This window comes from Hyperoodon ampullatus, assembly GCF_949752795.1.
Source record: "Hyperoodon ampullatus genome assembly, chromosome: 6".
Taxonomy (NCBI): Eukaryota; Metazoa; Chordata; class Mammalia; order Artiodactyla; family Ziphiidae; genus Hyperoodon; species Hyperoodon ampullatus.
In genome coordinates, this window is record NC_136919.1 from 19,648,221 (window position 1) to 19,699,173 (window position 50,953).

At 46.9% G+C, this 50,953-nt stretch overlaps 1 protein-coding gene across 2 annotated transcripts; it reads right to left on the reverse strand.

The window, feature by feature from the left end:
* Window positions 1–20,433: 20,433 nt before the first annotated feature.
* Window positions 20,434–41,020, reverse strand: TMEM268 (transmembrane protein 268; the record flags this gene model as incomplete). 2 transcript variants are annotated; one of them, XM_079706646.1, is made up of 8 exons in its annotated part: window positions 20,434–20,635; window positions 23,828–24,013; window positions 25,489–25,569; window positions 26,383–26,493; window positions 30,837–30,986; window positions 32,013–32,120; window positions 35,157–35,266; window positions 40,912–41,020. In XM_079706646.1, the coding sequence occupies 8 exons, from the start codon at window positions 41,018–41,020 to the stop codon at window positions 20,456–20,458; spliced, it is 1,035 nt and encodes a 344-aa protein (XP_079562772.1). In that variant the 3' UTR covers window positions 20,434–20,455. The 2 variants fall into 2 exon arrangements, with proteins under 2 accessions (XP_079562772.1, XP_079562771.1); XM_079706645.1 differs by having other exon boundaries at window positions 32,013–32,123.
* Between the last annotated feature and the right edge of the window lie 9,933 nt (window positions 41,021–50,953).

Here is a 50,953-nt window from a genome sequence, read left to right on the forward strand (position 1 = left end):
CACAATTAACTTAGTAGTTCTGTCTTGATTACATATAAGAATCACCTGGAAAGCTTTGTAAAAAATACTGATGCCCAGGCTTCACCCACCACTATCCCCAAGGATTCTAATTTATCTGGAGTTAGGCCTGAGGGTATTCCTATGTTTTAAAAAACATCTCAGATGAATCTCACTTGCAGCCAGAATTGAGAACCTTCAATATTACCACTTAGGTGTACTTCTTTACAACTGAGGTTTAAAAGACTGTTTTAACCACCAAAGAATACTTAGTATGGCTTAGGTCACATAGACCAATTGCTCTGTAACCATGGTAACAGATAATCACCAGGAACTTGTTTAAACACATTTCATCTGTTAATAAACTTTTATCTTGATGACCATTCTCCTGAAAGTAACCACCTGAACCCCAATCCACCCCTCCAACAGAACACCCAAAATTGTGCTGAAGTTTTGCTGGCTTCTGTTCCTTTTGTATCACGTGATCTCTAGAAGCATCCAAAGATAGCACTGATTGAGAACATTTTAACCTAATTTGACTTCCCCAAATAGAAATTGGTTGTCCTAAATAAAGGAACTGAGAGTTCCCCAAAGGTGAGAGATTTTGTCAGGATCAAATATAAAATAATTCTTTTCCAGAAAGATAGATTGGGAAGAGAATGTCACTTTATAGATGCACATATCATTAATAACAACCATTTCTTGAATGTTTACTATACCTAGGCACCATGTTAAATGCTTACCTGACCTCATTTAATTCTAAAAATATCATTTAAAATTAAATAATTTTTTTTTTTTTTTTTTTTTTTTTTTTTTTTTTTTTTTTGTGGTACGCGGGCCTCTCACTGTTGTGGCCTCTCCCGTTGCGGAGCACAGGCTCCGGATGCGCAGGCTCAGCAGCCATGGCTCACGGGCCCAGCCGCTCCGCGGCATATGGGATCCTCCCAGACCGGGGCACGAACCCGTATCCCCTGCATCGGCAGGCGGACTCTCAACCACTGCGCCACCAGGGAGGCCCTAAAATTAAATAATTATTATTCCCACTTTTTTAAAATAAATTTATTTATTTATTTTAAATTTCGGCTGCATTGGGTCTTCGTTGCTGCGTGCAGGCTTTCTCTAGTTGCAGCGAGTGGGGGCTCCTCTTGTTGCGGAGCACAGGCTCTAGGCTTTAGTTGTGGCATGTGGGCTCAGTAGCTGTGGCTCGTGGGCTGCAGAGTGCAGGCTCCCATAGCTGTGGCACCCGGGCTTAGCTGCTCCGCAGCATGTAGGATCTTCCCGGCCCAGGGCTTGAACCCGTGTCCCTTGCATTGGCAGGCGGATTCTTAACCACTGTGCCACCAGGGAAGTCCTATTATTCCCACTTTAAAGAGGAAGAAACCAAGACATGACGTCTATTTGCCTAAGGTTACCACCCTGCTGGGTATGGACACAGAATGTGGACCCAGGTCTTCTGCATCCAGTGCTATACCGCCCCCTTCTGGCCCAGCCATCCTCAAGATGCTTTCACCAGAGGCACCAGGACTTCCATTCCAGGGCCCCAAAGGACAGCATGGCATTGTGGACAGAGGGAAGGACCACTAGAGAGAGGATCAGCAGACATCCTCCCTCCTCCCTGCATTTGCAGTCAGTCCAAACCCCTCTGCTGCCAACATTCCGTGGTTCCCAGGCCCTGTGACATCACAGATAGTTCCATCTCTGCTCTGCCAGCCGCAGGTGAGTGAGGCTCAAAAGTTAGACCTGAGAGCAGGAGGGATATTTTTTCATACTTAAAGGGACAATGTCTCCATCATTCCTGGGCACCTTTTCACTTTGCTCCAGGAAGCAGACACCATCCCTCTTACCATGACCCCACTGTTTCTCTCTCTGGGTCCCAGTCTCCCCACCTGTGCTAAATGACCTCTAAGGGCTCCTCCAGCTCCAGAAGCCTTCCTGTTTGACCTCATTGATCTTTCTTGTTCTGGTCGAAGTTCTGTGGGATCACTGAAGACCTGAAGTTCACAGCCCACTGGGGGTAATCCAAGGGCCCTTTTCTTTGGCTCCTGCTTCCACCTAGAGGAGGGTTCTGGTAGTGCAAGAAACACCACACCCACCCTGCCCTAACCAAAATCAACTCCACATTTTCATCAGCATCGGCATTTACATTTATTGAGCCTTTACAATGTGCCAGACAGCTGTGCTAAGCACTTTCCATCATTATTTATGTGAGGATTATTTAATCCTCACAACCACATTCTAGGGTAGATACTATTATCATTCCCATTTTACAGATAAGAAAACAGAAGTTCAGGAAAGTTAAATTCTTTTAAATTTCATAGCTAATAAATTGTAAATCCTTAACGCGCTTGTAATTGCTACAGTGTTAAGATCCTTTCCATTTCTGAAAGCGTTAAAAAGTTCAAAACTCTTGGCTACCAACACTTAGAGGAGAAAATGGTTCTACTCCCCTCTCTTTCTCGGGAAATTGCTGGGGAGTAAAGATATGAAAAGCATCAGTGCTAGATTCAGATAAACTTATATTTGAAAATATCTGCTGAGCTGCTACTACAGAATGATCTCCAAGATGCTATGTACGTATAAGCTGCTTTAGCAGAAGAGACCTCCACTCAACGTGTGGAACAAAAACTGAATTTATTTCTCATTAAACAAGAGAGAACTATGCTCTGATGACAAAGTCTCTGAACAAAGCTAATGGCTAATATTTAAGGGGTTTGTGGAGGCACTGAGTTCGTGGACAGGTGGTGTTTCAGAGGCAGGAGGTACTGTCTGTGGATGTTACTTTCAGGAGAATGGTCATCAAGATAGAAGTTTATTAACAGATTAAATGGGTTTAAACAGGTTCTGGTGATTATCTGTTACCATGGTTACAGAGCAATCTGTCTTCACTTAGGAGTGTGGGAACTCCTTTTTTATTCTCAGTCTCCCCCTTTCGGCCCTCCCTCAACCAAAGCCTCAGGAGAGACCCTCAGGGATTGTCCAGATCTTCACCACTGTTGTCGACTTTCCTTGAAGACACAGTTACTGTTTTCCACTTACAGAGATCTAATGTTCAGTTTGAGCATCAGCCAGCCTGATGTCTTCTTGTTTCTGTCTTTCAATCCTCTGTGGAGCCAGAAGTTGAAACAGTTGCCGCATAAAAGTATTCAACTCTCTGGATGACAGCCAATGAATGACTGTGAGACAAACAATAATAATTTAAAGTATTTTTAAGAGAGTGTGAAAGGCAGTCTAGAATCATACCCTATATTTCCCAGGCATGACAGAAGAAGATAAATTTCAAATGATACCCTGTGTCTACCTCAAATAGCCAGGTTGCCTTTTCTTGGGGCTTAGATATAGATTAACCTCACCTGTGGTATTAATCAAGCTACAGCATGAAGCGAAAGCAATGGTGCATAATCCCCCAATTAGCCAAAATAAAATCCAAAGGTATTCTATTATCCATTATTACCTGAGCTAAGAATTTTCAATTGCTCAGTTGTGCCCTAGGATGTGGGCTGTGTTGCGTACTGTGTCAGTCAAGGTGAAGGAAAATGAGCCCCTTGTGTTGTCCGCCTCCTTTGGAGGCCCACTGTTCTCAGAAGTCTGGGATATTGATAACGCCTTCCAACACTGTGTAAGAAACATTGTCCACTGAGGGTGCCCGGGAGTTGCACACTTGGAAAGGTACACATAGTCATCACAAAGAACAGTAGGTCTTAGTCCTGGTTGGCATTGAAGAGTCTGATTTCCCAGTAAGAAATAAACCATGTCAACAATCAAGCAGTATTAGGCTTCCCTGGTGGCGCAGTGGTTGAGAGTCTGCCTGCCGATGCAGGAGACACGGGTTCGTGCCCCGGTCCAGGAAGATCCCACATGCCAGGGAGCGGCTGGGCCTGTGAGCCATGGCCGCTGAGCCTGCGCGTCCGGAGCCTGTGCTCCGCAATGGGAGAGGCCACAACAGTGAGAGGCCCGCGTACCACAAAAAAAAAACCAAAAAACAATCAAGCAATATTACTGTCCACCTTTATTTATCAATTTTCCTTGGGAGTTTAGAGGAGGAACAGAAGAGTGCTGAGCGCTAAGGTCTCCTTAGAGTGGTATCACTGGACAGATTTGGACAGTTGTGCTTTGGCCATTATGGAACAGGAGTTCTTCCAATGGTCTTTCTGCTCAAAGTATATATATATATATATATATATATATATACATACATATATATATACACACACACACACACACACAAGTGTCCTCATCCACAGGCTCCGTATTCTTTAAGAACAGAGGAACTTTTGGTCCAAGAGGGCTTAAAGTTATTTTGATTTCTAATTAATTTTTAGGACTATTTGAAAATAATCGGGAGATCAAAGTGAACATTTCTCATTCCAATTTATTGTATCTAAGTTCACTATTTCAGGTCTGAGTCCTTTGCAAGAAAAGAAGAAAAGTTTCCCTTAAGCTGTTGGTCTACCCCAGAATGTCCTGAAGTTCATTCAGTCTCCTACTGATTCACCTTGATTTTGTTTTCAATTCTGAATCTTTGCCCAATCTACCCTTAAGAAAGGTTTTACCTTTTGAAATAACTTTTGAAATAATTTTATGTGGTGCATTTTCTGTGCTTCTTAACTTCTCAAGCCCTTAATTTTTTGGAATTATGCATAGATGGGTTATTGAAATCTTCTGGTCTTTTCCACCCTGCTGCTTTTAAACATTTTGCTCCATTGTTGAAGGTTAACAAGTAAGTTAATTGATACAAATGTGGTAGTCTAGGGCAATACGTAACTGAACAACAGAATCCTGAACTAGACAGCAACTTTCTGTTGTTCCAAAATTTGAGATGATTTTAAATATTTCTCCTCAATTCAGCTCTCACCCAGGTTTTAGATTCAACCTCTCTGGATCCACCTTCTGGTACAGGAGTTTTAGGGGAATATTGTGCAATGTTTTGTTCTCTTTTCTAGAGAAATGCCCCATGAAGAAAGTTTATTTAGGTAGTTAGGGAAAGGAACAAGAGAAGTTTAAGTGGGTGGTAGAGATAAAGCTAGGTAGAGAGAGGGAGACATACAATGCAAGTAGGTTTCAGGTTTGAGTAGTAGTACGATTTTTTTTTCTTCTTTCTGGAGCGACAGCGTATCAATCAAAGAAGCCCTCTACTGAGTGTTTGGTGTTTTTATCTTCTCTCTTTTCTACCGCCCCTCTTAAATCTATTATTTTTGACACTGAAAGTTTGCCATAATGGCCATTGTAATTTTAAGTCATCTAGCAAAATTTTGCCATTAATTAAGATAAGCACATCAGAGTACATTCAGTGAGAGTATATATACAAAGCAAGAGTTTTTCCAGGAAGAGGAAGCAACTTTAATGCAGCTGAGACCATGACAAACAGGAAAGAATGCACTACAGTTAGTCAAAACTTTGTACTATGCATGACATCTTGAATTCCTTGGCCAAGGAGAACCTAAAAGGCTTCATATGATCAATGCCCTGGAAATCACTAACTCCAAAATATAGGCTGAGAAAAGTGACTTTTCATTGCTTTACCAAGTCAGACATGTGCTCATGAAGGTTTGGAGAGACCCAAGGCAAAGTTTTAGCAATTTGCTTTATACAAACTGACCACCAATCTAACAGACCTCCAACCATTAGTTCCCAGGGCTGCCTGGTGGTGGAGGTAGGTCAGACTTATGTTTTCATTTCTTCCTTATGAAGCACTTCCTTCTACACTCAACGTACATAAGGCAATCTAGAACAAAACAAAAGCCCATGAAGCAAGAGTTTATATAAGTAGATGAAGATTGAAACTATAGCAAGCAGCAGAGGAATCAGCGTATTAACGGCAAGCATATTTGCTAAATGGTGCATCTCCGAAACAAAAGATCTAATTGCCTTATATTAACTTCCATTTGTTTATAAATCCTAAGAAAATAGATTCATTAAAGAGAGCTCAGCGAAATATGTCACAGCTCAAATTATGATGAAAAACTCACTTGACAGCAGATCCATAGGACTATTGGAGATTGAAGCTAAATGGGCCCAGAAAGTGCCCCTCTTGGTCCAAGGATCCCACACAATGGGGACATCGTATGTGTCTAGTCTGCTGGCTGTATCGAGCCACAGTATATAAATTGTGCTATATTGAATAGCTTATGTGCAGGAAGTTAGAGATTTTGTATTAATTATTAAGAAGTCAAGGGTAAAAGAAACAGGAAGATCAGTTCGAAATCTATCGCCATAATTCAGGCAAGAGCTGATGGTGGCTTGGATGGTATGAGAGTAGAGAAAATGAGAAGCAAATGCCCATGAGTGAGACAACTCACATAGTGAGTGAGTTGGGTATTGTGAGAAGAATTTCCTACAAGGGGGTTTGCCACAGAAAGGGAAGGGAGAACAGGAAGCATTCAGAGACCTGGAGAAGTTGATACACAGTGAAAGGAGTTTGGGATGAAAACAAGGCCTTGTAATTCTGGACCACCCAAACTAGGAAGGTCCTTGAAGAGATCATCTAGCCTAACTTCCTCTTATTACTGAGGAGGGGCCTGAGACACAGAGATAAGCATGGACTTATTCAAAGCCATACAGCAAGTTGGTGGCAGAACCAGGACCTACATCTACAAGACTGTGCTTCATCACCATGTTCTCATGGGACCTGGACCAGCTAGAATAGTTTGGAGCCAATGAGCTACATGAAGGGAAGGGAAAGGAAATGCAATGACCACTGACTGGGCCCTTTGTGTACCCATCACCACAGGGGTCACTTTTCATATGTTTAAACCTTTACTTTTTGCAAAGTAGGCACTGCTTTTCCCATTTTCCACATGATAAAAGTGAGGCTCGGGAAGGTTAAGGAACCTATGCCTAGAAACGGGAATACAGATCTCTTTAAAAGCCAAGCATGTTTGTGTGGATTTCTGCATGGGCTGGGATTCTGCTGTAGTGGGATCCTACCTGGAGTGTGAGCACAGGTAAAGGACTGGCACTTTTCATCCACAGTCTTATGTTTATTTAGGAAACAGCCCTGCCCAGGGAACTGGGCTCAAATCCAAGATCGGTTAATTCAGTAAGGCACCCCTGCAAGCAAAGCTGGAAGAATAGAGGCTTCAACTCCTTTCCATGGGTAAGAAAATTTTGTATAAAATAGGGATAGTGGCCTTAAGAGAGAGCAACCTAGGCTGAAGGGCTGGGGCCTGCTGGCTGTGGGGAGCTACAAGAGATCTGGGAGAGGGAAGTGTTATTATACCTTGGGAGAAGCTGACCCTGTATGACCCCCAACACAGTAAATTTCCAACGGAACATCTGGAATTCAGGCCCCAGAACCCAAGGCCCCATTCCTTTCTTTCATACAGCAGCCCACCAAAACCTGGCCTCAAAGATCTTCTGTTTGTGCTGCAAATGCTGTGAGGAACCCAGTGCCACAGATGACTCCAAGGTCCCCAGTCAAACCCAAGAGCTTCAGCCATCAAAGCGTGGTAGGTACCAGGCAAAAACACCCTGCCTGGCCTCTCGAGGCCTCATTTTGCTCATCCCCCTTCCTGCTGAGATACCCTCATATTTCCTTCAGCTTTTGATTGAATAATTCCAACCTAAAATGAGGTGAAGGTTGGGTGGCTAAGTACCCAAATCAATAAACAATAGAGCTTAAAAATCTTGAAACCTAAAGTGCGATTCATGAACCAGCGACATTGGCATCACCTGGGAGCTTGTTAAAGCTGCACTTTCAGACCCTACTCCAGTCCTACAGAATCAGAACCTACGTTTTAACATGACCCACAGGGAAACCTGAACATACATCATAGTCTGAGAATCACTTGTCTAGAGACTATAAAGATAGTAGTTAAGAACACTGCCTTTGGGGCTGGGGTTAGATCCAATCAGCTCTGCCACAGAATTGGGCAAGTCACTTACCCTTTCACTCTGAGCTTCAGTGTCCCTACCTGTAAAATGGGGATATCCACACTGTATTATTACTTTTCAGAATCACTGGGAGGATTAAATGAGGGAATATATAGAAGCACCAAGCACAGGGTTTGCACTAGGTAGGCATTCAACAAGGGTCAACAAATGGAAACTATAGTATATAGGTATTGGCCAGGATAGGATAGGCTCTGCTGCTAAAACAAGTATGCCTTTAAATCTCAATCATTTACAAAACGAAAGTGTATTTCTTGCTCATGCAAAGTCTATTACACATCTTTTTTCATCTTTAGTCAGAGCATCTGGAACACACAGTTTCCAACGCCACCATGTATAAGAGGAGAGAGAGAGAGAGAGAGAGAAGGCATCCTCACCTTCAGTTTGTAATTACATCCTTCTTGATGATCCAGGACAAAAGGTCATAGTGGAGAAGACTGGGGGTCAAAATCAGCAATTTCAGACAGAAAAAAAAAAGCATTATTGTTAAGATCAGGCAAAGCTAGGACTGACAAACACGCAGTTGGGTGGTGAGTGGTGGGGTCAGGGAGGCTGGTCAGGCAGCTGGCACAATCCCACTAGGAGACAGGACAGTTCAATGGCAGGAAAAAAAATCCTCATGGCATATTTTGCCAGAAATCCATAGCAGGGCCTTTAAAATACTTCCCCTGAAAATAATTTCATGATAAAAACCAAGAAACTTAAAAATGTCAGTCCCTTTTTCCAAGATGATAATAATGATAATTACTGAGCCCCAATTACATGCAAGGCACTGTCTAGGCACAAGGGACCCAGCTGTGATCAGATAAGTCCCCTACTGTTTCAGAGCTTACACACTAGAAAAGTGATCTTATTTAATCTCCGTAATAACCCTAAGAAGTGGACCTGATTATCCAGAATGGATACATCATTTTGCAGGTCTGAAAACACAGACAGAGAGAGGTGAAGCAATTTGTTCAAGGTATGCGGCTAGAAAAGGACAGTCATTTATTACAGAATACAGCTTAGTCTGTTGACAAGATTGTATGTTATTCTTTTAAGAATCTAGGAGTATGTCAAAACAAAACCTTATATACAACAGTGTCATCACAATGGTATTTATGGTAGTGAAATTTGAAAGCAGTCTGAACACCCAACAATAGAACATTGGTTAAATAAATCCTGAATTATCCATAAAATTCTTAAAATTTAGTGACATGAGAAAAATGTTTATGAAATGTACAAAGTAAAATACATGCATAATATACAGGATGTGACGGACTATGTAAAAATATACATAGGCAAACACTGGAACTGTGATCATATCTGAGGGGAGGGGTGTTTGGGGTATTTTTTCCTACTTCATATTCTTCAATATTTCCTAGCTTTTCTATAATGGGTATGCATTATATTTATAAACAGGAAAAAAGTAAACTTTATATTTTAAAAAGAACACATATTTTGAATCCAGTGCCTGTTTATGAGGCAGGTAACTCAGAAGACTAGAGGACGCAGACTCAGGTACTCCCCACCCCACAATCATCACCACTGGTTCATGTGACCTGCTCCAGTTGTCAAAACGCCTTCACCTCTGGTACCTCCTCTGAGCCTCCCCACATGACCACATGGAATTACCACTGCCAGGTCTGCAGAAGGATGAGCTTGACGGACAAAATCTCAAGCAAGATAATGAAGCGTCCCGCGTAATTTTGGGAAAATGCCTGCTCCATCCAGAAAAGAGAACATCCTATTTCAGCAGCAGTGAGTTTGAGGGTGAGTTCCAAACTGGGGTCCTAACACTGACCAGGAACCTCTGGGGGAGGGGGTCTTGTCCTAACGACCAAACTCCAATTTGATACTGAGCTAAGTGGGGTGACAGGAGTGGCAGGACTGCTCCCTTCAGGAAGCTGCAGTCACATTCTAGGACACACTGGACAGAGTCCAGGGGTCTAAGACCTGGCTGCAGGACCCTCTGAGCTGGGAATTACATGAGGAGCAGGAGGTCTGGGAGGAAAGAACACATATCTATACTTTCCTTCTAAGCCCCTGTGGCACTGTCTTACATGTGTATTGCATGTGATTGTTTGCTTAATGTCTGCTTCGGCCACCAGACGGTAAATTCCAGGAAGGCAGGGCCTACATCACTTTTGTTCCTCCAAACTCAACCAGGTACATGGCAAATAAACGTGCCAGAAAATGCTTGTGGATTGAGCGTAGTCCAGTGGGGGGAGAAATGCCTCTGGTTCCTGGACTGTAGCCACATCCAGGAAGAAGAAATGCAGCCCCATTGATGGGCACCCACACTGTACCCAGGTGATCTCACATAGCTCACAACCACCCTTAGGCTGGCTGTTAAGAGGTAAGCGTCGTCCAGCCCAGTCACTTCAGAATTCTTGTACCAGCTAAACCCTCCTGGCAAACAAAATTTCAAAGTCCAATTTCTATAAAAAATCAAAGGGGTCCTGCTCTACTTGAATTGGGGGTGGGGGTCTGGGAGCCCCCCTAGCTCCCCTTCCCCCCACAGGGCTCCATGGAGCATAGTTTAAAAACCCCCCTCTCGATGGACTTGAGGACATGGGGAGGGGGAAGGGTAAGCTGGGACGAAGCGAGAGAGTGTCATGGACATATATACACTACCAAACGTAAAATAGATAGCTAGTGGGAAGCAGCCGCATAGCACAGGGGGATCAGCTCGGTGCTTTGTGACCACCTAGAGGGGTGGGATAGGGAGGGTGGGAGGGAGACGCAAGAGGGAGGAGATATGGGGATATATGTATATGTATAGCTGATTCACTTTGCTGTACAGCAGAAACTAACACAACACTGTAAAGCAATTATACTCCAATAAAGATGTTAAAAAAAAAACCCACAAAACCCACCTCTCACTGTATAGAGAAGGCTTTGGCCCACAGTGGGAAGGGACTTTCCAAAGGCTCAGCAGAGAGTGGTGTTAACGTCAGAACCATGATGGGCCCAATTCTTCTATTTTCCAGGCCACTGCACTTTGCAAGACACCCTGCTGTCACTGAATGCTCCAGTGGGGTACCAATGAGTCCCAGGCCAGGATCCACGTGGCTCACACAGTATTCCAGAATCTGACAATGACCAGGGCGACCAGAACAGTCCACCCAGGCCCAGAGCAAAGGCTTCATTCAGTGTGATTTTTCCCTTTCTTCTTTCAGATGTGAATTCACATGTTTCCAAAAGAGGATTTCACAAGAGAAACCTAAGCCGCTACTCCCAGGATCGCTGGCCGTACCAGCCATGCCTCATTGGGAGACCCTGAACATTCTAGACAGCAGCCCCCTCGCAGGTCTCCGAGGCTGCACAGCTGCTGGAGGGTCTCCGGCAGGAAGGGGGCGGTGAACAGGGGCCATGGAGACTGATTCGGAAACTCCCCAGAGGAGGAGAAGACGTCTGAGCCATCCCTGTGCCGCCAGCAAGAGTCACTTCAGCTCCCGGAGAAGCCACTGCGGAGGAGCTGCCTCCAATTAAAGTCCTTAGTTGCATCTTAGGCCTGGGTCCCTCCTCTTTTCCCCTCTCTCAGCCCTACTTCTGAGATTCCCTTGAATATAGAACAATTAGAATTAGGCATCTCTTATTAAGAAATGAGGTCTGATTCTAAAACACTTTCAGTCACTCCTTACCAACCTAACGAAGTACTTAGGAGAGGCTGGTCAGCAATGGGCAGCTATAAATAGATGCTGGAATAACTGTCTAGAGCTTGAGGGCACAATACTGCTCGCCGACTGTGGGACTCAATTTGGTGCTCAGGGTCATAGTGAACAGTGGGGCAGGTAGTGCACAACTCTGCAACAAGCAGCCCTATAGTGATGCGATGCACAGCCCATGCAGTTGTAGAAAGCTGTTTGTGCTAAAACGCAGAGCATGCAAACGTAACATGCCGGACAGCCCAAGTGGCTTCAACTTTAGCCAGGGAGCCAGGCACAGAAGCGTATCACTTCACCTTAGAGACAACAGTTGGGAAACAATAACAATGGGGAATTTTGCAACCAACTTGGGGATTTGGGGAAGGCTTCCTGGAAGAGATGGTACTTGAGTTTTTTGAAAGTTGAAAGGGAATTAGCCAAGCAAAGAGGAGAAGGGAATGGTATTCAAGAAGGAGGGAACAGAATAAGCAAATTTGGAAAACAGAGACACAAGCTGGCAGGAGTATAAAGTAGTGAACTTCGATGCTTGGAAAGACGAAAGCGAAAACCTAAGCCAGGGTGTTGGGAGAGGTGAGGGGACAGAGCTTTAAGAGCCTCGTATCCAGAAAAAGAAAGTTGGACTCTATCCAGAAGGTAATGGGGAGCCAGGGAAGGTAATGTTTAGGCAACAAAGTGACATAGCCATATTTCTGGGTTTTGCAATATGAACATAGTGAGTTGTTAAGACAACACATTAGCACTCCCTGGGTCTGTCCCCAGCACTGAAGAGGAGAATAAAGGAAGATGATGTCTTATACCACAATAGTATAGATTAAGATTCATACCTACAATGGAAAGCCCATCCTGGCTGCAAGTTGAAGGCTGTGCAATTTGAAGAAGTGTGAGCAATAACGATAACAGCAGTGTATAAATCTGGTATATTTCTCTTCTCAATGCTTTATAAATATCAACTCACTTAGCATAATATCCCAACAAGGATAGTACTGTTACTACTCTGGTTTTACAAATTAGGAAACTGAAACACAGAGAACTTAAAGTCTCTGAAGATTACACTAATAGTAAATGGCAGAGCTGAGACTTGAACCCAGGACACCTGATTCCAGAACTGATACTCTTAACCAACCAGTTACACTGCCCTTCACAATGGCGGTAGAATGACATTCAGTGATTGCTTTGGGCTCCAAATTGACAGTTCATTGCCTGTTCTTCAAAACTGGAGTTGGGCCCTTTAAATCTTTTTCCCTTGGCAGCTAGTGCAATGTTAGGCTTCGTCAGTAGGGGGTGCTGGAGATACTGGAAGAGGAAAGGCTTTCCTTCTGTTCTGGGGAGCTCACTTAGCAGGGAGCAGCACATGCAGCTCCTTGGGTATCTGGCTCTGGCAGTTCACGTGGATTCTCCAGCACCCAGATCCTGCTGTATATGGTGGGGGGGCAGCACTTAGCAGCCAGCAGCTTCTCCCAGTGACTTACCCCCAACGAATGGGGTAGTGCATCCATCTCTCTGTGATAGCTTTCCCTAGCACCTTTGAGGGCAGATTTCTAGAACATTCTGTCAACATGGCATCTCAGAGACTTCTCTGTGTCCAACGGGCCACAGCCATGTCCTTCCCAAAGTCCATATCTCAGCTGGAGATGGGCGAGGGAGGCTCTTCCTTGGGGGCTCTATCTCAGCCCTGTGGTGGTGGCTATGCCTTAGACCCGTCATTTCTATATTCTTTACAGCATCTTACTTCTTATTCACCAATCCATTATTTCAACCCCGTTAAATAATTCTTTATATTAAACTTCTTATATTCAAATTACTGTGTGTTTTCTGTCTTCTGATTGGCCCCTGATACAGACATCCAAAAAGAGGCTGCCTAGGCAATCAGGGCAGACAGTGATACAGGTATGAACTAGGTCAGCATCCCCAAGATGGAGACGAGAGCCCCAAGTTACAAAATATATCTCAGGTAAAGCTGGCCAATTCGAACTCAGAACCATACAGGGAAGAAGATTCTGCAAAATGAAGTTCTTGACTTCTTTTGCAATGCGGAGAACTGCGAAGGGGGTGGTAGTGAGGCCAAGTTCACCACACACAGGAGATCGTTTCATCTTGCGCTATGTCAAGCTAAATGAGTCTATGGGACATCCAGGTGGCCACATCCAGAAGGAGGTTAGAAATATGTGGCAGGTAAAGTTAAAAGAACGATGGCTGAAAGGAAACAAGGAAACCTCCAGAAAACTCTATGTTCCTTATGTCTTGGAACTGATTCAGCAGGTGCTTTGCACAAAAAAGACGCTCCTTAAATGTCACCTCCTGCATTTAGAAGCCACTTCACAGAAAGATGGGGGGAGGCTCACATCCTATGAACTTGTCAAAGGGCTCTTGGCCTCAGGGTGATATCTTTCTTTAGAGGATTTTCAAATAGTAACAATAAAAATAATATTGGAAGCCACAGCTAGACCTTACCTCTGACTATGGCAAACTAGCTGGTATCAGACCAATCCTCCTACTGAGAGCAGTTTAAAAGGCTGTAGTTTCTTTTTTTTTTTTTGCGGTACGCGGGCCTCTCACTGTTGTGGCCTCTCCCGTTATGGAGCACAGGCTCCGAACGCACAGGCTTGGCGGCCATGGCTCATGGGCCTAGCCACTCCGCGGCATGTGGGATCCTCCTGGACCGGGGCACGAGCCCCTGTCCCCTGCAACGGCAGGCGGACTCTCAACCACTGCGCCACCAGGGAAGCCCCAAGGCTGTAGTTTCTTTTTCTTAAGTCTGTTCGAATATGTCAAAGAGCTACCAATGCAGTGAGGACTTGAGGGGCCAAGATCCTCAAGAGAAAGAAAATGCAGAGAGATGAAATGGACATCAAAGTCTTCTGACCTCCTCAAGGCACTTGCCAACTCCTAAAAAGAGTCTAAAAGGCTGAAAAACTGGGCAGAGCTTTCAGTAGACTCACAGCTTAGAGGCTGAGGGCTCACCCTGGAGGAAGAGGATTGGCTGTTAAAAGTTTTTAAAAATACATTTCCAGTTAAAATCTCTGAAGAGCTAGAACCTGCAAATCAGTGCTAACCAGAAATATACAAAGTCTTACTAGGACTAAAACCCAGAGTCAAACTAACCCAACTTGACTTTTCTCAGAAGCAAAAGTAAATCCTTTCTGAAGGAATATCCAGAGTCTTGTACATCTCTTCAATGTTTCATTTTTTAAAAGTGTCTAGCATTCAATAAAAAATTACCAGGAATACCAGAAGATAGGACCAACTGACCAAAAAAGCAAAAGGAACATATTTACAGAAGAGCCAGATATTGGAGTCAGCAGATGTGGACTTTAAAATATTGAAGAAAACAGATGACAAGATGGATAATTTCATCTGAGAACTGTACACTATTTTAAAAAATCAATTAAAAATTATAGGACTGAATATTACAATAGCTTACATTAAGAACTCAATTCAAAGGATTAACAACTGAGTAAACATAACTGGGGGTAAGAGCAATGAAGTGGAAGATAAGTCAGTAAAAAATATTCAGACTGAATCATGAAGAACCAAAAGAACAGAAAACACAGAGAGTCTTAGAGATACAGTGACAAGGTCTTAACACACATATCCTTAGAGTCCCAGAAGGAAATGAGAAAAAAGAGGGCAGAAGCTATGATGAAAAATACTGTATCACAGATTCAAGATGTGCTACGAATCCCAAACAGGATAAATATAAAAAAAGTTAGACCTAGGCACATCAAAATACAATTACTGAAACCCAAAGCAAAGAGAAAATTTTAAGAACAGCAACAAGACTGATAATTGACTTCACAAATAATGAAAGCCAATGACATCTTCCAAAGGTTGAAAAGAACCCAAAAAACCTGTAGTACTCTAAAATTCTTGACTTACCAAAAACTTCTTTCAAAAATAAAAACAAAATAGAGACCTCTCAGCAAACAAAAACTCAATCTGTCACTAGAAGATCTGTACTGGAAGGAAGATACTAAAGGTACTTCTAAATATAAATACTATTCTAAAGAAAAATTCCAAAGGTAGTTTCAGGAGTAGGTGAATGATTCTAGACAAATGTGTGGAAATGCAGGAAGGGATAAAGAGTAATAAAAAAGTAATAAATGAAGAATAATAAAAAGTAAACATGTGGATAAACCTAAATGAACACTGACTATACAAAGCATTAATAATAATGTCTGTTGTGGTTTAAAATATAGTAAGAATTGAAATCCATGATAACAAGACCACCACAGACAGAAAGGTGAAAGAGTTCTAAGGCCTTTGGATTGTCCAGGAAGTGATAGAAGCATCCTCTTATAATAGAATTGAATAAGTGCAGGATGCACGTTGTAATCTAGGGTAACCACTAAGAGAAAAGAATACATACCTCACAAGCTACTAGAAGAGAAATTATACAAATCACAAAAACTTAATGCAAAAGAAGGCAAAAATAGTACAGAAAAAAGAACACAGAAGGGGAGGACCAATAGAAAGTAAACAGTAAGATGGAACATTTAAGCCCAAAACTATCTAATATATCAGGAAACACACTGGACATACCATAGTAAATACTCCAGTTAAAAAACGGACTGAATTTTTTTAATCCCACACGTTCACAAGAGGAGCACCCTAAATATAAGGATGCAGATAAGCTGAAGGTAAAAGGATGAACAGATGTACTATGTAATCACCAATCAAAAGAAAGCTAATGTATCAGACAAAGTAGATTTTAAGGCAAAAATCAACTAAAGAGGTATATTTCATAAAGATAAAAGGGTCAAACCATTAGGCAGTTCTAATCATTCTAAATTTGTATGCATGGAATAACAGAGCAAAACTTGTCAGAAGTGAATTAAAATATACGTTCAGACAAAAACTTGTACACAGTTGTTCATAGCAGCATTATTCATAATAGCCAAAAAGTAGATTTAATGAATAACCCAGCTGGATGAATGGATAGACAAAATCTGCTCTATCCGTGCAATGGAATATTATCCAACCATTAAAAAGTGATAAGTACTGATACATGCTACAATATGGATGATTCTTGAAAACATTATGTTATGTGAAAAAGCCAGACATAAAAGGCCACAAACTGCATGGTTCCATTTATGAAATGTCCAGAATGGGAAAATCCAGAGAGATAAAGTAGACCAGTGATCGTCAGGGGCTGGGGAGAGGGAGTAACGGGGTGACTACAAATGGGTAGGGGGATTTTGTGGGGGGAAGATGTGATGAAAATGTTCTAGAATTAAATAGTGGTGATGTTTGTGCAATCTTGTGAATACACTAAAAACCACTGAATTTTATACTTTAAAATGGTGGACTTTATGGTATGTTAATTACATCTCAATTTTTTTAACTAGGTAATTAAAAAAAAAAAAAACTTTGTCAAAAGTAAAAGGAGAAACAGAAAATCTACAATCCTAGCTGGAGAGTTTCCTCCCTTGGTCACTGATAGAACCAACCAACCAAAATCAGTAAGGATATAGATTTGAATAAGGTAAGTAAAAACTCACACAAATAGACACAGGTAGAAAACAGTATGCAGCAGCTGAAGAAAAGTCATCATCAGATGATGGAGCCCTTACTATGGACCACACTATGAACCAGGCCTTGTGCTTTGCATGCATCACCTCAATTCATCTCCCTATTATCACATGCCCCCTTAATAGATGAGGAGGAACAGAGAGGGTGAGCATCTGGCCCAAAGTCACCAACCAGCTTGTGCGTAACTTCCCTGCTAGGGAAGCAGAATCTTCCCTAGATTAAAGAATAAAGACTAGAATCGTTATTCACATAAATACACCCCATGGTGCTGGAGTAACTGAGGTCTGATGCAGAATGAATAAACATTAACTGTTAATGAACTACATCATCCACAAAAGCATAAGTCGGGCACCTACAGCATTTACGACACAGTGAGAGATAAAAAATAATAATAATAGCAACAATTTCTTGAGCGCTTACTCAAGTTTGCAACGCACAGTTGTAAGCACTTTACATTTTTTATATCATTTAATCTTCACAATCACCTGCCAGGTAGGCACACTTATCTCCATTCCACACTTGAGGACTGAGACCCAAGGATGGGAAGGACGCGGCTCCTAGGTGGCAGACCTTGGATTTGAATACATGTGACTCTAGAATCCAAGCCCTCCACTCCCACTTCACGACATGGCACCATCTTCACCAGCTCCATGCCTGTCATCAACACAGAGCTTTGAAACGGCGCACATGTTCCTTTGTGGAATCTCATCTTCACAGCAACCCTGTGAAGCAGGCAAGACAGGATCACAGAATTTTCTAAAAGAGGAAACTGAGGCTCAAATGCGAAGAAATGTACCTCATGGGCACACCTCAATGCCCTACCCACTGGGTGAGACCACCAGAAGCTCTAAAGAGAGGAAAAGGCAGGAAACAACACATCGAGGGTCCTTTAAGGAAGCTGTAAAATGGAAAAACTGCTGTTTTGTTAAAACACACACATTTTTATTCTCTGTTATTATACTTACCAGGGTTTTATGGTTGGATGATAAATATGGGCTACTATTGATCACATTCACAGCCCACACTTCCGCTGTGGCAGGTGAGAAAAACAATGATCGCCTTCATGAATAATTCTCATTGAGCAAAGCGGGCCACAGCATTTGTTGGCTGAAGAGAAATGCCTAAAAGAGCCATTTCCAAGGGCTGGTTTATGTACATGATTTCTCTTCTCTGGCCCAGAGAAAGTGAACAGTCAGATTCATCTCTTACATGGTAAGTCACCCACATAATTACATTTCATGTTCACCAGATTCATTTATAGAGTGAACTGACATTCAGAGAGGTTAACCTAACCAAGGTCATACTGCTAAGAAGTAGCAGATCTGAAATGAGAATACAGCTCTCCTGCTGGCTCGGCCACTGTTCCATCCAAAGGGGTATCAGGTCTGGGACACCTCACCTGTGTGGGTCTATAGACCCTTTCTGCATGTAGATAAAGGCATAACAGAGAGAAAAGCCAAGGGTTAAAATGGAACAGAAAAAGATGGAAATTCCCAGATCTTTGGCTTTGAAAGGGCCATTAAGAATCATCCAATCTACCCAATATACAGATGTGTAGACTGAGGACCAGCCTAAAGTTACATAGCTAAAAGTGGCAGTTCAGGACCAGAACCCCAGTCTGTGACAACTTCATCATTCAACTGAGTACAGAGAGCCATTTGCAAAAGCTACTATAGAGATGACAAAGCACTCAGTCCACAGGATTTTTTTCCTTAGCAAGTCCAGGTCATGCAAAAAAGTACAAGGTGCAGTTTTTGTCCTTGAGGAGCTTATAGTCTAGCTAGAAGAATAGGTATATGCACAGGAAAACAGAATCAATAACATAAAACATCAGTAAAGGCAGCAACTACATCAAGAATTTAAAGGCTGCAGAGTCAGGAATTCCCTGGCGGTCCAGTGGTTAGGACTTGGTGTTTTCACTGTGGTGGCCTGGGTTCAATCCAAGGTCGGGGAACTACGATCCCACAAGCCACGTGGCATGGAAAAAAAAAAAAAGTGAGATGATTTGGATTAATGGATTAAGAGGTAATTTTTTAAAAATAAAAATCAAAAAATAAAGGAAGCAGAGAGTGGCAGGTCTGGCTATGTTGAAAGGCTTCCTGAAGGAGGGGTAAGGAAAGCTGAGCTTTAAAGCATGCATAGGAGGGGGAGGGGATAAGAGGTACAAACTACCATGTATAAAATAAATAAGCTACAAAGATATATTGTACAACACAGGGAATACAGTCAACATTTTATAATAACTATAAGTGGAGTATAACATTTAAAAATGGTGAATCACTATGTTGTACACCTGAACCTTGTATATATCTTACATCAACCATACCTCAATTAAAAAAAAAATTTTTTTTTACAAAAGCATGCATAGGGGTCCAGCAGATACAAAGGAACAGGTATGTCAGTCCAGGAAAAGTGTTTCAACCTATGAAGGATTTTTATGGGCGATGAAGCCAAAATTGCAGATGAAGGCCAGGTCTTAGGTGCGGGGGAGCCTTTAAGTGCCAGGCTAGGGCTTTTGGATTTGGGCCTAGGGAACAACGGGTCTTCAAACTTGTTCAGAAGCCGAGCACCTGGCAGCCTCTGAGCTCTTCATGGAATTCCACAAGTGACAGATTACGCTTCACTCCAGGACAGAGTTAGTGTTAAGGAACCAACGGCCATTCTCCATCTGCAGTATGAAACCATACCCACAAGCAAGCATGCCTTTGAACAAAATATGTCCTCCAATCAGACAGGATCAGTCTCTTCCAAATATTCCCATTAGCAGTTACAGGTCGTTTGTTTCCTACTCCTGAAGGCCTGTGTGCTAGCGTACAAGCCCAAGTGCCATCGTTTTTCAGAAAATGTAGGGAAAAAACAACTTCAAAATGGAGAACATTCTGAGAATTTACTTCTTCACTTCAGATTGGGAAGAGGCTTCTTATAATCTAAGGGGCCCAAGGCAATGCCACAAAGAGCAGTGTCCTCCCTGAGTCTCCATCTGACAAGGAGCGCGTGGGGACAGGAGCATCACGTGAGACCAAACTTTGGACACACATTCAGTCCGGTCTGGTCATCTTCACATTTCCTGGGCTCTCCAGACGATGAAAGGCATGTGCGGGTGGCCCTTTCATCCATGCCCACAGTTCTAAGCAGCACAGAAAGTACCTCAGAGTGGGACCGTCGGCTTCTGCAAAGGCCAGGGGTCAGTGTGGGATGCTGACAAGCCATTCTTGTGCAGGGTCCTGGAGGGAGCACAATATTTCACAGTGCTGACATGACTGACAGCCTCAGAGCGCCCCCAGATGCTGCTCTCCTAGCCCAGGGCTCACCGTTGGCCACCTTGGGCTCCTGAGGCCTCCCTGACTTCTCACCTTCAGCCTTGGAAGAAGATGTGTACCTTCGTCCCTAGGTCACCTGGCCAGGAATGGGCAGCACCCTGTGCCCAGGATGTGGGCTTCTATGAGCTGGCAGGGGCATGGAATCCTTGGAGAGTCTGTGTGTCGTGTGCCCAATGCCTGGGGGAGCTGAGAGGTCACCAGGAGCCGGATGTAGTAGCCACCAAACACTGCCAGCAGCTGCTGGGCCATTTCCTGGAAGAGGTAGGGAAGCAGAGTGAGGGCCACAGAAAAGTGTCTAAAGCATGAGGGCTACGCCAAGTGGCCCTTACACCCCGGACCAGCAGTAATGCTCACTAGGAAGAACCCGGCAAGGCCCTCACCCGGGACAACTGCAAGATGCCTGAATCTGGTCTGGAACTCCAGCTCTCAAGCTCTGTGGGGCTCCTGCAGCCTCAGTTTCCTCATCTCTGAGGTGGTAACCTAACTGCTAATAGGTGATAATAATATGCACAAAAAAGCTAGGGAGCCTCAGAGCACTAGAGAAATTACCATTGGTTTACACCAGCCAATTGTGCACACACACACACACACACACACATTTTTCCAGTTTCAAGTGTCTGTGATTTTGTAAAGTACATGAGGTCAAGGTAATGCACTTGAAGAAAATCACCAGTAAATGGAGGCAGGGTTGGGGGAATACCCCTCTGACGGCAGGATTCTTCAAGTCATACACAGCAGTACCTGCTGAATTGCTTCAGACAGTACTCCTATATTAAAAGTGCTTATCAAAACTGGATTTATGGGCTTCCCTGGTGGCGCAGTGGTTGAGAGTCCGCTTGCCGATGCAGGGAACACGGGTTCGTGCCCCGGTCCGGGAAGATCCCACATGCCGCGGAGCAGCTGGGCCCGTGAGCCATGGCCACTGAACCTGCGCGTCCGGAGCCTGTGCTCCGCAACGGGAGAGGCCACAACAGTAAGAGGCCCATGTACCGCACAAAAAAAAAAACACTGGATTTATCACAAAAAGACAAATACGGTATGATTCCACTTATATGAGGCAAAGAGAGCAATAAATTCATAGAGACAGAATAGAATGGTGGTTTTCAGGGGCCGGGTGAGGTAAAAGAATTTGTATTTAATGGGTATGTTGTTTCAATTTGGGAAGATGAAAAAGTTCTGGAGGAGGATGTGGTGATGGTTGCACTACAATGTGAATGCGCCTACTGCTACTGAATCGTACACTTAAAAATAGTTAAGGTGGTGAATTTTATACTACGTATATTTTACTGCAGTGAAAAAAATTAAAAAGTGAGAAAGAGGAAAAAAAAATTTTTTAATGTATTTAATGCATGCTCTTAACACATTTGGTCTCTAAAGTTCTATCCACCTGTCTGGCAGTTGGGATTCCAGCAAAGATGCTCCAGTTTCTTTTGTGTGGCATGGAAGTCTTTCACAGTACTTGTGTCCAGTCGGGATGTAATGGAGTAAAGTGTGGGTTACACCCAGCCTGTTTATGTCAGTACAGTTAGGAATCAAGAATAGGCTTTCAGGGCTTCCCTGGTTGCGCAGTGGTTGAGAGTCCGCCTGCCGATGCAGGAAACACGGGTTCGTGCCCCGGTCCGGGAAGATCCCACATGCCGCGGAGCAGCAGGGCCCGTGAGCCATGGCCGCTGCGCCTGCGCGTCCGGAGCCTGTGCTCCGCAACGGGAGAGGCCACAGCAGTGAGAGGTCCGCGTACCACAAAAAAAAAAAAAAAAAAAAAAGAATAGGCTTTCAAATCAAAAGGGCCAAATGGGAATGTCAGCTCAGCCACCCTGGGATGGACCCTGAGCAAAGTCACTTCACCTTGCTTAGCCCACTTCCTCATCAGTAAAAGACAGAAAATCACAGCACCTTTCTGGTTGAGCTGGAGTGAGGACTAAAGGCACTAATGGATAGAAAGCTCAATACCTAATATGCAATAAACGCCATCAGTATCACTACCATTATCATTATTCAAAAAGCAGAAACTCCACCTAGTTCTGTAGGATCTGTGTTTCCTTGGAGTTACCCTTTGTGCTAGAAAAATGTTGAAAACTTCAAACAGCCTACCACTTACTAACTCAGATTGGTCTTCCCGCCCATTTATTCTAAAATTGATAACATAAGAAGCAAAGAACTGTGATAAGAAATTGGCCTCCTGAGGATCATAGGACTGGTTTCTGCCTTGGACTCTGCCACATTCTCCCTTGTCCTGCGACCTTGGGTGAGTCAGCTGACCTCTTGGAGGCTTATTTCACCCATCAAGGAAGAAGGGAAAATAATCTAAACTTCAGAGGATATGCTAAAGAATTTTATGCCTGATAAAAACCTGTAAAAATGTAAGAGGTCATTATAACTATTTCTCCGCCTTTTGCACACACTGGGTTCCTCCTGAAATATGACAGTCTGGCCCAGGTTGAGACTTGGGCATTGCTTGTATTTTCCTTTGCTACTTTATAAGGGCAGCTACTTTAAAAACATGTGCACACACACTGAGACTTGATATTCATGACAGGAAATTGTATTACTATTGGTTTGAATGAATTTGAAAAAATAATTTAAAAGACCCATCATAGTTAATAAGCTATTTCACATAAACCCAGACATGCATGCACAAGAAAGAACGTGATCTTATCAATCTTTTCAGCTCTTTGAAGAGATTAATATATTTATCATTTTCTCTCATAATGGTCCTATTTGCAGGTCCCCCCACTCCCCATCCATGCAAAAGGGAAAGTCTGGGCTGGTTTGGACCTTTAATCCCCAAATCTATTGGATAAAAAAAAATGCAAGTGCTCTCCTGTATCACACCCTGCCGGAGGTCGCCCCTTGCTGCATGTCTCCCAGACAGTGGGTCTGTCCTCATGGTAAGAAGAGGGTTGCATAAGCCGCAAACCACATTACCAGACTTCTGGTCTACCAGCTCTTGACCATACCCAACAGACAGCTTGGGTGGCAGGACCCAACAGAACTCTGGAACAGGAGGAAATGGAATTCAACAGAGATGCATACAAGATTTAAATATCCAACTGCAATTTAAGGAGATGGATGGAGAGATGATAGATTGATGGACAGATTTAAAAATGACCCAAATATTCATCAACATGTCCATGGTTAGGTAGGCTATGATCCATCAATATGCAACTACATATCCAATAGAACTACACAAAAGAATACCAAGATATTTTTTAAATGGGGTGCAGGGGCACCCAATAAGTATAAAATGATTCCTCTAAGCTATCTTTTAAAGTGCTGGGGTGAGGAAGAGAATATTGAAAACTAGTAGGCTAGAAGACGTGTATGGTCCCTACCAACCCAGTAAAGGCGTGTCCCCAGGAATCTAGAGCTTAAGAGCCCCACACAGACTCTATGCAAACACCTGGTGGGGGAGGAGGGGGCCTGACTGGCCCAGGTGCCTGTTACCTCCGGCTCAGCCTCAGGAATAAGCTGGCGAAGCTCAGTCTGCATGAGTGGCCTCTCTGTGGGACCAGGACTGCTGGGCAGGAGAGGAGCCTCCTCCAGCAGGTTCTCCGGCCCCTCGGCCACCGTGGGGCTCACCCCAGTCTCCATGACAACACACAGCTGGCTCAATCTGCTTCTCAGCAAGGACTGCAAAGGAAACAGAGAGGGGCTCAGTGGTGTCCTAAGTTAGGTGGATGTAGGATGCCGGGTGGTTCCCTGAGCCGCAGACCCACATAGGACGGATAGACCGTCTACAGACTCAGATGCTGACCTCAGGAGGCTCTGGAGAGAGCAGATAATTCCTGCAAAAGTATGGTCAGAAGCACTTTTCCTTCCATGCTCTCATCTGCTCCTCAAAGCAGCCTGGGATGTGGGAATCTATACCCATACGTTGCAGATGAGCAAACTGGAGCTCAAAGGAATTGCCCAAAGCCACACAGGAACCAATGGGTCCGGATCAGGGCTAAGCCACAATCCTGACTTCAAAGCCAACTACAGCACTTGCGGGGGCCTGAAAATGGATCCCAGGGAAGAAGCACAGAGCTCGAGGACAGGCGAGCTGGGCTCCAAACTTGGCATCACCAACCAGCTCTGAGGCTTCTCAGAGCCTCAGTTTCCTCCTCTGTGGAACTGGAGCAAACTCTCCCCGTTCTTTCTCAAAACATTCAGGATTTCAAACAAGTGAAAGTCATCTAAATATAAGGTATTTTCCTCTGCCAGAATCTTTATTATTGTTGTTGTTATAAATGAAATATATTCTCACTGCTATTTATTATTATTATTATAGATAAAATTTATATTCACTGTAGAAAATGTGGAAAATGTGACTAGTTAAAAAGGAAAAGAGGGGGCTTCCCTGGTGGTCCAGTGGTTGAGAGTCCACCTGCCGATGCAGGGGACACGGGTTCGTGCCCCAGTCCAGGAAGATCCCACATGCCGTGGAGCGGCTAGGCCCGTGAGCCATGGCCGCTGAGCCTGCGCGTCCGGACCCTGTGCTCCGCAACGGGAGAGGCCACAACAGTGAGAGGCCCGCGTACCGCAAAAAAAAAAAAAAAAAAAGGAAAAGAGGACTTCCCTGGTGGCGCAGAAAAGAGGGGGCTTCCCTGGTGGTCCAGTGGTTGAGAGCCCGCCTGCCAATGCAAGGGACATGGGTTCGAGCCCTGGTCCAGGAAGATCCCACATGCCGTGGAGCAACTAAGCCCGTGTGCCACAACTACTGAGCCTGCGCACTAGGGCCCGCAAGCCACAACTACTGAGCCCACGTGCCACAACCACTGAAGTCCAAGCGCCGAGAGCCCGTGCTCCGCAACAAGAGAAGCCACCACAATGAGAAGCCCGTGCACCACAACAAAGAGTAGCCCCCGCTCGCTGCAACAAAGACCCAACGCAGCCAAAAATTAAATATAAATAAATAAATAATTCTATTTTTAAAAAATTCTTTAAAAAGGAAGAGAAAAACAGCCATAATTCCGTAGGCAAAAACAACCATGATTCCACAGAGGTATTCTTCCTTCCAAGTAACTTTTCCTTAGACACTTGTTCCAACACTGAGGTAATGCAATCTATACAATTTAGCCTCCTGGTTTATTTTTTTGCTTTGTTTTTCACTTAAGGTATCTCACCTCTTGGCTCGTCTTCATTTCTCGAACATGGTCGGACAAAAACTGTACACAGGTCTCCAGGTCGAAGTAGACAAACCAGAGCTGGGGAGAGAAGCAACCATGACTGCTGAGGCCAAAGTCCACCAGACCTTGAACTCTCCATCTCTGAGACGGGCCTCACCTCCTGCCTCCTCGCTGGAGGCTTGCCCTTCTGGGGATGACCAGATTCACCCCGGTCTCCGGCATGAGCACGCCATTCTGCTCTCTCCGAGGCCCCCCGCACGACAGGGTCTCCTTCGGATGGCTGGTAGGCAAGTGGCTTCGTGTGCAGATTTGGAAAATGCCAAACCCTGTGCCCGCTGGGGGCCCACCCATACCCACACCCTGGGCCCCTCACCAGCTAAGAATGCGGACATGGTGCTGAGGAGATTCATCAACCCTCCCAGGCAGAGCCCAGCCAGGCTCAGGCGCCCTGGGCCTCAACCAGCCCAGCTGTGTCCCAGACCCACTGTGTGACCTCTTTCTAGTCACTTCAGGTCTCCCCATTGCCTTGGGGCCAAGAAAACAACCATGCCAGGAGGACAAGGCCCTCAGGGTCTGACCTGCCTCCCCAGGGACCTTGTCTGGGTACTGAGGGCTCAAAATAGAGGAGGCCCCATCTCTTTGCTGAATAAATGTTGAATGAGGAATGTGGCTTGGATGGTCTCCGAGCTTCCCTTCCAGCCCCGCCTCGTGGAGGTTCTAGGCTGCTGGTTACCTCCCAGAGAGGAGCCTCCAGAAAGAAACACTGGAGCAGAGACGAAGGAAGGGCTGCTGACACCATCTCCGTTAGCAGACTCCGGGGGACACTGCGCAGACTGGGAGAGCCCAGCCCCAAAGTGGGCCCACTGGAGAGGTCACTCCGAGTCACAGTACCTGAATCACACTCTGGCAGCCTTCTACTGTGTCTGTCACCCCCAACAGCACCCGGTGTCTCAGGAGGGCTCCGTTGGCAGCCGCCAGCCTCAGATCCGTGTTGGCGTTGGCCTGTAAGACAAACGCCAGCGCCATGGCCCAACCTCCATGCTGCCGGGGAGCTCTTGGGCCTGGGCAATAACCACACACTGTCCCTCCCCGAGACACCACGGGACAATCCTGGTCTCCAAGACACATCCATTGTCTCCCCTATAAAACAGACCGTGGCATTGTTGGGACAATAAATTCAATAGTGTCAGAGAGCTTCGGGTGAAGCCCAGCTCTGCTACTTCCTGGCGGTGTGGCCCTGAACAAATGTGTCCCTTCTGAGTCTTGCTTTCTTCAGTTGTTGAAGAAGGTTAAAAAGCATCTCCGGCCCTTAGGAACATGGTGAGATTGAACTGAGATTGTGTGTGTGACGCACTTAACCCGGTGCCTGGGACACAGTCAGGGGCCACACATATCTGCAGGAGGAGGGGGCTGGAGAGCTCTGAGCATCGATTGTGGAAATAAAGCACCTGCTTTCCATACTACCTAACCCAGTGACTGCTGGGCCCTCGGAGGGGGGCTCTGGGAATCCATCTTCTTCTTTTCCCACCAGAACCAACTGACGCCATGGATGACAAAGTAGGTGCTAAGCAGACCAGGGAGGAGAGGACAGGAAGGGTGAGAGGACCCAAAGCTCTAAAAGACCCTACAAGGACTTTCAGATGCAATTAGAAGGCAACCCAATCGAGGACAACGGTCTCCAAAACAGGAAGGACCCCTGTAGGGAGCTTTTGAATGTATGAGAAGGCCCTTAACAGTTGTCACAGGACAGGCGATGCTGGCATTTAGGGACAAACACCAGGGATGCTAAACACATGCCTTCCACTGTAGGCCACGTCCCATGACAGAGAATCTTGCACGTGGGAGAACTGTCCCCCAGCCTACCTGAACCCCAAATGTCCCACTGGGCACAAGCACATGTGAAAAAATCTATTCATAATTCTCTGACAGGCCAACCTAATTCCATTTTACATATAAACCTAAAGTGTTTTGTGAATAGGTTTTAAAATACATTGAATTTTCCAGGAATGCCACTGAAGGCACACCTCGTTTATTGCGTTTCACTTTATTGCGCTTTACAGATACTGCCTTTTTTGTGTTTTGTTTTGTTTTACAAACTGAATGTTTGTGACAATTCTGAGTCGAGCAAGTCTATCGACGCCATTTTTCCACCAGTGTTATTTTTTAACTAAGGTATGTGCGTTGCTTTTTTTAGACATAGTGCTTTTACACACTTAATAGACTACAGTATAGTGTAAACATAACTTTTATATGCCAAAAAATTCGTGTGACTCGCTTTATAGCGGTGGTCTGGAACCAAACCCACAGTATCTCCAAGGTCTGCCTGTATTATGAAAATCAAGGGATGATTATATTTTGTTTTGCCTAGAACTTTAGCAAGGGTGTTCACCCTTTCAGAAACCCCTGTCACCAAGATTTCAGGTCCTGACTCCATCTCTTAACTACCTATATAACCCTGGGCAAATTAGTCACCATCTCTCTGCCTCCACACCCTCACGTCCAAACTGGAGATAACACCCCCTAATAATAAGGGTTAGAATAAGGATGAAATGAGTTAATTCACGTAGGACACCTGGAAGAATGAACGCTCGATATATGTCACCTAGTAATATCTTTATGATGACGATACTGAACTGAAGACACCATGTTTTCCACTGTACCACGTTGGCCACAAACGAATATTTTTAGGAATGTTCAACATACCCTAGTGATGTGTTTTACTCTACAGGGGATAAAAGACAGAGTCTTGCCTGCCTTCATAAGCCTCTGATCTTGAAAAAGGCTAATAATGACCCAAACAAGGGGAAAACAAGGCAGTGTGTACAAATGCTGAGGCTCTCAAGGATGCTATGTGATGCGGGTAGGACACAAACAGTAAGAGTGACAGTGGTCAGGAAAGGGGATCTGCATGGTCCTGAGAGATGAGGGATCCGAGGATAAAGAAGTCCTTGAGCTGAGGCTCAGAGGAAGACCTGAGCGAGGCTGTGTGACTACAGACTAGTTACTTAACCTCTCTGAGCTTTGGTTTCACCACTAGTGAAGAGTAAATAATCATAACAGTTGATACATAGTGAGCATTTATGTAACACCAAGTAAGATTATAAGCACGTTGCGTCATTTAGTATTAAGTCATTTAGTTCTCCCAACAAGCCTATAAGGGAGCTAAAATTATTATCCCATTGTACAGATGAGAAAACTAAGGCCCTGAGAGGTTAAATAATAAATCACCCCAGGTTGCAGGGCTAGCAAATGGCAGAGGTACCCTGCCTTCCTGTGAGGTTGTTGTTGGGCATGGATATCAAGCCCCAAACACAGAACACATAATAAGTGCTCATTAAACGATGGTCCTATGAGAAAGTAAAGGATCCTGGAGGGGATCAACAAACAGTGATGACAGAAGGGCTATTATGTACCTGGGGCCTCCATGCTGCACCTACGCGTAAAGATCTAGGGTCTTGTTTGTCTCTGTGCCCTGTGCCTAGCACATCCCCTGGCACTTGTGGAGGCTTCATAAATGCCAGCTGAATAAGGAAGAAAGGGAGGAAGGAGGCAGAGAGCCCCAGCAGGCATTCCCTGAACTCCCTGAAGCACCTGCCAGGTGCCAGATATTTTGCTTGCTCCTGATAAAGCAGGGCACTTTGCTTCTTACCCCTCCCCAAGAGAAGGTTCTTGCTGCAGAAGCAGCCAGCTCCACTGATTTTTTTACAGGCCAAACACAGGGGCCATGAGAGCTTCAGCAGAGCCCAAGGGCAGCATTATTCTGTCACCCTCATCGCAAAGCCCGACAAAGATCCTTTCAGAATGATTAAGCCATGAAGTTCCTATTTGTCCCTGTGAGCACAGACACTAAATGGAATTCATACCCCCAAACCCTGACCACATTTCCCAACATCCCACCCTCTCCTCTGGAGTGAGGCAAGAGTGGAGTGTTTGCTAAAGATCTCAAAGTCCAGCTCTGTGCTAGGTGCTGGGGGAGCTTTTGAAGCAGCCGGAAAGACAGTGGAGGGGTGGTTGCCAGAATAAGAGTCCCCCAAGGATGCGTAAATCCTACTTCCCAGAACCTGTGAATTTATGTTACTTGGCACAGAAAAATTAAGGGTGTAGATGGAATTAATGTTGCTAATTAGTTAGCCTTAAAACTGGAAGATTGTCCCAGATTATCTAGACAGCCCAATGTAATCACAGGGGGCCTTGAAAGTAGAAGAGGGAGACAGAAGACTCAGACTCAAGAATGCGAGAAGGACTCAACCTACCACTACTGGCTTTGACGATGGAGGAGGGGGCCATAAGCCAAGGAACGCAGGTGGCCTCCCGGAGCTGGAAAAGACAAGGAAACAGATTCCCCCCACTAGAGGCTCCAGAAAGGAGGCAGCCCAGCCCTGTCAAACTTTTAAACTACAGAACTGTAACACAACACATTTTTGTTGTTTTAAGCCACTGCATTTATGGTTATCTGTTACAGCCACAGAACACCAATACAGTTGGGTATTGACTGAGAATATGGCTTGGAATCTGAGCGTCCTGGCCTTGAATTCCAGCTCTGCCATTTATTAGCAGCATGACCTTGGACTACTTCTTGGGCCTTTCGGAGCCTCGGGTTCCTCACCTGCAAAATGAACGTAAAAGCCTCTACCCAGAGATTTACTGGGGGGTTTAATGAGTTAATGCATGTAAAGCATTTAGTAGATGACCTACCACATATGAAGTGCTCAACAGTAACAAAAGACAGATGTTGAAGAAGCAGAAGACAATTAGCAAACCATACATTAAGCCAGGGGGTATCGATCGCCTTTGTGAATGAGATCAGGAATCAGAGGGTTCAGGCTTTGAACCTCCACTCTGCCACTCAGAGTGGGATTGGGACAAGTTACCTAAACTCCCTGATCACCCATCCACTCTCTGCCTCAGAGGTGGTTACTGGGGTTAAATGAGACACAACTGTCAACCAAGCACCAGGTAGAGTCCATCCACCTCTCTCCAGGTACCTTGTGCTGTGAGGTGGGTCCAGGAAGCACCCTCGCTCACAGGGCTGTGGCGAGCACCCAGGCAGAGGAGATGCATGGAAGGGCTCAGTCGCCTCAAAGTGCCATCCTGCCCGCTCCCAGACTCTCTCAAAACACAGCCTGCTTCCAGCAAAACAACCCACAGGCATTAGAGAGAAAAACAGAAAGGATTTAATCACATGTGTGATTTGATTTCTTTTAGTCACTGGGCACGTGGGTCAGGGTGAATTTTCATGGTTGGGGAAATTCTTTGAAGCAGGTAAAAGAAAAATCTGACTTGGGATTCTCCTGTCCACACAGCCTTTCTGGAGGGAGCGTGGCTGGAGTCCCCGGATGTCTTACCTTCCTCTGGTGTCTCTCGAAAATGAGCACAAGAGTCAGGGTCAGGCTCATGGCAGCCAGGGTCACGAGCAGCACACCCAACCAGTGGTTCCCCAGGGCGAACATCTGGCTGGTGGAGTAGATGTTGGCCCATACCACCACGTAGAACACCTGCAAGAAGTCAGAGAAAGGGAACGGTCAGGAACACCAGTCCTCAAACGAAGCAGCTCCATTCCAAGGGACACCCTCTGGCCACTTCTGACACCCTTCATGGATGCGAGAGCTCACAAGGCCAGTCAGAGACTGATGGGGGCGGGAGATTGGGGTGGTCTGTGAGAATGGGCCCTTGTTCCTTGTTCAAAAGCAAAGGGAGAGGCAAGGGGTTAGAATAGCTACTCCAAATCCTTCCTTACTCTGAATTCAAATAAAACAGAAAAGGGCAGGGGGCTTGGGAGTGAGATAAATTTGAATCAGAAGCCCACGTTGATCCTTCAACAGCTAGGTGGCCTTAGATAAGTTGTAACAACTCTCTGGGCCTCAGTTTCCTCATCCGTAAAAAGGGGATAATAATACCTACTTCACATGTTGTTATAAGGGTTAATAAGATAACCTACGTAATAGCCTAGCACTTCTTAGGAAATCAGTAACTGCCAGTTGCCATCCCTTCCCCTCCTAGAAGCAGGACATGGGAGTCAAGAGTGCTTTTTGACCATTTATACATACAGAGGAGTGGCAGGTCACAGTGGTTAAGAGCACAGATGCAGAAACCAGAGTGCCTGGGTTCCAACGCTGTCTGTGCCATATTCTGTATGCCTGTGTGTGTTTATGTATATATATATAGGTGTATACATATGTTTATATGTATACACACACACATATATGATTAGAGCTGAAATAGACCAATCTGTTGAACAGATGGGGAAACCAAGTCCCAGAGAGGAGGAAAGTCTTGACAAAGCCAGTGGTGGGTCTACAGATTCCCAATCCCCCAGCTCTGCCCTTAATAAACCCTGCCTCCCATCCTCTACATGGGGAGCTGGTTACAACTCTCCCCCATGAATCTCCTCTTACACCAAACCCAGGTCCAGGTGTACTGCTCTCTCCCAGGCAGCCCAGCCACCAGCCCCCAAACCCGTGACCCACACCAGGGCACTATGCCGAATTCAGCAGTGCCTCAGAGGCCTCCCTCGCTCTTACCACAGCGAAGGCCAGCCGCATAGGCCTCGAGTTGTAGATGATGTATCTTCTCACTTGGGGCTCCAAGAGGGCACTCTCAGCCAGGCTCCTGTACTGCTCAGCCGGGACCTGCTTGGCCACCCAAGGGAAAGAGACCCGTCAGCCACGGAGAACCACGCCCCACTCCTTCCCACCAGCAGGGGTGCTGTGGCCAGTTCACGTGGCTGGCATGTGGAAGGGGGATGAGGTGCATTCCTGGCTGCCCCCAAAGCCAGAATGAGGAGCATGGAGCACTGCGTGACAATCACAGGGTGCAGCTTCCAGCTCAGAGAAGGACAGGCACCACTGGGGAGGTGGGACAGCTCGAGATCCAGGAGGACATCCAGGAGAGGGATCCCTGTAGCCCAAGGCTCAGCACCTCACAGCAGACCCAGGATAGCCTAATGGTTAAGGTGCAGGCTGTGGAGTCAGCCAGCCCTGGGTCTCCAAACCTTGGCCCTGCCCCTTGTGTGCTGTGTGACCTGGAGCAAGTAACCCCACTTCTCCTCAGTTTCCTCCTCTTTAAAATGAGGATAGGGACTTCCCTGGTGGTGCAGTGGTTGGGAGTCCACCTGCCACTGCAGGGGACACGTGTTCGCGCCCTGGTCCGGGAGGATCCCACATGCCGCGGAGCGGCTAAGCCCGTGCACCACAACCACTGAGCCTGCGCTCTAGAACCCGTGCTCCGCAACAAAAAGAAGCCACCACAATGAGAAGCTCCCGCACCGCAACGAAGAGGAGTCCCTGCTCACCGCAACTAAAGAAAGCCTGGGCACAGCAACGAGAACCCAATGCAGCCATAAATAAATAAATAAATAAAAATTTTAAAATAAATAAGTAAAATAAAATGAGGATAATCAAAGTACACCTTGTAGAGGTGATAGGCATATTAAATAAGATAATACATATAAAATATTTACAATAAATACAATAAATATACATATAGTATGTATATACATATTATCTGGACATCTTTGGGGGCCTCTGTTCTCTTACTTAGACAGATATGTGTGTCTAAGTGTATGTGTACACAAGCCCGGTGCTGGTTCCATAGTGAACACTTGATACACAAGTGTTATTCTCAAACTGTACCATCAATAACTATTAATACAGTCCAAGATACTGAAAATTCACATCTTCCTGCCCAAACAAAAAATGTCATAGAGCAAAGGTCCTATGAGAATGGATTGCTTAAGAACACAGAATTTAATCATTAGAGATGATATTTAGGAACATGGTAGAACAAGATGTAAACTGTTCATCAGTTAAGAAAACCCAATCTGAAGACAACTGTTTAAGAAAAATGTTCTTTTGTACAAAGGCTGAAAGGAAGCGTGGGAAGTAAAACCAGCTCATGTGCTGATGTGGGGCTAGTACTGTCAACTTGGAAAGTTTCCCTTTAATGGTGATAAAATGTTGTTTTAAACCATAATGCAATTCTGTTTTAAAGGAGTACTCTCAAGTCTTCAGGGTAAAATTAGCAATGTAGCTTCCTCATCCATAAATAATCCTCCCTGGGCAGTGAAGATGAAGGCCTAATCATGCTGGAGGATTTGAGAAGAGCAAGAACCACACCTGTGGGCTTCCCTGGTGGCGCAGTGGTTGAGAGTCTGCCTGCCGATGCAGGGGACATGGGTTCATGCCCTGGTCCGGGAAGATCCCACATGCCGCGGAGCGGCCGGGCCCGTGAGCCATGGCCGCTGAGCCTGCGCGTCTGGAGCCTGTGCTCCGCAGCGGGAGAGGCCACAGCAGGGAGAGGCCCACGTGCCGCAAAAAAAAAAAAAAAAAAAAAAAAGAACCACACCTGTGGGAACTTAATAGCAATACCACAATTTATTGAACATTTACTATGTGCCAGGGCCAGTGCAAGTGTTCCTCGAGCACTACTTCTCTTAATCCACACAAAAACCCTGTGTAATAGGTATTAATATTGCCCTCGTTTTACAGATGATGAGACTGTGGCTCAGAGAGATTAAGTCACCTGCCTAAAGTCACCCAGGCAGTAAGCAGCTGAGCTGGATCTGCATCCAGATCTATGAACCCCCATGAAGCCTATGCCTCGAATCACTATGCTTGAAGGTACTGCATTATCATCTAATGAATTCATGCACCCTTCCCTTTGCAGAAGCAGTTCCTTCTCCTAAAATGCCCTTCCTCCTGTCCACCCAGCAAACTCCTTTTTTTCCTTCAAGAGCACAGATCCAGTATCTGCTCCTCTGCAAAGCTTTTGTTAGAATAAATAAAGGAAACCTCATTTATACTGGAGTTGGGAAGGCCAGAAGGAGGTGCTCTCATGCCCTACCACTCATTGTCATCTGCAGACTCCAAACAGGAAGAGAATCACCTTGCATCTCCAACAGGAAGAAGGTCGGTTTCTGCCTTTTACTACCTCAGCAGGAGGAAGGAAGATTTTCTCCTCGCCTGGCAATAGCCCAGCCAACAAGAGGCTGTCACAACTCAGCCAATGAAAAGCCACTACACTTCGAACCCCCAGTTTCCCCCACTGGCCTCCTTGTTTATAAGAGCCCCTCCCAACTTCTCTTTTATCTCTATAAAAGAACAGTTCTTTCCTTTGTTTCTCCAGACTTGCCCAGTTTTTACTATAGCGTGCTTGTCCCGAATTGCAACTTTCTGCTATTACCGAAGAAACCCATTTTGCCAGTATAATAACTGGCTGCTTTAGTTTTAAGGCAGACACTTTCATAACCACTGCTCCCCGAGCTGAGTTTATCACTTTCTCCCGTGAATGTCCTCAATGCCTTGTGCATCCCTCTACTGCAGCATTTATACCATACTGTTCTGCTTTACCTGACGCATGTCTATCTCACCCACTGGGCTCTGTGAGCAGTGTGACGCCAGACACAGGGACCTAGTCACCTCTGTAGTACTCAGTGACCGCCTAAGTGGCCAGCACAGGGTGGACACCCCAAAACACACATCTGTTAAGTGAATTAATTGGAAGGAGAGGACATCTTCCTTATGTCCCCTACCATGTTGAGCACAGGATAGGTGTTTAATAAAACTGTTGTGAATAATTGGATGATAGAATAGATAGACGGACAGATAGGTGGATGGACAGATGGATGGAAGAAAAAGTACTAAGGACTCAATAAAGTCAGCACTCACCTGAATGCCCCATGTCTGCAGTTGTTCCTCAGCGGCTCCCAGATCGAAGGAGATGGGTGCACAGGTATTGTCAATCCGGAGAACTGTGAGGACCTGGCCATTGTGGAGCTCTGAAAGCAGACCAGAAGCTTCACGTGGCTGAGCAATAAGGACTTTGGGTGAGCCCAGACCTTGATGGCATCACCTCCTCTGGCCTTGAGAACATTCTCATAGCAACGAGGGACTTGCCATCCTCAAACCCCTACAGGAGAAGGACTGGACTTGACTGGAAAGCTCCCAGGAGACAGAACTGAGGCCGGAGGCTATTAGGACATTATTTGAGACCATAAAAGGAAGAACTTCTCAAGAATGTGAGCTGTCCACACACAGTCTGCGAGGTAGTGGGCCCCCCCTCACAAGGGATATTTAAACAGAGATTGAGCAACTAATTGCACTGAGGAGATGATCCAGCAGACATTTATTCGAGGATGGCAAAGGAAGCGCAACCAAACAACTTACATCCCTAGTGGGCTCGGAGTCTAAGTAAGAGGTAACAATGTGGTAGGCACAACAGTGAACCCCCAAGGATGTCCCCACCCTAACCCCCAGAACCTGTGAATACGTTATCTTACATGGCAAAGGAGAATGGGGGTTGCAGGTGAACTTAATGGTATTAATCAGCCGGCCTGAAATAGGGAGATTATCCTAGATTATCTGGGTGGGCCCACTGTAATCACAAGGATCCTCAAAAGTGGAAGAGAGGGAATTCCCTGGCGGTCCAGTGGTTAGGACTCCATGCTGTCATTGCTGAGGGCACAGGTTCGATCCCTGGTTAGGGAACTAAGATTCCGCATGCCATGCAGCACAGCAAAAAAAAAAAAAAAAAAAGTGGAAGAGGGAGGCAGCAGAAGAGCCAGCAGGGATGTGACTACGGAAGAAAGGTACAGAGAGATGGAACATTACTGGCTTTAAAATGGCGGAAGGGGACTTCCCTGGTGGTCCAGTATTTAAGAATCCGCCTTCCAATGCAGGGTACGCAGGTTCGATCCCTGGTCGGGGAACTAAGATCCCACAGGCCACGGGGCAACTAAGCCCAAGCCCACGCGCCATGGGCTTAGCTCTAGAGCCTGCGCGCCACGACTATAGAGAGAAGCCCGTGTGCCGCCTGCATGCCGCAACTAAAACCCAACGCAGCCAAGTAAATAAATAAATATAAAATTTTTTTTTTAAATGGTGGAAGGCTTCAGGAGCCAAGGACTGTGGGTGGCCTTTAGATACTGGAAAAGAAAAGGAAACAGATTCTCCGCTGGAGCTTCCTCAAGGAATGCAGCCTTGTTGACCAGGGCTGTCAGGCTGTGAGCCGACAGTCTGGCCAGTGTCAGACTTCTAACCTACAGAACTGTAAGAGAAGAACTGCATTTGCTAAGCCACTGTTAGTGGCACCTGTTACAACAGTCACAGAAAACTAATCTGCTGACTTACGGGCCAGCCCTCCCCAGCGTCTCTGCACTCGCTCAACATTTTAAAAGCATATAGCGAGTGAAGTCATCCCTCAAAAACACACATCATCTCAGGCTTGTCACAACGGCTATCAAAACTCTTGCCCTGCGGGGCTGCAATGAAGCCAGACCAGGAGACCCGAGGGAGGCCAGCTACAGTGAAATCCCCTCGGGTCCAGGGAGGAAGAGCAGCAGAGAGAAGCCAAACCAACTTCCCTTCTGAGTAGAGAAACTCTGAACAAAAGGACCGAGATCTCCTTCCATCACGTACGAGGCCCAGGGAGCCATCAGAGAGCAGCCAGGGCAGCTGCTGTGGGGTAGTCCAGCCCTGAGAGTCTAGGATCCCAGCATTCAGCCACGCAGGGCTGGGAGCTGAATATTTCAGCACATTTTCTGTAGCTGTTGCTCAGAAAAGGAGGCAGGACTGAAGGGATTAAATCATGAACATGTTACCTGCTGGCTCAGGGCCCAGCTCGGGGTAATCCCTGAGTCTTAAAGCAAAATGACTAGCTCTAGGGCTTCCTGGTGGTGCAGTGGTTGAGAATCTGCCTGCCAGTGCAGGGGACATGGGTTCGAGCCCTGGTCTGGGAAGATCCCACATGCCACAGAGCCACTAGGCCCGTGAGCCACAACTACTGAGCCTGCGCGTCTGGAGCCTGTGCTCCGCCACAAGAGAAGCCCGCGCACCGCGATGAAGAGTGGCCCCCGCTCGCCGCAACTAGAGAAAGCCCTCACACAGAGACGAAGACCCAACACAGCCAAAAATAAATAAATAAATAAATAAATTTTTTTTAAAAATGACTAGCTCTGGGGCTTCCCTGGTGGCACAGTGGTTGAGAGTCCGCCTGCCGATGCAGGGGACATGGGTTCGTGCCCCGGTCTGGGAGGATCCCACATGCCGCGGAGCGGCTGGGCCCGTGGGCCATGGCCGCTGAGCCTGCGCATCCGGAGTCTGTGCTCCGCAACGGGAGAGGCCACAACAGTGAGAGGCCCGCAAACCGCAAACAAAAAAAAGAAAAAAAAAGAAAAAGAAAAAAAAAATGACTAGCTCTACCTTCCTGGGAATCCCTGGCCCACCCACACGCTCCTCTAACCCCTCACCCTGTCCATCCCTGGGCCCTGCCACCTGGGCCAACAAAATCTCTCCCAGCTCTGGGCATCCCTTGGTATCTTCATCACAACCCTAGGCTAGGCTCCCTTCACCTCTCCCTGTACCTGCCATAGTCTCCTAACTGGTTTCTCCAACCTGCTCTTCCTCTTACAATGCATTCACACAGCAGCCAGAGCACAAATCAGATAATACAAATTCTCTGAGTAAAACTTTCAGTAGCTTCCCAGTCCTCTGGCAAAAACCAACCTCCTTACCAAGCTCCCCCAGCCCTTCGAAGAACTAGCCTCCTGCCAAACTCACCTTGAAGGCTCAGCCTCATTCTGTGTCTTGCCACCCCAGCCTCCTTAGCTCCCTGGACATGTAGTGTTCTCTCCCACCCCAGGGCCTTTGTGCATGCTCTTCCGGCTCTCTCCCTACAACACATCCACCTAGCCTCACACCGTTATATCTAAGTCATCATTTGTGTTCCAGCTCATTAATCCCTTGCCCAGGGAGTCTTCCCTGACATTCTAAACTCGTGGCAGATCAAATCTGATAAACCTGCCCATAACTACATGCTCTTCTCCTTTATGTGTATCAAAGACGAGCACACGTGTATGCAATTACTTGATTAAAGTCCATTGTCTCCATCAGACTATATACTCCCACATTGGTTTTGCACATCACTGAATCCCCTGAGCTGGGTTCAGTGCCAGGTGTACAGTCGGCACTAAATAAATGCTTCATGTATAAATGAGGTGGGGAAAGCACAAGCTAGATGGTTTGGGGTTCAAATGGTAACTCAGCCTCTCACTAACAGAGCACCTTGAAGAAACAATTTAATCCCTGGCCATCCCCTTAGAGGATGATCATATCCACCGCAGAGGATTTTGCAAATAATTAAGATGATGAAAATTAAGCACTTGGTGCAAAATGGGTACTGAATGACTGGCTGCTACTGTTGTCATAATTTAAAAGCCAGCTTGTCAAAGCTCCTAAGTTACCATAAAGGCACACCAGTTTAGCTGTGTTGGTTTTTACCTTCCCACACCTTGTTCCAGAAAGGATTTAAGGCGGCTTCATAAAATAAAATATGAAAAGATAAAATTATAAAATTAGATTTAAAAATAAGCAAATGAGGGAAAACAAACAAAAAGAAGATCGAGACCAAAATAAAATAGAACAATAAAATACGATAAGAATAGCTTCCAGGAACTGAGCCCATCTGATGCACCAGGCACGGGCTTAGACTCACAGTCGTGATTCCGTTTAATCCTCCAAGACTCCTAGAAGGTGGAAAACCATTACAATGGAAAAGGAAACTGAACCTCTGAAAGGAGAACCAGCTTGCCTGGTGGTACCAGGGGAAATGAAAGTAAGAAGAGAAGTGAAGAGAAAGGGTAGCATACAAAATGCAGGCGGTCGTGCTGTGTGGAGCCTCAGACTAGCCCTCCACTGCACAGCACAGAGCAGACAACCCACGCTGAGCTGGATCCCAGGCATGGAGGTTGTGAACCGCTCCCCTAGCATTGCTCTTTACACTATGAGGACAGTGTTTGCCTGAGCAATATGAGGACTTTTCATAGTGTCTCTGTTTCCCTTTCAAACCATGAGTTCCTGGATTCTTGGCAATAACTCTCTCATCTGTTCCTCAAAGTGAGAACTGCAAGTCCTCCACTTAGAAATACTTGTTTTTACACCTAGGCTAAGAAAAAGGATCTGAAAAGCTACCAAAGAAGCATGTGTGTGTGTGTGTGTGTGTGTGTGAGTGTGTGTGAGTGTGTGTGAGTGTACAGGGAGCTATTTCCTATAGTGGGACAAGAAATGGCTTGCCAAAAACCAGTAGAGCAATATCTTCAAAGAGCTGAAGGCAAATTATTCCATTCCATTTCATTCTACTGGTGTGTGTGTGTATGTGAACTGCTTTCCTAATAACAGTAGTCATAAAAGGAACCCTTGTTTTTAAGTTTTAAATCATCTAAGAAACAAGCCACAATGCAAAATGCCATCTCCCCTTGCCTACGCCCAGCCACTCATTCATTCATTCATTCAACAAAACACTTATTGAGCACCTACTATGGGCCAAGGGCTTCGCTGGTGGCGCAGTGGTTAAGAATCTGCCTGCCAATGCAGGGGACATGGGTTCGAGCCCCGGTCCGGGAAGATCCCACATGCCGCGGAGCAACTAAGCCCGTGCGCCGCAACTACTGAGCTGGCGCTCCAGAGCCCGTGAGCCACAACTCCTGAAGCCCAGGTGCCGAGAGCCCGTGCTCTGCAACAAGAGAAGCCACTGCAATGAGAAGCCTGTGCACCGCAACAAAGAGTAGCCCCCGCTCACCGCAACTAGAGAAAGCCTGCGCATAGCAACAAAGACCCAATGCAGCGAAAAATAAATAAATAATAATAAAATTTTAAAAATAATAATACTATGGGCCAAGCCACGTGCTAAGTAGTGTAGACACAGTGATGAACAAAGCAAAGCAGGGTCCCTGCACTCGTGGAGCTTACATTCTAGTGAGGAAACTGGACATTCAACACTTTATTACACAGGTAATTATTTAATTACAGACTGGTCATTGCTATAGGGAGAAACAGGAATATATCAGAGGGTCCCGGCTTAGGCTGGGTCATCAGGAGAGGATTCCCCATGGAAGGGATATCTGGACTTAGCTCTGAAGGATGGATGGAAATTAAGCAGGGAAAAGGAGGCAGGGAAAGGGCATAACACACAGAAGGGACAGCAGGTGCAAAGGTCCTGGGGCAGGGCAGCATGGCAGGAACAGAGAACAGGGGCACCAAGAGCCATTTAGGCAGGCCTGGCAAGCTGGCGAATGATAGATCTCCATGCTAAGCCTAATGGGAAACACTGAAACACAAAGTGCTTTGGTTGGCTGTGCATTTTTAAAAATCTCTCTGAGACACCATGCAGAGAACAGAAGAGGCAAGGAGGAGAGGTGCTAGGAAGCTACAGCAGGGATCCTGGCAGAGGGCAATCTAATGAGTTGGTGACAGAGAGAATAGGTAGAAATGACAGAAACTGGCCTGGAAACACATCCCCAAATGCCCACCCTTCTCTAAAGATACTTCCGTGCCCCTCCACTCCCCTCCCCTCAATCATACATAGTATGAGTCCAGTTCAGCATCCTGGGGGGATAGGGGAGGAAGGAATTAAGGGTCATGATCCTACCTTGCCCCCAGCCAGGAGGGCTCCCGCCAGGCAGGGCGCTCCACCCAGGGGAGGAGGTGGGCAAGGAGCCGGCCGCACCGCCGGGGTCCATCTGCGGTTCACACGCCATAGCAGAGCCAACAGGACTTCTGCTTCCCCTTCTCAGAGCTGTGGTGCATCCTGGAGCAGCCAGCTCAGCTTCGCCTGCCTTCAGAAAACAACATCACGAGAAAGAACTTCAGGCCTGGTCCTGGGCAGGCCAGGCTCCTCAGGCTCTCAAGGCCAAAGCCATCACCAGACCAGTGAGAGCCACCCAGAGTCTTCCCTTGGACTGTGGTCTTGCTGATCATGCTGAGGAACGTTCTCAGAGGCGGTGAGGGGGAAGGGCTAAAACCCTCCAAGGCCTTGGCTGAGACTTCCCTCTGCTCTTGGATCTTCTCCAGCTCAGACACATCGAGGGACCCACGGAGAACTCACGAGCTGACCAGGCCCCACTCCCAGGCATCCGGGATTTCCCTTCCTGACTGAGTACAGGGCAGGTATATTCATCACGGGGAGCCTTGTTTATACAAAGCAGCAAAATGTTATGAAAGGAAAAGAGCAAGGACTTTAGCACCAAAAGACCTAGATTTGAACCTTCACTCAGCCCTCACATGCTCTGGGACATTCACTGTCAAGGTACTTAACTCCCTGAGCCTTTCTGACCTCATCTATAAAATGGGTTCAGGGAGGCCTATCTGGCATAGATGCTGTGGGGGTAACACAAGGAGACATAAGTATGGCATCCAGTACCCTGCTCATCATAAGGCCCATTTCCTCACAGGTTTTTCCCATTTCACAGGAGAGAAAACAGAGGGTCAAAGATGTGACATGACCTGCCCAAGGTGGGATGGCTGGGAGCTGTGGGGACAGGAGATGGACCAGGCCATCCAGCTGCAGAATCCAAGCCCATCATTCCCGTGCCCCTGAACCTCAGCACCCAGGTCTGGCTATCGCTGAGCCTCCTCCTTAAACTGCCTTAAAAAAGACTGGGTCGGGCTTCCCTGGTGGCACAGTGGTTGAGAGTCCGCCTGCCGATGCAGGGGACGCGGGTTCATGCCCCGGTCCGGGAAGATCCCACATGCCACTGAGCGGCTAGGCCCGTGAGCCATGGCTGCTGGGCCTGCGCGTCTGGAGCCTGTGCTCCGCAACGGGAGAGACCACAATGGTGAGAGGCCCGCATACCGCAAAAAAAAAAAAGACTGGGTCGAGGGAGACTGCATTTCCCAGGTGTGATCTAGTAACAAGCTCCAGTTGGCATCTGAGCTGCCAAGCTGTGGGAGGGCAGGGACCATCTCCCCTCACCTAGCCCAAGCCTGGCGCACAGCAGGCACTCCTAAATATCACTGAGTACCGGTCAGTCATATCACCCTTTACTTCCTCCCTCTTATCTTGTACCCCCCCAAGAGGCATGAAAGCAACAACAACAGCCCAAGGATGTCTGCCCCGCACTTAGCAATAACTGAGGCCCTTTCCTGCCTCACCTGATTATACCCTAGGCCCAGGAGACAAACAGAATCCTTGGATCCATTTTCCAGACCAGGAACCCAGGGACATCATAGCTAGGAACCTGCTGCCTGGAGGAGCTGTACTGGAATCTCAGAAAGGTCCTTGAGCCCACCCTCCCTCCTCCAGGCAGGAGGGACCACCCACAAGCTGGAGCTGCACAGACATCCTTCCCAGACTGCATGGAAGGTTCATTAGCTGCAAAATCCCACAACTAGACATTGTCTTTGGGAAGAAGAAATCCCAGCACCCCAGTTGGCCCAATTAGCCTCCACAAAGTCCCAACCAGGAGAATTCATTCACCTGAAGGCCATTTAATGTAATGGATAAAAGCAACCTGCATCGTCCTGCCACTTCCCACGTGTACGACCTGGAGCAAGTGACTTGTATCTGCCTCCGTTTCTACACATGTAAATGGGAATAATGTAACGAGGCTGTTGTGAGGCTTAAGGAATTCATACTTGAATCACTTGAGAGCAGCACGGGGCAAAAAGGAATATAGCAATCATTATTTTTACTCCACAGACACTCCCTAAGAACCTTCTAGTGCCAGGCCCTGTGCTTTTTAAACTATAAAACCAGAAATAAAATCTTAAGTCCCTCCCCGTTCAGCCCTCCCTGCTGGGTACCACCATCTGGTGGGAAAGAGAAACTCAGAGAAAGAGAAATAACAGACAATGACCAAAGAAGGCAGTCAGAGGGAGCCGGCAGCACCTTGGAATGAGGGAAGAGTTCTTCAGGAAGCTTCTTGGAGCAGGGAAAGAGGCTCCTGGCTTGGCAAAGGTAGAGCAAGAGAAGGGGCTACCAAGTAGGGAGAGGTACAAACCAGAGGCCAGAATGGGCCCAATGAGGGCAGCCTCTGCACTCACCCTGCAGCCCCTCATCCAACCTGGAGGCTGCAGAGGGCAGGAGGGGTGTTGGCAAGACTGGCCAAGGGCAGGTGCTGACCCATCACCCATCAGTGTGTCCTGACCTGCCACCCCACTCAGCCCTGCACTAGCCCTAGGGGGCAAGGGAGGGAGGGAGAGGCACCAGGGTGGAGTCAGAGCCAGGGAGCGAGCACAGCCCTGAGGTTCCTGTATCTAACGGGTCATCCACTCCCCAGCTTCCTTAACTCCCACGGCTGATTCCCCTTAACCAGACCTTCCAGTTATCCATCTTTTTGAGCTGAGTGGCAAGCCTCTGCAAAGGAAGATATCCTAAAAGTCCCGCTGAGCAAAGGTCTCCATTTCTGCAGGCACTGAGTGCCCAGCTTCCCCAGGAGGCCCTGTGCCTCACTGAGGGGTGTGCGTGTGTGCCTTCGTGTGTCTTGGGGGAGAAGGGGAATCCTACAGTTTTCACAAGTCAGGTTTTGTTTTGTTAAACTGGAAAGTCCCAACAAGGGACCACAGAGGGTCTGTCACAGAAGTTTTGGAGTGGAAAAGCCTTGAGAGACAATGGCTCCAAGCTCTCCACTTTCCACATGAGAAAATTAAGACCCAGAAACGAAAGTGAACTATCCAAGGTCAAGGAGCCAGGTGGGGGATGGAGCCACAACGGAACCGAGCTCATTCGGGCAAGGGATGTTCCGCCGCATCTGGCCTTGGCCTTGGGCAGCTGAGTCTAGCTTCAGGTTCTGCCCTCAAGTCTCCTCCCGGGTCTGCTGTCTCTGGGCCTCCCTCACCCTGAAATCAGTGGGAGCACTGTCCCAAGCCCACCGGCTCCCAGGAGCCGCCCGAGAGCAGCTCCCACGCACGACAGAGGGAAATGGGGCCCAAAGGCGCAGGAAGAACGCGGACGCGGCCCGCGGCGCCCACCCCAGACCAAGACACGGGCGCCCAGGCGGCAGCACGGGACCCGCGCGGCTCAAATCGGGGCTCGCGGCCGCCCGCGCCCGGCCCCGCGCGCAAACACAGGGGCGCGCACCCCGGGCCCGCGCACACTCACCCGTCCGCGCCGCCGTCGCCGCCCTCACCGCCTCCCGGGGGGCCCGGGGACGCGGAAGGTCAGGGGGCGCCGCCTCCCCACAACGCCGCAGCCTCGGGGCACCGCTGCCCGCGCTCCGCCCGCCGCCCGCGCCACGCGCCGCCCTCCCAGGTCCCGCCCCCGGGCCGGGCCGGCCCCGCGCGGTCACCCCAGCGGGAGGAGCCGCCCGCCGGGCTCGCCTCGGGGCCCAGAGGGAAGCCGGCTCCCGGGCCCGCTTCGGAACCGAGCTGGGAGCTGCCTTTCATCAGCTGGGCTCCCTCCCGGGACGCCGGGAAGCGCCTCGGCGCTCGCCGACCACGTGCGTCGCTTCTGGAGCTCGGGGGGGGGGGGGGGGGGGGGCGGGGGGGCGGCGTTGGGGGGGCCCGCGCCCCGGACGGAATGAGTTCCAGCCCCCCTCGGAGCCTCGGTCTCCCCGTCGTGAGAGCAGCGGCTTGCCTTTGAGGTCCAGCCCATGTCTGACAGTCACGGGACCCGGTGGATGAAGAAATATTTGGACCAGAAATTTCTTAGGGACTTGTTTTTTTAATGAAAAATTATATGTGGACTGTGTTAGCAGCATCGGTTGGGGGATCAGGTTCCCTGAGCTCTAAGCCAGGTGCCTCCGATTTTTTAGGTCATCTTCGCTATAGTGTTTAACCTCTCTGTGCCTTAGTTTTCTGTAAACAACAGATGATACTGTTTCATGGGATTGTGTAAAGCTCTAATCAGATAATCGGTGTGAAGTGTACACAACTGCAGGACACGTGATGGCCGCTCACTAGACGTTGACTGCCACCCCAGCACCATCACTCAAGACTTCAGGGGTGTCTACAGTGACAACTAATCCCTTCCCTGAGAAAAGCACTAACCTTGCGTACGTTTCCATAGAAAGGTACCGTCAGATGTGTACACTGTGCATTTACACAAAAGGGAACCTGTTCTATTCTGTTGGACACCCTGCTTTTTCATTCAGCAAAGTTCCTTGGCATTCACCTCATGCCAGAACACTCCCCTCTGTCTGGTTTCTTTTTAAGGGGTGCGTACACCTCCATGTATTGTAATAGGGAGGCTCTTTTTTTCCTTTGCCTCTCTCCACTTGTGGACATGTAAGGGGAATTCCCACTCTTGCTCACAGGCCTTGCTGGGATGGTCATAGCCACAGTGCCGGGTACATGCCACAGCCTGCCTATCTACAAGTGGACTTGCCGAGTCAGAATATGGGTGCAATTTTAATTTCAGCAGATATAGTTGTCTTCATGCTCTGCCAGAGGCAGAGGTGGAGTGCTTGGGGGCACGAGCAGAGCAGTGATTGAGGAATAAGCAGCTGATGCTGCCCAGGCAGCATCCTCATTCATCAGACAAGTGAGCATCCAGGAAGCAGGCTACTAAAATTATTCATTTATTCATCAAAAGATCGACATCGAGTGCCTGCTGAGTGCCAGGCATTGTTCTGGGTACCACTGAGCAAGACACACAAGATCTCTATTTAGTTTGCCTAATTTCCCAAAACACAATCTGGGGGCATGGGAGCAAGATTCATGGGCTGTTGGAGTTTTCCTACCTGCTGACTGGATGTTGAAAGGGATCCTGGGACAGGTGTGTGAACTGGTCACCATCTAAATCCTGCTCCCGGGCTTCCCTGGTGGCGCAGTGGTTGAGAGTCTGCCTGCTAGTGCAGGGGACACGGGTTCGAGCCCTGGTCTGGGAAGATCCCACGTGCCGCAGAGCAACTAGGCCCATGAGCCACAGCTGCTGAGCCTGCGCATCTGGAGCCTGTGCTCCGCAACGAGAGAGGCCGCGATAGTGGGAGGCCCGCACACCGCGATGAAGAGTGGCCCCCGCTTGCCACAACTGGAGAGGGCCCTCGCACAGAAATGAAGACCCAACACAGCAAAAATAAATAAATTAAAATAGGTTTAACTTAAAATAAATAAATCCTGCCTCCCCAGCAAGGCCTACGTCCAACATGAAGCCGGATGTCATACTCCTGCCCTTTCTGCCGAGCTACCTTCACTCTGCATTCTCACTGCCTGTCACTCTAGCTTGAACGTTGACACATCAGCCTCCTTTGCTAAGGAGGCACAGAAGATGTGGACCTTTGGAACTGGCTGACCAGGCTCCACCACTCACTGGCATGTGAACTTGCACAAGCCGGTTCCCCTCTCTGAGTTTCAATTCCCTCATTTATAAAAGGATAAGAATATCTGCTAAACTGAGAGATTTTAAGAATTAAATGAGATGATGAAGTGCTTGGCAGAAAGTGCTGAGTAAAAGTGAACTGCAGGCTTCTCATTGTGGTGGGTTCTCGTTGCGGAGCATCGGCTCTAGGCGCACGGGCTTCAGTAGTTGTGGCACGAGGGCTCAGCAGTTGTGGCTCGCAAGAAGCCCATGCACCGCAGCGAAGGGTAGCCCCCGCTCGCCGCAACTAGAGAAAGCCCTTACACAGCAACGAAGACCCAACGCAGCCATAAATAAATTAAAAAAAAGAAAAAAGTGAACTGCATTTCTGGGCAATTCTTTTGCATCTCCGAAAATACAGCAAATGGCAAGGCCTAGCACTATGGTGTGAGGGAATGGGGGCTCCATGGAGAATGGAGAAAGATGAATGAAATCTGATAAAAGGTGAGTAATGCCTAGTAAAGTCCACTGGAAAGCAGTCTTCAGTGGCGCTATCTTGATGGATTCACAAGGCTCTCTGTTGTAGGCCCAAGCCCCTCCCCACCCCGCAGCCTATCCCGTACTCATCTTTACCCACTGTCCCCCAACCTCTGAAAACCCTAAGCTCCAAGAGCACAAACCATCTCTCAGTTCCTCCTACACCGGTGCTCTCACTTCCAGTTCTCAGTGGTTGCCATCCTTCTCCATCTGGAAGGTAACCCTCAAACCTCATCCTCACTCATTGCCCAGATAACTGACACGTTCTCAGATCTCAGCTGAAAGGGCCCTTCTTCTAGGAGCCCTCTCCTGTCCTGAGCCCAGGCCAGTCCCCCATTCTCATAGTTACCCTTCCTTAACCTATGGCCACACCTAGCACTCGCTATGGTCATTGTTCAGTGTCCCCTTTCCCAAAAGGAGAATAAACCTTTGGGGCACAGGGCTGTTCCTGCCCATGCTCAGAGCTGGCCCCCAGCTATTGTTACACACATCTGAATTAGCGAATGAATAGCTATGAATGAAATTATCAGGGCCTCAACTACAGATAAATCCAAATAACCACAAACCCCAGCCAAAGCCACCCTTACTCAGCATTTGCCCCTTCGTCCTGTTTGCAAGGGTTACAGGCCCATGTCTGAGGGCTAGCTGCCAACTAGCTGGCAACCTTGGTGAAGCAAGAGGGAAAGAACTTCTTCCTGGCCTGGAAGAATCTTCAAGTGTGGCAGCAGACAGGACAGGAGAGAGCCTCAGAACCATGGGATGAGTAAGTGAAAAGGCAAAGATCAAAAATTAGATCTTGTTTTTTGGAACTCGTCTGCCAGTTGTAGAGTCACTGACCTTCTCTTTTAGAAACACACGCTTGAAACATTGCCATAGAATAAATTGAACTAAGTCATACAGCAACCCAGGCTGGAAAGTCAGGCAGACCTGGGTTCAAATCTAGGCTTGGCCACTAATTAGAGCCATCTTAAAAAGTATTTCCAAAAGCACATCCCACAGTACGTTCCATTGCTCCTGGCTCCATTACATTGATTCAAAATCCTGGGAGTCACATCACACAGTTGAGTACTCCCCTATAAGATATGCACGTGAGAGCTTGGGCCTAGACACACCACCGTCCTTGGCAGGAATGTGCAAGGAGTTAGACAAGTCACATGCTATTTGTCAGGAAACTGGGTCAAAACCAGAAGAAATACTTTGGTTTTTTAAATTTTTTATTTATTTTTGGCTGCGCTGCGCAGCTTGCGGAATCTCAGATCCCCAACCTGGGATCGATCCCCGGGCCCCTACAGTGGAAGCTCAGGGTCCTAACCACTAGACCACCAGGGAAGTCCCTGGTGAAAGTTTTTAGTGGTCTGGATAGAAGATCAAACCAGCCACAATATTCCCTAAAACCAAAGCCTAATCCAGGGCAAGGCCTTAACTCTGTATAATTCTGTGAAGGCTGAGAGAGGTGAGGAAGCTGCAGAGAAAAGTGTGAAGCTAGCGGAGATTGGCTCATGAGGTTTAAGGAAGGAAGCCATCTCCATGATTCAGTCATTGTTGATGTAGAAGCTGCAGCAGGTTACTCAGAAGATCCAGCTAAGATAATGAATGAAGGTGGCTACACTAAACAACAGGTTTTCAATGCAGACAAAACAGTCTTATGTTGGAAGATGATGCCATCTAGGACTTTCATAGCTAGAGAGAAGTCAGTGCCTGGCTTCAAAGCTTCAAAGGACAGTCTCTTTTATTAGGGGCTAATGCAGCTGGTGACTTGAAGTTGAAGCCAATGTTCACTGACCACTCTGAAAATCCTAGGGCCCTTAAGAACTGTGCTACATCTACTCTGCCTGTGCTCTATGAATAGAACAAAGCCTAGATGACAGCACATTTGTTTACAACATGGTTTACTGAACATTTGAAACCCACTGTTGAGACCCACTACTCGGGAAAAAAGATGCCTTTCAAAATATTACTGCTCGGGGCTTCCCTGGTGGCGCAGTGGTTGGGAGTCCGCCTGCCGATGCAGGGGACACGGGTTCGTGCCCCAGTCCAGGAAGATCCCACATGCTGCGGAGCAGCTGGGCCCGTGAGCCATGGCCGCTGAGCCTGCGCATCCAGAGCCTGTGCTCCACAACGGGAGAGGCCACAGCAGTGAGAGGCCCACGTACCGCAAAAAATATATATATATATTATTGCTCGTGAACAATGCACATGGTCACTAGCTGGCATGGAGAAAGCTACTGTTGGCAATTATAGCAGAGATATTTTTTACTCACCAAATAACCACAGGATCTGCCTTATTTCTTAGCCTCCCTTGCAGTCAGGTTGGCTCATGTGACACACGAGGGTCAATGAGCTGAGGACCAGTGTCATTTATTTCAGGACGTAAGCATAGACGAGCCGGTGCACGTTTGCCAACTTTTTCTTCCCTTGCCTCTGGAATCATGGGAACCATGTGCTAAAATGGTAGAGCCACAAAGTGGAAGTGATCTGAATCACTGCATCACCACATGGAGAACAGCTGCCTTGGTCACCCAACATGTATCAAACATTGTAAGAAATCTTTGTTGTATTAAGCCACTGAGACTTCAGAGTATATCCTATACCAACAAATAAGAGCTATTATTAGACATATAATCAAGGATGATTAGGATGAGCAAAGGAGAACCAAATTTTGGAAAATTAGGAAACATTTTCTGAGTACCTAGAATGTTCCAGGGATCGTGTGGTACTTTCAGTAATTTTGTTGTTGCTTTAACAGTGGTTGTCAACTGGGTGGTTTTGGTCCGCGGGGGACATTTGACCACGTCTGGGGACATTTTTGGTTGTCACAACTGACAGGTTACTACTGGCATCCAGTGGGTAGAGGTCAAGGACACTGCTGACCGTGGTCTGGATACACTTAGCAATACCAGGAGTAAAGTCCTAACAAAACCAGGTATAGTTTGGGACATATTAGGATCAAGATGCTTATTAGATAACTAGATGAAAACATCAAATAAGCAATCTGAGAATTCTAGAGTTCGGGAGAGTTGGAGATACAAATTTGGGTCTTCAATATAGATGGTATCAAAGCCATGAAATCTAGACGGTCTCAAAAGGGGATGTAGAGACATACAAGAACAAAACCACAGGAAAAGACAGGGAACCAGCAAGAGACTGGAGAGGCAAGGCAGCACACGGCTGCAGAAGGGAGGCTAAGAAAGTGGCTCAAGAAGGAATAGCCAACCCTGTCTAATGATACTGAAGGTCAAGCAGGCAGAGGATTGGACCCCAACTAGGTCATCACTGCTGACCCTGACGAGCAGTTTCAATGGCATGGCAAGCCTTACTGGAGTGCTTAAACAGTAAAAAATGGAAAAGCTTGGATAGAAAATTCTTATATGAGGAATTCTGTAAGAGGGAACAGCAACTAGACACGAAGTGGCCTGAGATCCACCCATCCTCAGTCACATGATACAATTTTTTAAAAGGCCATCTAATTCCCCCAGTTTCAGCACGTTCTTTCAGTTGTTTTCTACATACCAGAAGTTATCTTGCAGCCAAAGACTTTCAGCTTCTAGTGGGTCAGAGGGCATTTTTTTTTCATATAAATTTATTTTTGGCTGCATTGGATCCTCGTTGCTGCACGGGCTTTCTCTAGTTACGGCGAGCAGGGACTACTCTTTGTTGCAGTGCGTGGACTTCTCGTTGTGGTGGCTTTGCTTGCTTCAGAGCATGGGCTCCAGGCGCGTGGGCTTCAGTAGTTGTGGCAGGGAGGCTCTAGAGCGCAGGCTCAGTAGCTCCGCGGCACGTGGGATCTTCCCAGATCAGGGCTCGAACCCGTGTACCCTGCATTGGCAAGCGGATTCTTAACCACTGTGCCACCAGGGAAGTCCAGAGGGCATTTAATTCTTAAGTGCTAGAGTGAAGTTACTATAGGTACTGCACTGAG